The sequence below is a fragment of the Tachysurus vachellii genome, chromosome 7, assembly GCF_030014155.1.
Source record: "Tachysurus vachellii isolate PV-2020 chromosome 7, HZAU_Pvac_v1, whole genome shotgun sequence".
NCBI classification, from domain to species: Eukaryota; Metazoa; Chordata; class Actinopteri; order Siluriformes; family Bagridae; genus Tachysurus; species Tachysurus vachellii.
The window spans coordinates 30,869,325-30,941,413 of record NC_083466.1 but is presented as its reverse complement, the minus strand read 5'-3'; the positions used below and the strand labels follow the sequence as shown (position 1 = coordinate 30,941,413).

The 72,089-nt window shown below is 40.7% G+C and overlaps 2 protein-coding genes across 2 annotated transcripts; both read right to left on the bottom strand.

Annotated features, from left to right (window-relative positions):
• Positions 1-32,886: 32,886 nt before the first annotated feature.
• Positions 32,887-43,553, bottom strand: LOC132849177 (deoxynucleoside triphosphate triphosphohydrolase SAMHD1-like). Its single transcript, XM_060875431.1, has 16 exons — positions 43,290-43,553; positions 42,249-42,363; positions 41,564-41,598; positions 39,389-39,549; positions 38,725-38,840; positions 38,441-38,511; positions 38,077-38,229; positions 37,896-37,996; positions 37,307-37,415; positions 36,330-36,421; positions 35,441-35,556; positions 34,836-34,975; positions 34,346-34,426; positions 34,148-34,252; positions 33,649-33,777; positions 32,887-33,348 (listed from the first exon to the last, which is right to left on the bottom strand). Exons 1-16 carry the CDS (start codon positions 43,395-43,397, stop codon positions 33,169-33,171), a joined length of 1,812 nt encoding a protein of 603 aa, XP_060731414.1. The 5' UTR covers positions 43,398-43,553; the 3' UTR covers positions 32,887-33,168.
• A 24,813-nt stretch (positions 43,554-68,366) lies between these two features.
• Positions 68,367-71,263, bottom strand: higd1a (HIG1 hypoxia inducible domain family, member 1A). Its single transcript, XM_060875476.1, has 4 exons — positions 71,137-71,263; positions 70,144-70,232; positions 69,771-69,905; positions 68,367-69,629 (listed from the first exon to the last, which is right to left on the bottom strand). Exons 2-4 carry the CDS (start codon positions 70,220-70,222, stop codon positions 69,541-69,543), a joined length of 303 nt encoding a protein of 100 aa, XP_060731459.1. The 5' UTR covers positions 70,223-70,232; positions 71,137-71,263; the 3' UTR covers positions 68,367-69,540.
• Positions 71,264-72,089: the final 826 nt, after the last annotated feature.

Here is a 72,089-nt window from a genome sequence, read left to right as displayed (position 1 = left end):
CTTTGATAGGAAGGAATTAGTGTTGTGTCTGTGCTGAACTCAGAGTTTACGATGACCCATTACTTCCTCAGGAGCTCTCGGCTGCATTGTTATAAACTGTTGTAGAAAGGACATTATTTACATTTACACTATTTACTGTAGAGTGTCACCCAAATGAGGATGAGGTTCACTTCTGAGTCTGGTTCCTCTCAAGGTTTCTTCCTCATATCATCTCAGGGAGTTTTTCCTTGTCACTATTACCTCCGGCTTGCTCAGTATGGATAGTGATAGATATACAGATTTTTAAAATTCATTTTAAACTTTAATTATATGTATTCATTTATTTATTTGTATCCTTATTTTTTCTTATTCTTATAATATATTTATTCTTTTTCTCTCTCTTCTGTTTCTATACTTTTGTAAAGCTGCTTTGAGACAATGGGAATTGTTAAAAGTGCAATACAAATAAATTGAATTTGAAATTTGACAGGCTCCTTAATCTTTTCCCTACTGAAGACCTCTTCTGCACTTGTTTTCCTTGACGTTCAACATATGCTTTCCAACCCACAGGGGAGAAAATGTCCGAGACCTTCCGTCACCACTCTCCAGGATCTTAGATCATCACTTGTTCTTCCCATCACCCTCTCTGCCCTGCCTGATATAACTTACAACTACCCCACCCCCTTTCACTGAATCCTCTCTAGTGCATGATCCTAACTACTAAATTAAAAAAAAAAACTCAGTTCAGAACCACAGTGTGATATCCATTCATAATTTAATGGCAAAGATGCATACAGGTGAGGTTTTTTTCAGCATAAATTACATAAAAAATACAACTTCTAATAAAGCAACAGGATGTACAAACACAAAGTGCAAAAATAATCATCTTAGTAACACAAACATTCAGGAACACTGAAGACGGACCAGCAGTTACTGTGTTATGTTTTGCTGCTAATGAAGTTCTTGACTCTAAGTGATGCACGCTGGTTTTTGGAGGCAGAGCCGGGGTAACACACACACACACACACACACACACACACGATGTTATCACATGCAGCAATGAAACAAGGCATTCAGGAAACAAGGCACATTTCATGTTGTAAAGACACATCATCTCTACCACTTCCTCTTAATTAAATATGCATGCCTATGCAAATCAGACACAGCCCAAGTCCATGTCCAGTCATTTACAGTAATCACTCCTATTAACATTTATCTAGCACAACATCTGTAGCCTGTTTATCAGTTCATCAATTTTTGATTGATTTGTTTTATTGCAGGGAAACCTTTAAGGACCACCAAGTAGAAAGAACCCGTTCTTTAGAACCCTTTTTTTCTAAAAATAAAGCATAGATAATGTCCTGTACCGAAAGGTTCACTATGATCACATGGTTATACTTGATTATTATTACAACAATAACTATTAGCATATTATTTATCTGCCCATATTTTGTGATCTCCACAGACCAGCTGGGCAACAGACCACATTTTGAACACCTTGTACAACCTGCAGAGCAACTATGATTTTGTTCATCTCTAATATCAGAATCCTTAAAGGTTACCATGTTAAAGGTTCCTTTACTCAATGAACACTGTGAGGAACCGTATTCTTTAAAGGTTTGATGAATAACATATTTAAGCAGATCATAGCCTGTTTTTTAGAGATTACAAGCTGACATTGGCAGACACTTGTAATGAAGTTAGCATCAGATGGACGTTGGAAATTATGTTCCCACTTCCACACTGCTGTGTGTTCTGGCCCGTGGTTTTAGAAATGTAAATATTATAAAATATAAATTACAAACCCTGTGTATTATATATCTTTAAAGATAAATATCTAAACCTAACCCTAGCATCTTGAGAAGAATGTGAAGTATCTACAGGACACCAGGATGCAAAAAAAAGAACTAATCTAAAATTAGAATAATGTGACACTCCACTGTTCACTTGATTTCCTGTTGTTTCTGTTCCAGCGCTCTCTGAGCTTCGGCCGGCTTCAACACGTAGTCCTTATACATGGAGTACACCACACCTGCAATGACACCACAGGACTGAAACCCACATTGTAATAAATACTCCTAAATTCTCCTACACTGTAATCTGATGACACGTAGCAGCACTACATGGATTGTGTAGCTCTTAATAAATCACTTCCTTATGGTAAAACAAACAGGTTCATCTCATGATTTCATCAGTTACCCAGAAGTGATGACAATACTTTACTAATCACTTGTCAACAGTGTGAGGAGGAAACAGTGTGGGTGTGTTACCGTAAAACACACAATGCATAATACACAACTTTCTCCAGAGGTTAACTTCATTTTACACCAAAGCATTTTTTTATTTCATTTATTTATTTATTACTTTTTTAAAGAAATAACTGATATGAAGCACTGACATTGGAGACTCCTTCCATAAATGTTAAATAATAGTTTAACAGAAAACTGCAGCACGTTTATAATAAAACCTTCTGACCAATCAGAATCCAGAATACGACCTCAGTGTTAACTAAATAATAATGGCGATAGTAATGATAATAATTACAATCATAAAAAAATTAAAAACAATAACAACAATAACAATAACAATAATAATAATTATTATTAGTACAATAATTACAATAATAATTAAAGCGGCAAGCAGCATTTCCCGGGTTCAAGCGTTTAAGGCCTTTGGGGAGTTTAAGGCCTTAAAGGATTTTCACATACACAAAGTGACCCGCAAGTTACAGAGGGTGCCACAATATATGTCATGTCATGCTACATATGTCATGCTATAGAGGGTGCCACAATATATGTCATGTGAAGTACTCACCTGTCCAGTTTTCCCTAAAATAAACAAAGTCATATCCATAAAGTGAAGAAACACAAGCATCCAGATGCAGAACGAGTGACCCACATGTCACATACACAAAGTGACCGAATTCTTAAGATTCTGAGACTTTGCCTTACGACTCAGCACAAAATTTTAAAAAGGGCTGTTTTTAGTGATTTTTCTGTTATAGCGCCACCATGTGGCCAATCGCTGTGGTTTTTGCGGAGACCTCAGTTTGACCTCTTTCACATGTGTCCCAAGTTTGGTGTTGATAGCTCATTTAGTTCTTGAGTTATTGACATTTTAGTAAAACTGGCTTCTCACAGTCTGAACGTTTTGGGGCCCCGTAAGGACCCAGAATCAAAATTTCGACTTTTTTTCGATAATTATTGACATTGAGACTCCAGAGAATATTACTGCATTGGATTGGTCTCGACTGGATTGGGATCTTTTCAGATCCCTACCATTGGACATCTCCTGTCAATCTTCATTATCCTGTGTGACATCACAGTCCAAACACAGTTCTAGAATCAGTGCTCTCAGTGTTCTAGAATTAGTGCTCTCCTCCAAGCACATTCAGCTTCAATTAGAGGGCTCTATTGTTGTTCATTCGGTTTTAGTATGTCAGACTGTTCATGTATCCCAATTTCTTAGTTATTTTGTATATGTGACTTGCGGGTCACTTTGTGTACGTGACATGCGGGTCACTTTGTGTATGTGACTTGCCGGTCACTTTGTGTATGTGACTTGAGGGTCACTTTGTGTATGTGACTTGAGGGTCACTTTGTGTATGTGACTTGCGGGTCACTCGTTCTGCATCTGGATGCTTGTGTTTCTTCACTTTATGGATATGACTTTGTTTATTTTAGGGAAAAGTGGACAGGTGAGTACTTCACATGACATATATTGTGGCACCCTCTGTAGCATGACATATGTAGCATGACATGACATATATTGTGGCACCCTCTGTAACTTGCGGGACACTTTGTGTATGTGAAAATCCTTTAAGGCCTTAAACTCTTGAACACAGGAAATGCTTTAATTATTTTTTATTTTTTTTAACATTAATGTATTATTAATTATCATTATTATTATTTACGGCTTACGATATTCATCTACACAATAACGACAGTTAATAAAACACGTCACTTGTTATTTAAGGATGTTTCTGCACTTCAATGCAGCTCATATTGTACTGGAACATGAAGTTGTCTACGTCACGGCACGTGCAGCACGCCACAGTGTACATGCCTAGTCATTATTACCTAAGAAAAAAATAATTAAATAAATAAATAAATAAATAAATAAAACCCTCAGATTCTTTTGAATAATGTGTAGTATTGTTAAAATAAATATGTCCTAATATTATTTAAGTCATTATAATGTTTGCTCCCATCCTGGGACATGGTGCTGTTACACATAAAATAAAAACTTTAATTAAACTCAGATACATACAATATAAATTCAATAAAACCGCTTAGTGACATAGCAAATGCTTATAACTGTAAAAACAATGTAAATGAGATGTTTTGAAAACAGGCAAGAGTGGCCTTTGTTGGGTTAGGGTTACGGTTGTTGCCTTTTTGGACTCCTTTATCATTTGTAATGTTGCTCCCATTTAAAACAGTTCAGCACAAGCCCAGCCATATTTAGGGTCATGATTGAGGACAATGTCCCGTCCAGAGACAAGCTGTTTCGTGTTGAGCTTTTGTTCAAACCGACCATTGAAAATACCCTCTCTAATGAATATGTTTTTTTTTTCATTGGTTGTTGCATTAAATCTTATCCATATACAATAGTGCTATATTCAGATTGGCTATGGTGTAGCTTCTTTTTTTGATTGGCTGATAAGTGTTAGGCTCAACTAAGAACTCCAGCTGAGACGTGCTTGATTCCCGCCCAGGTTCCATAGAGACAGCGGTGCAGACTGATACATTTTGGGCGCTGCGGCTTAATAAATATATGATAAATAGTCAAAAAGTTTTTCTGCGTGAGAAATACGATGTGTGGCGGGAGAGCGTGAGAAAAGACCCAAATGAGTGACTGTCACTCTCAATGTGTGACACTTGATAGCCCTGTTATTAGTAGTTTAGAAATGTGAAGATAATTCATTAAAACAGAGAAAGTCAACAGCTAACGATGTAATCTAACTCCTCCATAATGACAGTAAATTAAAAACACCACTTAGGATTAAACGTGCAGGAACTGACGGCACAATGATGGCGGTTCCTAACATACTGGACCATGCAGATCCCTGTGGTCTTATCAACGGCACGTAGTTTGTCTCTGTGTTTGTAGGTGTGTTTAATAACCAGAACATATTTTATAGTATTGTAGATCATTTTTGCTTTTCATTTTTTACATTACATACATACATACATAAATCTTCAAGTCATGTCAAAACAACTGTTTTAATCTTTAAGGTGGTGCTGGTGGTATGTGTGTGTTAATTTATAGAAGACCCTGAGCGTTACTACTACCCCAGCCTGATGAACAAGCAAGTAATCTAAATCAGCTGAATGCAGCTGCACACCTCTCCACACTTCTCCTGGTTCTGTTTCACTCCTGGCTGTCTCAATAAAAATGTTAAAAATGTTCTATAACATGGTCCAAATAACTGATTGAAAATACACTAATATTACAACAGCACTAAACTTCTTCAACATACAAAAATGTATGTATAATTGTTATATCATGGTTATATAATATCACACACAGTGTCAGAAATAATTGGAATATGTTCCATATCAACTTCTTAATAACGGCAGTAAATAGAAAATTAAACTTACTGTTAAAGCTGTTTAAAACTGTTTAAATCTTATGTGTGTATGTGTGTGTGTGTGTGTGTGTGTATACACAATGATATATCACATCACTAGAATTAAATTTTAGATCATAAATCATAAATAGACTTAAAAGTATGGGTGCCAATACTTATTATGAACCCATTGGAAGGGTCACACAGTGTTTATGAAGACTTTGTGATAAAAACTGTGATTAGCCAGATGTTTAACACATTGGGATTTTTACTGTATTATTAAAGTTCTTCTTTCATTGTTGTGGTGTCTCACATTCCTCACTGGATAATAAAAGCGGAAATGGATTCAAGCTGGAAAAAATGTCTAAGAACTGTCTCCTGGCAGAACAAGCTCTAACAAATGATACAACACTGCAGTTATATAATGTTTGTTTAAAAATAAACATTAAGTAATCTTGGGTCTGCTCTTGAACGATTGTCACCCGATTATTAATTAGAGGTGTGTGTGTGTGTGTGTGTGTGGGTGTGTGTCACACTGATTTGGCTCACTTTTCTGAGCATTAGATAGCACAGTAATAGAAGTAGATAGAACCCACTGACCTTCTGATGCTAAAAACACAGCCTCAACACACCTACAGGGCGCCGGTGTAAATTGGGCTACTGTTGGTCGAAGAAGTAGAGGAGGGAGGAGAGTGCACAGACAGAGAGAAGAGGAAAGGAAAGAGTGTAGGACTGAGAATAGGAACTCTGAATGTTGGTAATATGACAGGGAAAGGTAGAGAGCTGGCTGATATGATGGAGAGAAGGAAGGTGGATATACTGTGTGTACAGGAGACCAAGTGGAAAGGTAACAAGGCTCGTAGTATACGTAGGAGCAGGATTCAAGCTGTTTTATTATGGTGTGGATAGTAAGAGAAATGGGGTAGGTGTGGTGCTGAAGGAGGAGTTTGTGAGGAATGTTCTGGAGGTGAAGAGAGTGTCAGACAGGGTGATGAGTCTGAAGTTAGAGATTGAAGGGGTGATGTTGAATGTTGTTAGTGGTTATGCCCCACAGGTCGGTTGTGAGTTAGAGGAGAAAGAGAGATTCTGGTGTGAATTAGATGAGGTGATTGAGAGTATTCCCACGGTGAGAGAGTGGTGATAGGAGCGGATTTTAATGGACATGTTGGTGAGGGGAACACATGTGATGAGGAGGTGATGGGCAAGTTTGGAGTTAAGGAAAGGAACCTTGAAGGACAGATGGTAGTAGACTTTGCTAAGAGGATGGACATGGCTGTGGTTAACACTTATTTTATAAGTTCGGAGGAACATAGAGTGACTTACAAGAGTGGAGGTAGGAGAACACAGGTAGACTACATCCTTTGTAGAAGAGGCAATCTGAAAGAGATTAGTGACTGTAAAGTGGTAGTGGGAGAGAGTGTAGCCAGACAGCATAGGATGGTGGTGTGTAGGATGACTCTGATGGTCTGTAAGAGGAAGAGGTCAAAGATAGAGAAGAAAACTAAGTGGTGGAAGCTGAAAAAGGAGGAATGTTGTGAGGAATTTAGACTGAAGTTGAGGCAGGCTCTGGGTGGTCAGGTAGTGCTGCCAGATGACTGGGAAACTACAGAAGAAGTGATCAGGGAGACAGGGAGAAAGGTGCTGGGGGTGTCATCTGGAAGGAGGAAAGAAGATAAGGAGACTTGGTGGTGGAATGAGGAAGTTCAGGATAGTATCCAGAGGAAGAGATTAGCCAAGAAGAAGTGGGATATGGACAGGACTGAAGAGAATAGACAGGAATACAAGGAGTTACAGCACAGAGTGAAGAGGGAGGTGTCTAAGGCCAAGCAGAAAGCATATTATGAGTTGTACACTAGGTTAGACACTAGAGAAGGAGAGAAGGACTTGTACAGGTTAGCTAGACAGAGGGATCGAGATGGGAAGGATGTGCAGCAAGTTAGAATTATTAAGGATAGAGATGGAAGGGTGCTCACAAGTGAGGAGAGTGTACAGAGGAGTGAGGAAAATGAGAGGGAAAAAAGAGTAGAAGGGGTGAATTCTGTAGAACAGGAAGTAGATACGATTAGAAAGGATGAAGTCAGGAAGGCTTTGAAGAGGATGAAAAGTGGAAAGGCAGTTGGTCCTGACGACATCCCGGTAGAGGTCTGGAAGTGTCTAGGAGAGGCAGCAGTGGAATTTTTAACTAGTTTGTTCAACAGGGTTTTAGAAAGTGAGAGGATGCTTAGGAATGGAGAAGGAGTGTGTTAGTGCCAATCTTTGAAGCTGTGGGAAAGAGTAGTGGAAGCTAGGTTAAGGAAGGTGGTGGAAATTTGTGAGCAGCAGTATGGCTTCATGCCGAGAAAGAGCACAACAGATGCAATTTTTGCTCTGAGAATGTTGATGGAGAAGTATAGGGATGGTCAGAGGGAGTTGCACTGTGTGTTTATAGACTTAGAAAAAGCGTATGACAGGGTGCCAAGAGAAGAGATGTTGTACTGTATGAGGAAGTCAGGAGTAGAAGAGAAGTATGTCAAGGTGGTGCAGGACATGTATGAGAGGAGCAGGACAGTGGTGAGGTGTGCTGTAGGTCAGACAGAGGAGTTCAAAGTGGAGGTGGGACTGCATCAGGGATCGGCTCTGAGCCCCTTTCTGTTTGCTATAATGATAGACCAGTTGTCAGAGGAGGTCAGACAGGAGTCTCCTTGGACGTTGATGTTTGCAGATGACGTTGATGTTTGCAGATGATCTGTAGCAAGAGCAGGGAGCAGGTGGAGGAAAACCTGGAGAGGTGGAGGTTTGCGCTGGAGAGAAGAGGAATGAAAGTCAGTCGTAGTACATGTGTGTGAATGAAAGGGAGGGAAGTGGAACAGTAAGGTTACAGGGTGAAGAGGTGAAGAAGGTACAGGAGTCAACAGTCCAGAGTAATGGAGAGAGTGGGAAAGCGGTAAAGAAGCAAGTGCAGGCAGGTTGGAATGGGTGGAGAAAGGTGTCAAGAGTTCTGTGTGATAGGAAAATATCAGCAAGAATCAAGGGGAAGGTGTACAGGACAGTGGTGAGACCGGCCATGCTGTATGGTTTAGAGACAGTGTCACTGAAGAAGAGACAGGAGTCAGAGCTAGAGGTAGCCGAACTGAAGATGTTGAGGTTCTCTTTGGGAGTGACGAGATTGGACAGGATTAGGAACGAGTACATCAGAGGAACAGCTCATGTTGGACGTTTGGGAGACAAAGTTCGGGAGGCCAGATTAAGATGGTTTGGACATGTTCAGAGGAGGGAGAGTGAGTATATTGATAGGAGAATGTTGGACATGGAGCTGCCAGGCAGGAGGCAAAGAGGAAGGCCAAAGAGGAGGTATATGGATGTAATTAATGAGGATATGAAGCTAGTGGGTGAAAGTGTTGAGGATGCAGAAGATAGGGAGAGGTGGAGAGAGATGATTTGCTGTGGCGACCCCTGAAGGGAAACGCCGAAAGACGAAGAAGACTGTTAAAATAAATATGTCCTAATACTATTTAAGTCATTATAATGTTTGCTCCCATCCTTGGACATGGTGCTGTTACACATAAAATAAAAACTTTAATTAAACTCAGATACATACAATATGAATTCAATAAAACAGCTTAGTGACATAGCAAATGCTTATAACTGTAAAAACAATGTAAATGAGATGTTTTGAAAACAGGCAAGAGTGGCCTTTGTTGGGTTAGGGTTACGGTTGTTTTCTTTTTGGACTTCTTTATCATTTGTAACGTTGCTCCCATATAAAACAGTTCAGCACAAACCCAGCCACTTTTAGGGTCATGACTGAGGACAATGTCCCATCCAGAGACAAGCTGTTTCGTGTTGAGCTTTTGTTCAAACCGACCATCGAAAATACCCTCTCTAATGAAGTTTTTTTTCATTGGTTGTTGTGTTAAATCTTACCCAGATACAATAGTGCTATTTTCTGATTGGCTATGGTGTAGCCTCTTTTTTTGATTGGCTGATACGTTTCAGGCTCGACTAAGAACTCCAGCTGAGACGCGCTTGATTCCTGCCCGGTTCCATAGAGACAGCGGTGCGGACAGATACATTTTGGGCGCTGCGGCTTAATAAATATATGATAAATAGTCAAAAAGTTTTTCTGCGTGAGAAATAGGATGTGTGGCAGGAGAGCGTGAGAAAAGATCCAGTGACTGTCACTCTCAGTGCATGACACTTGATAGCCCTGTTATTAGCAGTTTAGAAATGTGAAGATAATTCATTAAAACAGAGAAAGTTAACAGCTAATGATATAATCTAACTCCTCCATAATGACAGTAAATTAAACACACCACGTAGGATTAAATGTGCAGGAACTGACGGCACACTGATGGCAGTTCCTAACATACTGGACCATGCAGATCCCTGTCGTCTTGTCAAGGAACGTACACTTTGTCTTGGTGTTTGTAGTGTGTTTAATAACCAGAACATATTTTATAGTATTGTAGATCATTTTTCCTTTTCATTTTTAACATTACATACATACATAAATCTTCAAGTCATGTCTAAACAACTGTTTTAATCTGTTTAAATCTTTAAGGTGGTGCTGGTGGTACTGTATGTGTCTGTTACATTTACTGTACATTTACATTTACAGCATGTGACAGATGCCCTTATCCAGAGCGACGTACATAAGTGCTTAAATCTCTAACATTGAATACATTAATGCTGGATCACTAAGTTACATACTTAAGATACCATGAGTTTAAAACATTTGTTCAAAGTTACAATGAAAAAGTGTCAAAGGTGTTTTTTTTTTTTTTTAATGCAAAAGATAAGGAAATAAGTGCTAGTTGAAGTGTTTCCTGAATAAGTAGGTCTTCAGGTCTTCAGGTGTTAATTTATAGAAGACCCTGAGCGTTACTACCCCAGCCCGATGCACAAGCAAGTAATCTAGAAGCAAAAAATTGCTTACCTTTTAATGGTGTCTACCTTTTTTCATGCAGCTTGTCCTAAATCAGCTGAACGCAGCTGCACACCTCACCACACTTCTCCTGGTTCTGTCTCACTCCTGGCTGTGCCACTAAAAATGTTAATAACATTCTATAACATGTTCCAAATACGACTTAAATGTCTAAGAACTGGTTGGGTGTGTGTGTGTGTGTGTGTGTGTGTGTGTGTGTGTGTGTGTGTGTGTGGTGTATGTCACACTGATTTGGCTCACTTTTCTGACCATTAGATAGCACAGTGATAGAAGTAGATAGAACCCACTGACCTTCTGATACTAAAAACACAACCTCAACACACATTCTTGTAATTTTATTAGTTTAGATTCTCAATAAAATCCCAAAATAACAAACTTTTATAATTTGATTTAATTCAATTGATTTGTTTGACACTTTTAACAATTCACATTGTGTCAAAGCAGCTTTACAGAAGTATAAAAACAAAAGGGAAAACATTCAAGTTTAAAATTAAGTTATTATTTATCTCTAATGTTTATCCCTAATGATCGAGCCTGAGGTGATGGTGGTGAGGAAAAAGTCCCTGAGATGATATGAGGAAGAAACCTTTAGAGGAACCATACTCAGAAGTGAACCTCATCCTCATTTGGTGACACTCGACAGGAAATGATGTACTGTATATATATGTATATATATATATATATATATATAGATATATACACACACACATATATATATATACACATATATACATACACACACACACATATATATATATATATATACATATATATATATATCAGTGTTTACAGTTAACAATGCCATCATGTAGGTAACAAACAAAGTACACCTTAAAGAAGTCCACAAGGAAATTAGAATGTAACTGGCCTCAACTAAACTAACCATAACCACGTCAGATGTGAGTCACCAGTTTAATAAGATTGAAGATTATGTGAAGGACATCAGACAGTGGATGCTCACTAACTTCCTCCTGCTTAACTCTGACACACAGAAGTCGTACCAGGACCATAGACATGCAGAAGTAAGCTTTCTGATTACAGAGTAACTCTGGATGGTGTTTCTATTACATCATGTGCAGCAGTAAAAGACCTCGGTGTGATTATTGATACCAGTCTCTCATTTGAAGCTCACATATATAATACCACAAGGGTAGCCTTCTTTTATCTCAGAAATATTACTAAGATAAGAAATATGATGTCATTACATGATGCAGAAACACTAGTTCATGCATTTGTTACCTCTAGGTTGGATTATTGTAATGCTTTACTGTCTGGATGTTCCAGTAGGAGTATAAACAATAAACCTGTGATGCTGTGCCTAATTCTCTAATCCAATTAAAACACACCATTCTGTACTCATATTAGAGAAGAGGGATGTTTCACATCTCACTGTATCCAAGTGATTCCTGCCCAAGTTGCCCTGAAAAAAAAAAAAAAACAGAATCATGTTAAGATATTTTTGCCTGCCTTTGTTCAGAATGATAAACAAACAAATAAATGAACACTCCACTTCATTACCAGTGACATTATTGCATTACTGATATTTATTGTTCTGAAGAGTTTAAGGAACTTGGCATGTATAAATTCTAGACACCCCTGTCACAAAGGCAGGTTTTTGTGAGATCTTGACAACATTTTCCACCCTCAGTGTGCAATTCTATAACTTTTAAGTGAAAAACAATCCAAAACTTGTAGGAACAATAGGAAAACTATTTACGATAACCTGCGCACACTCTTTTATAATTGGGGGCATGACATTATTCAAGATGGACCAATCACATTTTTAGTCTCGTGTCAAATTTATTTAGTCATGGGCCTTTAGACAGGAAAACACAGAAGAGAGGCCAGGGTAGAGTTTCATTGCTGTGAACTAAAGGAATTTCACATTTCAGAAGGACAATAACCCAAAGTTCACAAAAGAAGATAGGTGTTTGTGAAAGAGTAAGCTACAATAAATGAGTCCAGACCAAGATCAGACTAAACATCTGTGTGGACTAGTGTTAATTTCGTCACCTATTTTTAATTTAGTCTTAGTCTAAGTCTTGTGCCAAATGTCCTTGTTAGTTTTAGTCATATTTAGTCATTCACATATCTTTTTTGTTAGTCTTAGTTTTAGTTGACTAAAAGTCTCGTCATTTTAGTCTAGTTTTAGTCAAAAGAAAACTCAAGGTATCTTAGTCAAGTTTTAGTCGACTAAAAATCTTTTAATTTTAGTCTAGTTTTAGTCAAAAAATTGTAGCTTGACCACATCTAGAATCTATTGTAAGAATAAATACAACAAGGCCTCATTAAATGCAATAATATCAGGAACACAAGTGTTATAGTGGAAATAAATGCTTTTAAGCCTAATTATTCATTTTGATTATGATGTGATTGTGACAGAGGCATGGGAAGAGGTTTCAGGTTGGGGGTGCTGAGTTTTTTCTGTCACCACTTTTGAATAAGAAACAATATCAAGGTTATAAAACTTGTCAAAACTCAGCGAATCACAAAAGTATCAGTGAGAAGTTGAGAACACTTGTTTAAACAGTGCATACACTCGAACTTGACCGTACATCACATTTTTACTTTATTCATACTGCTTTTAATCGTAACGCAAAGACCGGTCATCGGGACATAAGCTGTCATATACAATAAAAGAGCCTGCGCAAAAGAGCCTGTTCCAGTGAACACTGTTGGGGCCATAAGCTGGAAGTGGAAAGAACATAAGTTCTTAAGTTTCACCATAAACAGAAGATGGCCAGGTGATCCTCACAAGATTTCTGACAGAGGAGTGAAAAGAATTATCAGAAGAGTTGTCCAAGAGCTTCAGGAACATCTGGAATTAGCAGGTACAATTATTTCAAAGAAAACAATAAGTAATCCAATTAACTGTTGTGGCCTGTATGCACACATACCATGCAGGAGTCCATGAAAAAGCATGTTGAAGCTTGTTTAAAGTTTGCTGCACAACATTTAGACAAGGCTGTGAAATACTGAGAGAATACAGTCTGGTCAAATGAGACCAAATGTCTTTGGATCCCATAATACACAACATGTTTGGAGGTCAAATGTCACCGCACGTCACCCACAACCCCAGGCCAGAAGTTTGGAGGTGGAACATCATGCTGTGGGGCTGTTTTTCAGCATACAGCACTGGTAAACTTTATATAACTTAAGGAAGGATGAACAGAAAAATGTACCAACACATTCTTGATAAAAATCTGCTGCTACAGTATCTACCAGCATGATGAAGATGAAACAAGGTGAAACACTTCAGTATGACAATGATCCCAAACACAACAAAGGAAACTTTGATCCAATTGAAGGTCTATGGATCAGGGTTCATAAAAGAGGCACACAGAACCTTTTCAAGATTTGAAGACTGTTTGTGTGGAAAAATGGGGCAAAATCACACCTGAGCAATGCACGTGACTAGATTCCCCATACAGGAGATGTCTTGAAGCTTTCATTACCAACAAAGGTTTTTGTACGAAGTATTAAATACATTTCAGTGTGTGTTCAATACTTTTCCCCTGTGTCATTCAATTTTATTACTTACAAATACTTACAAATACTCATTCTTAGCAGTTATTTCATTCCATAATATTTGTTTAGTTTATTATCATTTAGCCATCATTTGTTTTTTTTCAATGACAATAACTGAACTGACATCCAGCTAAGTGATTGGCAAGAATTTATATTACAGACATAAATGAACTGATCTAACTGAATTGAGCAGTCAATATTATAGACATAGATATATATTCCTACACAGACTTTATGATACAGATGTCTGTTATTGTAATGAATAAGAATTTTTTTTTTTGAGAATCAACAATAAGGTTGTAACAATGTACTTTACCATCCTTCTCCACCTTCATGTCCTGGTCGTCTCTTTGCTGTGTCATGGATGCCTTTCTCTTCCCTGTGCTTTGGGAGCGTTCAGGACATGGCACATCCTCACACAGGTTCTTCTGACTCGCCATAGTGCTAAAGTTCTCGTTCTGGAGATGAATGTTAGGAGGTTAGCTCTTTACATAAATATCAGGTACAAAATCTTTATGATTCTACTAAAAGATAAAACCTGGAGATGAAAAATCAGCTGGTCACACACTGTCGTCACTGGTGCAAGTGACTAGCTGAGACAGGTACTCGGCTTTAATACCGCAGACAGGTGAGTGGATCCTTTATATAAAAAAAAAAATGAAAGAAAGAAAGAAAAAACACAGTTTAAAAAACAGTTTTTGTCTTTAGTTTGAAACAGGTTACATGTTAAATCTGTTGAGTTTAAAATGGGTTTAAAAAGTTTTACAGTTTGTTTATAGTGGTTTAAATTTGAGGATTTATACGTCTCCAAATAATAATAATAATGCTCTAAATAGAGACTCCTCTATGAAGCCTCAGGACATGAGAAGCTCTAACATTAAAATATACTGTTCCAGTCCCAGAGCTTAGCCATTTAAATGAAGACTAGATGATATGCATACCATAGTTCACATCTAAAAGCAGGTCCTTCTTTAGTCATGTTTGGAAAGGTTTGGAACACCTTACCTGCCCTAGGATACACTTAGGAGACAACTAGGAGACACCTTACCTGCCCTAGAAGACACCTTACCTGCCCTACACCTAGGAGACTCCTTACTGTACCTGCTGTAAGAGACACCAAGGAGACAACTTACCTGCTCTGGGAGACACCTAAATCCTTTAACCCAGGCTAACATGAAACTTTACACTAACAGTTCACAGTTCACTGGTTGCCTATTGATTACAGAATTCGTTATAAAATACTTTTATTGTTTTTAAGTCCCTGCATAATCAAGCTCCTATTTATTTATCTGAGTTATTACATCCGTACTCTCCTTCCAGAAGGCTAAGATCAGGCAACCAGAACCTCCTCTCTGTTCCCTTTTCTAGACTCAAGCGTAGAGGGGATCGAGCTTTCTCAGTAATTGGGCCACAGCTTTGGAATGATTTGCCAATAGAATTAAGATTATCACCCTCTCTGTCCATCTTTAAGTCCCTTTTAAAAACGTATCTCTTTTCCTCGGCATTTCTATAGTTTTCCTTTTTATTTTCTTCTTACTGTTTCTAATTGTTCTATTATTGCTTGTTTTAGTGTTTTAGTGTGTATTATTGTATTGTTTAATTCTATTTTGCTTTTTATTATTATCTCCTGTCTTAATATCATTTTTTCTTCTGTGTATTTTTTGCTAACACTTTTTTATTGTACAGCACTTTGGTCAGTCCTGTGGCTGTTTTAAATGTGCTTTATAAATAAAGTGATGATGATGAACAGGCCTTGTTTACTAATGTCCTGATACAGATTATCTAGCTAGACTACTAACCAGTCTGGTTGTGTTCACCAGCCAAAAAGAAAGAAAATAAACTACAAGTTTTTGTTATCTTATCAGCTAGCTACCTAGTTGTCCAAGTAACATTAGCTATTAAAAGTGTTTATCTTTCATATACAATGCAGAGTTTGTGATTTCAATATTAGGAACATAAGAGTTCCTCTAATGTTTGGCAGAAAAAAGATAAGATTCTCCTTCCATGAGGCATAAAGCTAACAGAGCAATTCACAATAACATTTTCACACCAACAGTCAAGCATGGTGATTGTTTTGGGATGCTCTGCTGCTTCAGGACCTGAGCGACCGTTCACTAACATCATAATAACATTAAAGAACGACCATAAAGTCAGCCATTCAGAAAACTCAATCTAGGAAATCATTTGTCACTCGCTGTCTAGATGGACTGAGGGTTATTCAACTAATGTTCCTCACTTAGAAAGGTCTGGATGAAACATTTACCTTATCAAACTTTGACTTGTTTGATGTACAGAAAAAAAACACACACATTAATAATGCTCTCTTTCGTATATCACCATACCTCCACTCCAAAAGATAAATATGACACGATAAAACAGAATTTCAGCTTTAATTTCCTTACATCAAGATATTTTAAATAACTTGATGGATCAAAAGTATTATAACAAATATCAGTTTGTCTGACAAACATATGCGGTAGACAAGACTAAATCAGGAAATGTACAGTACACAGGGGGTCAAAAGCCAAAACCAGAGCAGCTCTCTCTTACCTCAAAGATCTTCTCACTCGTCACACTGCACCTCGCTTCCTGAGATCTACAGCACTGCTCCACTGGTCCCACAATCTGTCAGGGTAAGAGGCAGGTACACATCAAGACTCTTCTCTGTTCTGCACCGAGGTGGTGGAATGAACTTCCCCTAGAAGTCCGAACAGCTAAGTCACCTACATCATCCTGAAACACTAAAACTAGCTCTTATCTATCTTTCTAAGTCTGTAAGCTAGTGAACCAGTGTTAATGTATTATAGATAGAGACTTCAAGCACTTTTGTATGTCGCTCTGATTAAGGACATCTGCTAAATGTCAAAAGGTATCAAATACAAAATAAATCACATTTGTAAATGGTTATAAAAAAAGGTTTGTGTTTTGTTCAGTAAACATCTCAATTTCCAAATAGAATTTTCTGTCAACTATTTCATGTCAGGCTTTATAATGGTGAACACATAATAAAGGATTAGTAATAGATGGTCCACCATAAAGAAAGGTGTCTCAATCTCAGGTTTAGCTTCCCATCACTCTCATCACTAACAGAGGCCCAGATCACTCCACAAAAGAGAAGCCTCACCTGCTGCTCTGTCCTCTAGCTAGGCTTCTGACTAGGGTTATGGTCCGTTTTTGTCTTGGAGATGGGCTATACCATCTTAACATTTCATCCTTGGATTTACATGCTGTTACAGTAAGTTCTCCAGTCATCTTTCCCACTGATGTCATCTAACATCCTCTTGTGTCAGTTAGCTGTATGTTCTGGTCTTCATCAGCAATCATTTAAAGACTTTGACAGGAAGGAATTAGTGTTGGGTTTGTGCTGAACTCAGTTTACGATGACCCATTAGTCCTCAGGAGCTCTCGGCTGCACAATTATAAACTGTTGTAGAAAGGACATTATTTACATTTACATTATTTACTGTAGAGTGTCACCCAAATGAGGATGAGGTTCCCTTCTGAGTCTGGTTCCTCTCAAGGTTTCTTCCTCATATCATCTCAGGGAGTTTTTCCTTGTCGCTGTCGCCTACGGTTTGATCAATATGGATAGTGATAATTAAACAGATTTTAAAATTAAATTTAAACTTTAATTGTATGTATTAATTTATTTGTGTCCTTATTTATTTCTTATTCTTTTTCTCTCTCTTCTGTTTCTATACTTTTGTAAAGCTGCTTTGAGACAATGGGAATTATTAAAAGTGCTATACAAATAAATTGAATTTGAATTTTGACAGGCTCCTTAATCTTTTCCCTACTGAAGACCTCTTCTGCACTTATTTTCCTTGACGTTCAACATATGCTTTCCAACCCACAGGGGAGAAAATGTCCGAGACCTTCCGTCACCACTCTCCAGGATCTTAGATCATCACTTGTTCTTCCCATCACCCTCTCTGCCCTGCCTGATATAACTTACAACTACCCCACCCCCTTTCACTGAATCCTCTCTAGTGCATGATCCTCAGTAGGAGAAATAGTGGAGGAAATCATAACTTGTTCCTGATCGCCTTTCATTCTGCTCTATTTTTACAAGAAAACCCTGGAAAGCTCTGCACATGATCCTCACAAATCCTTGAACTAAAAAAAAAACTCAGTTGAGAACCACAATGTGATATCCAGTCATAATTTAATGGCAAAGATGCATACAGGTATTTTTTTTTCAGCATAAATTACATAAAAAATACAACTTCTAATAAACCAACAGGATGTACAAACACAAAGTGCAAAAATAATCATCTTAGTAACACAAACATTCAGGAACACTGAAGACGGACCAGCAGTTACTGTGTTATGTTTTGCTGCTAATGAAGTTCTTGAGTCTTTAAAGTGATGGACGCTGGTAAAACACACACACACACACACACACACACACACACACACACACACACACACACACACACGGAAACAAGGCACATTCAGGAAACGACACATCATCTCTACCACTTCCTCCTAATTAAATATGCATGCCTATGCAAATCAGACACAGCCTGTCCATGTCCAGTCATTTACAGTAATCACTCCTATTGACATTTATCTAGCACAACATCTGTAGCCTGTTTATCGGTTCATCAATTTTTGATTGATTTGTTTTATTGCAGGGAAACCTTAAGGACCACCAAGTAGAATGAACCCGTTCTTTAGAACCCTTTTTTTCTAAAAATAAAGCATAGATAAAGCATTTGTTTTGTTGTGATATCACTGTTATTATAACTTATTACAAGCTTCTTCTTCTTCTTCTTCTTCTTATAATAATAATAATAATAATAATAATAATAATTATTATTATTATTATTATTATTAGTAGTAGTAGTAGTAGTAGTAGTCTCATTTGAGGAATTCACAACATTTAATAAAGTTGTGATGAGTAATAAATGTTAATGTCATATTAATAACTCACCCTTCACCTAACCATCACAGCTAAAGTGTGTGTGTGTGTGTGTGTGTGTGTGTGTGTGTGTGTGTGTGTGTGTGTGTGTGTGTGTGTGTGTGTGTCTGTATCTACATGTTGTTCTTAGTTCTTATGATCTCTCACTAAAGTTATTGCTTTTAGGTACCTGGTTAATTCCTCACCTGTGAATGTGTCCCAAATATGAAGTTCTACAGTGTTCCTCACCACCTCCTTTTTTTACTCATCCTCATATTCATCACAGGTGAGTGTGACATCAGTCTCACTGCTCACATCAGACTCAGTTTGTCTCTTTGATAGTCTGACAAACTTCTAATAAACATGTTTAAGGATTCATTTCATACACTTTCAGGAGTTAATTTGTGTGTTAGTAGAATCTTCTTCTACTTTGGGCTTCACACAGTGAATCATGTGTTTCCACCTGACTCTATCCTCATCATCCTCTTCTCTCACACCAGTTATCTTCATGCCCTTATTTAACACATCAATATTGTGGTATAGTGCAATACACCTCCTTTCCAGTTAGTGGCACTATGCACCTATGCGATTGAACAGTGTATGTATGTATGTGGAGAAGAAGAGAAAAAGCACGTGTGAAGAAGTTGAGTAAAAGAAAAGATTGTTAACCTTGGCTGTGACTACTTTGTTCTTACTACATACACAACATATTGGCGACGAGGAATGGCTTTTCTTGGAATATCACAACCCCCAGCTTTCCTGGACACTCCTGGTGAGCCGACAATGTTCTATAAGTCTTGGATACAAATGTTTGAAAATTACCTCCTGGCACTCACTGCTAATGAGATGCCTGACAGGCGAAAACGTGCACTGCTGCTTCATTGTTTGGGCACAGAAGGCCAGCGGATTTTTCTAACACTTCCGGATGTCGGTACATCTTACAAGTCTGCGTGTGATGCTTTGCAAGGCTTTTTTGTTCCGAAAGTGAACGTGGTTGCGGAGAGGAATAAATTTCGTCAGCGTGCGCAGAGGCACGGCGAATCTACTATTCAATACGTTGCTGCTTTACGGGATTTACTTTTGAACTGTGATTTTGGCGCTCTCGCTGATGATATGATTAGGGATCAGATTATAGAGAAAACGTCCTCCGGACGTATTAGAGAACGTCTACTTTTGGAATCAGATCTCACACTGCAGAAAGCTATTACAATTGCGACTCAAATTGAAACTGCAATGGCTGAAGCGAAAGCGATGGCTCCCGCAGCTGAGGCTACAGTCAAACTCGTTCAATCGAGAGGTGGTGCTGCCTCACACAAACGTAGAACGACAATGAAATCAAACGCAGCACGCACACACAATGGTCCTACTCACACTGTCCAACGCAAGACTTGTTACCGTTGTGGATCCAATTCACATTTAGCCAACAACCCAACATGTGCTGCTAAACATGCAAAATGCAAACAATGTGGGAAAATAGGACACTTTGCCAAAGTATGTCGCAGTGCAGCTTCCACATGCAATGTGCAAGAAGTTACTGTGCCAGATCTTACAGTTTTAAATATTACTCCTACTTCAATTGTGTCACAGACAACACGTCTTACCTGTACTGTGTCTCTTCATGTGAAAGATGGACAGTTACTTACCACAGATTTGCTTGTAGACACAGGTTCAGCAGTCTCCATTCTTCCAGAGCATGTTTACCGCCAGACGTTCCTGCATATGCCCCTTAAGAAGCCTGCTGTACGTCTGGTGACCTATATGAAGAGGCCTATTCCTGTCCTTGGATGCCTTCACCTTACTGTTACATATTGCAACCACAGCACGCAAACAGACTTCTACATTGTCCGTGATGGGACACCTTTGCTCGGAATGGATCTGTTCACAGCTCTGCGCCTTCAAATTCAAGATGGACACATTGAACCACCTGCTTCACCAGCAGAGGATCGAACTGCTGTCAACAACACTGAGGCTTTAGGCTTTGCTACTGGATTTACCCACAAAGTCAAAATGCGTTCAGATGTGCCCCCAGTTCAGCAGAAACTTCGCAGACTGCCATTTGCTGTACGTTATGCTGTTTCAGAGGAGTTGAAAAGACTCGAAGCAGAAGGCGTCATAGAGAGAGTTGACTCGTCTGCCTGGGTGTCTCCTCTGGTGGTCGTCAAGAAAAAGACTGATGGCATTCGTCTTTGTGTGGATTTACGTGAGCCAAACAGAGCGGTGGTGATAGACAGTCACCCTTTGCCACACATCGAAGAAGTCTTTACTGAGCTCCGTGGTGCAACTATGTTCTCCACAATCGATTTGCAAAATGCCTACCATCAAGTTCAGTTACACCCAAGCAGCAGAGATCTTACAGCGTTTATAACGCATGACGGACTTTTTCGTTTTACAAGAGTTCCATACGGCTTGGCCTCAGCACCTAGTGCCTTTCAACGGATGATGTCCCAGATTCTGGCAGATAAAAAAGGTGTGCAATGCTATCTAGATGACATCATAGTATATGGTGAGACACCTGAACTTCATGACACGAGACTGAAAGCCGTCCTTCACTGCCTACAAGAGAGTGGGTTGAAGTTGAACACAGCTAAATGCCACTTCAGGAAGTCTGAGCTGTCCTTTCTTGGGCATCTCATTTCTGCCTCTGGCCTACAACCAGACCCTGGCCATGTTCAAGCTGTGGCTCAAGCTCCCCCTCCTCATGATGCTCAGTCACTACGTTCTTTTCTTGGCTTGACTGCGTGGTATTCAAAGTTCATTCCCAATTACGCCACACTTGTAGAACCTCTTCGTGCTCTACTTCGGAAGTTTACTGTTTTCCATTGGACTGAGGAGGCTCTGGAAAACTTCTCCCGAGTTAAAGACATCATAGCTACAAGCCCTGCTCTTGCCTTGTTCAATCCTTCGTTGCCGACAGTCGTCACAACTGACGCGTCAGATTACGGCATTGGCGCCGTGCTGACACAGACCCAGGGCCATACAGAACAGACAGTTGCTGACCGAGTGCGAACGCAAGTACTCTACAGTTGAAAAAGAGGCCTTAGCGTGTGTCTGGGCGACTGAAAAGTGGCGCACTTACTTGTGGGGTCGTCACTTTACTTTAAGAACGGACCACAGCCCTCTGACTACCTTACTCTCAACCAAAGGTCTTGGACGTGCAGGCATGAGAATAGCCCGATGGTCTGCTCGCCTGTTGTGTTTTAACTATAACATTGAATACAAACCAGGGCGAGAGAATGTTGCAGCCGATTGCTTGTCACGTCTGCCTCTTCCCATTACAGAAGAACATCAAGATCCTGAACTGGAGATGGTGGCTGTTGTGTCAGCTGACTTTGCAGCTGTCACTGCTGAAGAGCTCTCAAGAGCCTGTGATGCATGCCCGGTGCTACAGAAGGTGAGACAGTACATTTCTAAAGGATGGCCTGGGAGCACGAAAAACCTAGACCCTGTCATCACACCTTACTTTCGTATCCAGAATGAACTGGCTGTGCAGGATAGTTACATAATTCGCGGCACTCATCGTGTGATTGTACCTCAAGCTCTGCAATCTAAGCTCATTCAGTTAGCTCATGCCACACACCAAGGGATCGTTCGCACAAAACAAAGACTGCGAGACTTGTACTGGTGGCCTGGCATAGATTCACAGGTTGAGTCTGCCATTAAGTCATGCTCTACCTGCCTGCAGCATGACAAAACTGCCATCACCCGTGCTGCTCCATTGCAACCTGTGCCTACTCCGACTGCAGCCTGGGAAAAGGTAGCTGTGGATATCGTGGGACCTATTCAAACTGCACCTCCTGACTGCCGTTTTGCAATAACTCTCATTGATTACTATAGCCGATGGCCTGAGATTGCCTTCAGCTCAGGTATTACCTCAATGACTGTTATGAACTTTCTTGCCACTGTGTTTAGTAGAGAAGGAAATCCACTCGAACTGGTCACTGACAATGGCCCTCAGTTTATTTCAGCTCAGTTTGAATCCTTCCTTGCTGACAGAGACATCAAGCATTGCCGCAGCTCTGTGTATTACCCACAAGCGAATGGGGAAATAGAACGCTTCAACAGAGTATTCAAGGACTGCTTACAGACAGCTAACATCGAAGGTAAACCTTTGAAAGCCTTTGTCACTGAGTTTTTACACACATACAGAGCCACTCCCCATGCCGTGACCTCAGTGTCTCCTGCCGAGCTACTTCATGGTAGGCCACTCAATACAAAGCTGCATATCAGAGGTCTCCACTCCCCATTGCCTCTTACGGAGCACACAACCCTAAAACAGCACATCCAGATGAAGCAACAGAAAACAAAACGGTATACAGACAGACGACGTAGTGCGAAACCATCCACTTTCCAAGTTGGATCTTCTGTCCGTGTTCGCGAGCCTAGGTTTATTGCAAAAGGCTGTTCTAAGTTCACCCAACCTTTTAAAGTGGTAGCTCAGAAAGGTCCTGCTACTTACCTGTTATCCGATGGTAAAGTGTGGAATGCCATCCACCTTGCACCTACACCTCCTGCCAATTCAAGTGTTCCTACATCACAGCCTGATGATGCTTGTTTGCTGCCGAGCACCTCGGAATCACCTGAAACTGTGCAAGCCCTTCCCCTCTCTCCAAAGGTCTCAAGGATGCGACATGCCACAGTATGGTCTGGAGACCATAAAAAAAAAAAAAAAAAAAGATACAGCGATGTGAACGTGTTTATTCTGTTCCTGTTCCCTGAAGATTGTATCTGCAGTTAATTTACTAGTCTATTTTGTCATAAGACTGAATTGTGACTTACTGATTAGACTTTCTGTTTACATGCTAGTCTAGATTTGACTTATCTATGGATTTTGTTATTTACTTCCATGTTTAGGTCATTAGTGATATTATGATTTACATTTCTACAGATTTTGCTACATACGTACTTGCCATGTGATCACATGGAAGATTATTATTTTCTACGTTTGCTACTTAAAGGAAAGACATGTTTCGTGTTGTTTCAGTTTACATATATTGTTCATGAAGTACTGATATTATGGTGCTACAGTGCAGAGTTTTATTTCTTCCAAGAGAGGAATATGTGGTATAGTGCAATACACCTCCTTTCCAGTTAGTGGCACTATGCACCTATGCGATTGAACAGTGTATGTATGTATGTGGAGAAGAAGAGAAAAAGCGCGTGTGAAGAAGTGGAGTAAAAGAAAAGATTGTTAACCTTGGCTGTGACTACTTTGTTCTTACTACATACACAACAAATATATCTACCAATATAACCATCTCCCTCCTCTGTAAATGTCCAAACTATCTCAGTCTAGTCTCTCTGTCCTTGTCCCCAAAACAGACAACCTGAGCTGTCCTTCTGATCTGCTCGTTCCTAATCCTGTCCATCCTCGTCACTCCTAAAGAGAACCTCAACATCCTCATCTCTGCTACCTCCATCTCTGACTCATGTGTTTTCCTCACTGATACAGTCTCTAACACATACAGCAGAGCTGCTCTCACTACTGTCTTCTACACCTTTACTTTCATTCTTGCTGACATTCTTCTGTCACACACAACACTCCTGACACTCTTCTGCCACACACAACACTCCTGACACTCGTCTGTCACACACAACACTCCTGACACTCTTCTGTCACACACAACACTCCTGACATCTCCTGGGATGTGGTAGCTCAGTGGTTAAGGTGTTGGGCTACTGATCGGAAGGTCATGAGTTCGAACCCCAGGTCCACCAAGCTGCCACTGCTGGGCCCCTGAGCAAGGCCCTTAACCCTCAGTTGCTCAGTTGTAAGTCACTCTGGATAAGGGTGTCTACTAAATGCTGTAAATGTAATGTAAATGACATTCTTCTGTCACACACACAACACTCTTGACATTCTTCTGTCACACACAACACTCCTGACACTCTTCTGTCACACACAACACTCCTGACACTCTTCTGTCACACACAACACTCCTGACACTCTTCTGTCACACACAACACTCCTGACACTCTTCTGTCACACACAACATTCCTGACATTCTTCTGTCACACACAACACTCCTGACACTCTTCTGTCACACACAACACTCCTGACACTCTTCTGTCACACACACAACACTCCTGACACTCTTCTGTCACACACACAACACTCCTGACACTCTTCTGTCACACACACAACACTCCTGACACTCTTCTGTCACACACACAACACTCCTGACATTCTTCTGTCACACACAACACTCCTGACACTCTTCTGTCACACACAACACTCCTGACACTCTTCTGTCACACACAACACTACTGACACTCTTCTGTCACACACACACACAACACTCCTGACACTCTTCTGTCACACACACACACACACACAACACTCCTGACACTCTTGTCTCACACACACACAACACTCCTGACACTCTTCTGTCACTCACACAACACTCCTGACACTCTTCTGTCACTCACACAACACTCCTGACACTCTTCTGTTACACACACACAACACTCCTGACACTCTTCTGTCACACACACACAAAACACTACTGACACTCTTCTGTCACACACACAACAACTGACACTCTTCTGTCACACACACAACATGACTGACACTCTTCTGTCACACACACACATCACTCCTGACACTCTTCTGTCACACATACACAAAACACGACTGACACTCTTCTGTCACACAAACACAACACTCCTGACACTCTTGTCACACACACAACACTCCTGACACTATTCTGTCACAAACACAACACTACTGACACTCTTCTGTCACACACAAAACACTCCTGACACTCTTCTGTCACACACACAAAACACTCCTGACACTCTTCTGTCACACACACAACACTCCTGACACTCTTCTGTCACACACAACACTCCTGACACACTTCTGTCACACAAACACACAACACTCCTGACACTCTTCTGTCACACACACGCAACACTCCTGACACTCTTCTGTCACACACAACACTCCTGACACTCTTCTGTCACACACACAACACTCCTGACACTCTTCTGTCACACACACAACACTCCTGACACTCGTCTGTCACACACAACACTCCTGACACTCGTCTGTCACACACAACACTCCTGACACTCGTCTGTCACACACAACACTCCTGACACTCTTCTGTCACACACAACACTCCTGACACTCTTCTGTCACACACACACACACAACACTACTGACACTCTTCTGTCACACACACACAACACTCCTGACACTCTTCTGTCACACACAACACTCCTGACACTTTCTACTGTCTGGCAGAAATATCATCATGGTTGACTGCTCATCAGTTAAAGCTCAATCCCAGCAAAACTGAACTGCTGTTCATCCCAGGTGATTCATCCCCAGGTCATGATCTTGCTGTATCCTTGCACAATGATCTGATCTCCCCTTCAGCCACAGCTCACAACCTTGGGGTAACCATGGACAATCAACTGTCCTTTTCCTCACATGTTGCTAATGTGAGACTCTCATTTTGGTCTCTTCTCTACAACATCAGAAGGATTCAGTTACTTTTCTCCACACAGGCTGCTCAGGTACTTGTTCAGTCTCTCAGTCATCTCAACACTGGATTACTGTTTCATGCTCTATAAATGATCCATAATGCAGCTGTGTGACTTGTCTTCAACCTGCCTAAGTTCTGTACACCACCACACTGCTGTGTTCCTCCACTGGCTTGTATAGCTGAACACATCAGATTTAAACACTGATGCTTGCCTACAAAGCCAAACACAGACCATCTCCCTCTTACCTCAAAGCCCTCATCACTCCTCACACTGCACCTCACACCCTCAGATCTACAGCACTGCTCCACTGGTCCCACCATCTCTCAGGGTAAGAGGGAAGTTTACTATAAGACTATTTTCTGTTCTGGCACCAAGGTGGTGGAATCAACTTCCCCCAGGGGTCCAGACAGCTGAGTCACTGGTTATTTTCAAACGATGGTTATAGACCTACTTCTTCATGAAACACTTGAACTAGCACTTTTTCACTTGGTTGTTTACTTAACAGTTTTACGTTGATGGTATCCTGTCTGTAACCTAGAGAACCAGAGTTAATGTATTCATTGATAAAGACTTAAAAGCACTTTTGCATGTCACCCTGGATAAGAGTATGCTAATTAATGTAAATGTAAACTGAGTGTTTGACATATTATGTTAATCATATGTACATGTATATATTTATATTTTATTCTGTTTATCCGCTTTTCTCTTTCAGTTCCTGTATCAGCTGTCACTACTGTACAGGTGGAGTTTAATCAGACTGCTGCTCTGCCCTGTGATTGGAGATGTTCTGAACAGGTCACATGGTCTCTGTTCACTAACCCAGGTTATGTAGTGGCTTGGTGTGATCAGACATCCTGCAAGTCAGCAGAAGGATTTAACATCTCCCATGATCAGTATCTGAAGGGAGATCTGACCCTCACCATCCCTGCAGCTGATTACAGTAAGAGGAACATATACACGTGTCGGTGTGATGGCAAAGACATTAATGATGTGCGTCTCAGCATCAAGCGTGAGTGTCTTTACTGCTCTATAGTTTTTAAACTCTCACTGATTTAGGTTTAATGTGTTATATTTACATCCAGTTCAAATGTCTGGTGTTTCTTTTTCCTCAGCCCTCAAATTATCAGTTCAGATGAATCCTGCTGAAGATCTACAGCTGAATTTACACATGCCAGACCAAGTGGAGGTGATCTTTAAACACAAAGACTCAGCAAATGGTGTACGGATCTGCAGTGTGTTTAAAAGATCACTAAACTGTACAGCTGAATACACACAGAGAACTTCACTCACTAACACACTTCTTACACTGAGAGGAGTAAAGTGGACTGATGATGGAGTTTACATCATCAGAGACACGGAGTATAACGAGACCAATCATATTTACTCAGTAACAGTAAGAGGTACGTATTCAGTGTGATTTGTGTCTGTGTGTAAAATTCAACAGTCTGATATTGGTCAGAAATCATTGTGAACTTTCAATTAGTATAATAAAATAAAACTTAAAGTTGCTCTGAAACTTGACCGTATGAGAACCTGTTGTAAGAAATAAAAAATGCGTAGTGTAAAAATAAGACAATGATGGTGAAGATCTTAATGACGAACAAGAAGTTTATTCCAGCATAGCAGTGACAAAATACATGACGTACTTTGGGTTCATCGGAGTCAATAAGAACCCCGAGCCAATCCTGCTCAAGCATTATATACAGTTTTCCCTTTTGGTAATTTAAATGAGGTTCCACTTTGAATGCGTATTGAGTGTAAGAACTGAGTGTCTCCCAAATGGCTGGGCTACACCTTGTTGTCTAGCTGATTGTCTTTAAATGTTAATCAAGGTCAAGTACACCTTGTCTTGGTATTGTTACAATTGTTATCAACCAAGTGGTGACTTTAAATGGTAATCGCAGTCACGTAGACCCTTTGTTTGTGGTTGTTCTCTTGTGTTCTGTCATGTTCTAATAAGTTGTCCAATGATGATTTCCCCTCTCTCTATTGGCGGTTCTATTGGCGTGGTTTTTATAAGGGCGCTTCCGGCGTTCGACGGGGAGCTCATTTTTGGTTCGGCTGCGTTTGGGTAGAGAGCTCTGAGCCCTCCTCCGGGCGATGATCAAACTTGCCATCACTTAGTGAAAATGTGCCTCTTGAGCAACCTGTTGACCATGTTCCTTTGTCCTTAAAGTGACTCCTCAAGCACGTGGAGCGTAGGCGTGTCCAGCCTATTTATTTTGATATCTTGGTTTGTAGTTTGTTTTTTATTAGGGAGTTAGGGAAGTTGAATGTATTTTATTTTATGTCCACTTAGGTTATTTAACCCCTTCCTCCTTTTGTTTGCTAGAGTTGTTTTGTTTGTTATTTTGGCCTTTGGACACCCCGAAGAGATGCTCCCTTTCACTTGTTATATTTATTCTTAATAAATTTAATCCTATCCCTTAAGTAGTTCAGTGAATGTGTTTGATTATCGACCGGAGTGTTTTGAAACTGGAATTCCACTACCTCAACTCTGTTCCATTGTTACGCCCTCTTGGAGGTTCCGGTTTCCCTTAGACTCGGGGCGTAATAGTGGTGATCCTTAATGTCCTGCGGCCGTTTAAACGTTTAGAGTCTTAAACGTATTACCTTATGATACTTAAATCTTTTAAGGAATGAGCTCTTTTAGATGTGTACCTTGGAATGAAATTTGGGTGCAATTTCTGTAAATTCTTACACTGTCATTAAATTCCACATTTTCTACACACAGGTTTGTTTACCAGTAAATAAATTCTCCTGCAGATGATTTACAAATAAATAAATGTTTAAAACTAACACTGTAAATGAGGCCCAGTGGGTGTGTTTTTGGTGTACAGTTAATCACACTCACTGGCACATGGTGTGTGTGTGTGTGTGTGCTGGGGGGGTTGTTTAGGAGACACAGACATCCATCCATCCATCCATCTTCTACCGCTTATCTGGGGCTGGGTCGCGGGGGCAGCAGTCTGAGCAGGGACACCCAGACTTCCCTCTCCCCAGACACTTTTTCCAGCTCCTCCGGGGGAATACCGAGGCTTTCCCTGGCCAGCCAAGAGACATAGTCCCTCCAGCGTGTCCTAGGTCTTCCCCGGGGCCTCCTCCCGGTTGGACATGCCCGGAACACCTCCCCAGGGAGGCATCCAGGAGGCATCCGGAACAGATGCCCGAGCCACCTCAGCTGACTCCTCTCGATGTGGAGGAGCAGCAGCTCTACTCTGAGCTCCTCCGGAGTGACTGAGCTCCTCACCCTATCTCTAAGGGAGCGCCCAGCCACCCTGCGGAGAAAACTCATTTCGGCCGCCTGTATCCGGGATCTTGTCCTTTCGGTCATGACCCAAAGCTCATGACCATAGGTGAGGGTAGGAACGTAGATCGACTGGTAAATGGCTCAGCTCTTTCTTCACCACAACAGACCGGTATATCGACCGCATCACTGCAGAAGATACACCGATCCGCCTGTCGATCTTCCGCTCCATCCTTCCCTCACTCGTGAACAAGACCCCAAGATACTTAAACTCCTCCACTTGAGGCAGGAGCTTTCCACCAACCTGAAGGGGACAAGCCACCCTTTTCCGGCTGAGAACCATGGCCTCGGACTTGGAGGTGCTGATTCTCATCCTCGCCGCTTCACACTCGGCTGCAAACCGTCCCAGTGCATGCTGAAGGTCCTGATTTGAAGAAGCCAACAGGACAACATCATCTGCAAAAAGCAGAGACGAAATCCCGTGGTCCCCAAACTGTACTCCCTCCGGCCCCCGACTGTGCCTAGAAATCCTGTCCATATAAATAATGAACAGGACAAAGGGCAGCCCTGCCGGAGTCCAACATGCACCGGGAACAAGTCTGACTTATTGCCGGCAATGCGAACCAATCTCCTGCTCTGGTCATATAGGGACCGGACAGACCTTAGCAGAGGGCCCCGGACCCCATACTCCAAGATCACCCCCCACAGATCACCACGAGGGACACAGTCGAATGCCTTCTCCAGATCCACAAAGCACATGTGGACTGGTTGGGAAAACTCCCATGAACCCTCCAGCAACCTGGTGAGGGTATAGAGATGGTCCAGTGTTCCACGACCGGGACGAAACCCGCATTGTTCCTCCTGAATCCGAGGTTCGACTATCGGCCGAATTCTCCTCTCCAGTACCCTGGCATAGACTTTTCCGGGGAGGCTGAGGAGTGTGATCCCCCTGTAGTTGGAACACACCCTCCAGTCCCCCTTCTTAAACAGAGGGACCACCACCCCAGTCTGCCAGTCCAGAGGACGGTTTGCCAGAATTTCTTCGAGGCCAACCGATAGTCCTTCTCCATGGCCTCACCGAACTCCTCCCAGACCCGAGTTTTTGCCTCTGCAACCACCCGGGCTGAAGCTCGATTGGCCCTTCAGTACCTATCAGCTGCCTCCGGAGTCCCCCGAGCCAACCAGGCTCGATAGGACTCCTTCTTCAGCTTGACGGCATCCCTTACTTCTGGTGTAACCACCAGGTTCGGGGAATGCCGCCATGACAGGCACCGGAGACCTTGCGGCCACAGCTACGCCACAGGTGGAGAACATGGTTTACTCAGACTCAATGTCTCCAACCTCCCTCGGAATCTGGTTGAAGCTCTGCCGGAGGTGGGAGTTGAAGATCTCTCTGACCGGAGACTCTGCCAAACGTTCCCAGCGGACCTTCACTGTACGTTTGGCTCTGCCAAGTCTGTCCAACTTCCTCTCCGGCCATCGGATCCAACTCACCACCAGGTGGTGATCAGTTGACAGCTCCGCCCCTCTCTTTACCCGAGTGTCCAAGACATACGGCCGGAGGTCAGATGAAACAAATACAAAGTCGATCATCGACCTCTGACCTAGGGTGTCCTGATGCCATGTGTACTGATGGACACCCTTATGCTTGAACATGGTGTTCGTTATGGACAAACTATGACTAGCACAGAAGTCCAATAACAGAACACCACTCGGGTTCAGGTCAGGGGGGCCGTTCCTCCCAATCACGCCCCTCCAGGTGTCATTGTCGCTGCCCACGTGAGCGTTGAAGTCCCCCAGTAGAACGACGGAGTCCCCGGTTGGAGCACTTTCCAGCACCCCTCCCAGAGACGCCAAGAAGGTTGGGTACTCTACACTGCCATTAGGCCCGTAAGCACAAATAACAGTGAGAGACCTCTCCCTGACCCGAAGGCCCAGGGAAACGACCCTCTCATTCATCGGGGTGAACTCCAACACATGGCTGCTGAGCTGGGGGGCTATGAGCAAGCCCACACCAGCCCGCCGCCTCTCACAGTGAGCAATTCCAGAGTAGTAGAGAGCCCAGCCTCTCTCGAGGAGTTGGGTTCCAGAGCCCAAGCTGTGCGTGGAGGCGAGCCCAACTATATCTAGTCGGTATCTCTCAACCTCCCGTACCAGCTCAGGCTCCTTCCCCCCCAGCGAGGTGACATTCCATGTCCCTAGAGCCAGATTCCGTGTCTGGGGATTGGGTCGCCGAGGCTCCCGCCTTCGACTGCCACCCAATCCACATTGCACCAGCCCCTTACGGATTCTCCTGCAGGTGGTGGGCCCACATTAGATCGGCCCCACGTCGCTCCTTCGGGCTGAGCCTGGCCGGGCCCCATGGGGTAAGACCTGGCCACCAGGCGCTCGCATGCTAGCCCCATCCCCGGGCCTGGCTCCAGGGTGGGGCCCCGGTTGCGCCATACCGGGTGACGTCACGGACCTTGCTTTATTTTTTTTCATAAAGGGGTTTTGAACCGCTCTTTGTCTGGCCCGTCACCCAGGACCTGTTTGCCTTGGGAGACCCTACCAGGGGCAAAAAGCCCCAGACAACATAGCTCGTAATAAGTGCATTACTTACGCATTCGGGCGGTCTGCAATACTTTGCCACGCGTTTTCTCTTTGCTTTGTCACTGTGGCGGTGTTGCCTTTCTTCTTAATTATGTCTTTTACCTTCTTGTATGCCTCCAAGAGGATTTGTGCCTCCTACGGGGAAAAGTACGCCGCTCTAGTTGCCATGGTGAATCAGTGAATCTGTGATCGGTGGCGGGTCTGTTTGAGTGAGCTGTGAGCACGCACATATCCAGGATTGGTTTCACCTGGCTTGATGAATCCGTGTCTGCTCATCCTGGCTTGGTCTTTGTGCAACCAATTAAGCCCGATGCACTTGTTTTGGATTCATTGAGCTCAGCTCAGTCATTTATCCTGGATGTCTTAATTCTACTTTTGTGCAACAGGCCCCTGGAGATTCAGGTAGAACTGAACAAATCTGTGAAACATCTGAAGCTTTTTCAAATATCAAACCTGTTTCTCAATCTCACAGAAGATCAAAAAGATTTTAGTACTCTTACGATTTTACCGTTCCTGTTGTAGACTGATTGTTCAGTATCTACTGTATAAATATTCAGATACCTCAGTATTTTATGTGCTGACACCAGTAAATCAGTAAAGATTCACACACTGAATAAGACGAAACCAGATAATTTATTAGACACATCACCAAGTAAACTTAATAGAAAGTCTTAAATGTCAGAAAGTCCCTACATGAAGGTAAATCTGTTACATGACCATGTGAAAGAAAATGATTAAAGTTAAAATAATTATTCTGTAAAGCAATAGAAGACAACATTTTTCCTCTGTACCCTAAATACAATTAACAAGTAATGGAAGTATATACGTTATGACACCAAGATAGAGTTTAAGTCAGTTTAAAATTCTGAATAATATTAACGCACCAGCTGTAAGATATTTTTCAGTAATCAGTTTATAATCAATTTAAACCTTTAACAGGATAATTGGTCATTTGGTCTGCCAGCAGGGTGCGATTTGGCTTCAATGCTGTTGTCCATGCCTAGTGTTAAAAAGAGGGCTTTCTTTACCCGATCTTTAGCCTCTGCATCTCCTTGTTCTTCATTTTGAGTTTTCTTGGCAGGAGTAAATTCTTGAACCACAAGATTAGCATCCTTAACAAAAAAAAACAAAAAACAACACACACACATAAGGGGTATTTTCACCAACAGTAAGGAACACACTATACAGTATCCATGCCTTTAAACCACTACATGAAAACACTTGCTGTTCATTACAGGGTCTCAGGGAGTAGTTTTTAATTATGAGCCCAAAGAGAGAGAGCTCTGCTGTCAGGTTAGTGCATGCTGGTCTCTAAGAACCCCTTACCTTTTACTCTCCAGGGTCAGGCAGTTATCAAAATATTCATTTAACATTTACTTAAACACACCCATGGTGGAGGAGGTGAGTCTTACCAGAGGTTTCAAACCCTTCTTCTTACACCACTGCTGAAAGTATTTCTTTGCATCTGCCAGTTTATCTGTCTGTTTGCAGTAAAGTCTGATATGCTCCTCAGAAAATGTGTCTGGCAGCAGTTTGGACACCTACAAAAGACACATGCACATCAGTGCCAAACATTTTATTTCATAACTAACAGGTACACAGAATTAGAAGCGTAAGCATTTTGATGGGAAGCAAAGCCTGTAAGATCATCTTCAAAAGCACGTACAAATACCACCAATAGGAATCCAGTGGACACTCACTAGACATGATCTCTTAAACATATCAACACCACTTGACCACAGAGGACTGGGAGCTGCAGCAGCCACCCAGTAACTATGTCCATAACAGTTTATACAACTTATGTATATACATAAATGAGTGATGTGTGTAAAGCGTAAAGTGTTAAAGTCCCAACAGATATTTGTGGAAAGGTTAATGGAGTCTTGCGGGTAAATGACACCTTATATGTACCTGTTCCTTGCGAATCTGAAAGGCTTCAGTGGGGTTGTGCTTGCAGTAGAAGTAGACCTTGTCGATGGGGTTTTTCTCCTTCTTGCCATAATCAATACCAAATACCTGCCAGATTATTAAAAGTGAGTCCAAAATCCTCAAAATTCTGATTATCAAAGTGTAAGATAAAGTATTAGTTTTTTTTTGTTGTTTTCATACGCTGACTATGAAATCTTCAGCTTTCAGGACAACCTCAGTGTCATCAGGTTTGGACTCAGCCACTTCTTTGGCCAATGCTTCCTATAAAAAATGTATTTATCATCTGCATTAAAAACCATTACAATTAGAATGTATTTATCATTTATCATTAAAAACCATATGCATTTATGTATATGTATATTTATGTATATGTATATACATTATTTGTTCACATATATTTTCATATTTTATATAGTTTTTATATAGTTTATACTTTTTATTTATCTATCTCCTTTTGGTTTTATTATTATTATTATTACCCCTAATTGCATTCCTTTTATGCTTAAATACCGGACAGATGCAAAAAGCATTTCATTGCATGTCATACCCTGTATGTATGTGTATGTGACAAATAAAATTTGAATTGATTTGATTTGCAAACTTTAGATTATTCATTTTCATTGTGTATTAAATGCTGTGCTTGACTTGTATTGGTAAATAGACCCCTGACCTTTGACAAATTAAGAGCTTCTTCAGGTATAGTCTGTCCCACACACTTGTACAATTTTCTGCAGAGAATATTCTTCACGATGGTCTGAGCTTCAGACAGGTCTGGATTAGAGGAGTACAGGATCTGCTCATAGATGTTATCTGTGAAGTGGTAAAGAGGACATTATGTTGAAAAGGTCATGGCCCCACACACACAAACTAACATTTATTGCAAAATACAATAATGAGTCAGCAGGCGTTAGGCCAATAAAGATACAATAGAGTTTAATAATATACATGTTTTACATTAAAGCTTAGCACAATGGCTTTCAAAATGTTTCATATTTAGCCTGTTTGTTTTTTTTCAAATAGCCTTTAAGAATGAAAAAGAATGTATTGACATCGTTCTCATGGCTGCATGGGAACGCTCTCACAAGGATGCAAAGGAATGTCGGTCCTGTCGAAGCTGCTCTGTAATTAACTTTGTGCTCTGTATTTGCACCTACACACTGAGAGTTTTGAGACTCCCCGTATATTACATTTGTGGTGTATATTGTGGAAGGCCCACTGTGTATTCTGGAGAAATGACACGATGGTTTGTTAGCTTCAAAGTTTAGATTATCTGACCTGTGAGCTTGGTGTAGGCCTCCATGTCATCTATGGCCTGTGACATTTTGTACATCTTTCCAGAGGATCCCTGGATCAGAATGTAAGGATCGGCTTTGACCAAGGCTTCTGTTATCCTACAGTGTGATTATTTTATACAACGGTCACATATCAAACACAGGTGTGAGATCATATGCCAGCAGTACAAACATATATGTACAAACTGTTTTTAAGGTGACGCTTAAGTTAAAACTGGACACTTGACACATTTTTTAAGCTCAGTATAATGCTGCTTGAGGCAGACCTAAGGTTAACCCTAGCTGTGTCATGCTACCACCACCACTGATCATCTTCTTGCTGTCAAGGTGTCCAAACAACACATTTCCCTTGCCATTAGTTGAACTACTACCCCTGAGCATTGGCTTCTCAGGCAAATATGTGGCCCCCTTTTATAGCGCCTTATTCCTATCAGCGCTGACATGTGGCAGGTGCACATGCAGATAAAGACAAAATCGGTGTTCATGTATCAGAGCAGCTTTATATTTGAGAAGTTACTTTTCCAAACCCTCCAAATTTCTGTTGTACAAAGTTGAGGGAAGTTACCACTTAATAGATGGGATAGTGAAGGCTAACCCAAATTAGTTGGGACACTGTATCAGTACCACAGTGTATTAAATATTAAATATTGATTAAATTTGTTAAATCTGGTTTCTCTAACTGGACACCTAACCCATTCAAGAGTTTTAAGTCACTACTTTGAGACACTAAAAGACATCATACCAGAAGTGATAGTTATGATACTGGAGATTAATTGCAACATTACACCTCTTATATCAGGCAAACAAAAACCCCACAGATTCTTCATATAAGTACTAGAAACATTTTAGATATTTATGTTAATAATACTCACATTTCCTCAATGATCTTGGTCACTTTGTGCTGATAGGCTCTGCGGTGTAGGGAGTGTCTTGTGTGAAACATGTCATATAAATCATGGACTTCCTGCAGAAAAGTGAATGTGAGCCTTACTCCTCAAGCTACTCACAGTAGATCTCATGTGTCATTACATTGATATTGTGTCATGGCAAAATGAATAAGGCCAGAAAAAGCTGCATCATCAGTGTTGCATTATAGTCAACTACAGACAGAAGCCCGATTCATGCTAGTAAATTTCATGACATACCACAGTTTGAGTGAAAAACCAGTTTGCTCATATAAACATTTTAATACTGTCAGTGGCTCTATACTCCGTTCATACAGCACTGAAGAGGAAGGTAGAAGGATATCATCTATAGAGAGTATAATAGTGGCAATGATCCATTTATTGTGAAATGTTTGCATGGGTCCCTGATATTACAAAGCATGGTACTATCAACTTAAAAAAAACATCATAATTAAACATTCAAAAGTTTTAAATCTTTTGAATGTTCATTCATTCATTCATCTTCTATGCTTATCCGAACTTCTCGGGTCACGGGGAGGCTGTGCCTATCCCAGGCGTCATCGGGCATCAAGGCAGGATACACCCTGGACGGAGTGTCAACCCATCACAGGGCACACACACACACACTCTCATTCACTCACACACTACGGAAAATTTTTCCAGAGAAGCCAATCAACCTACCATGCATGTCTTTGGCCCGGGGGAGGAAACTGGAGTACCCAGAGGAAACCCCTGAGGCACGGGGAGAACATGCAAACTCCACACACACAAGGCGGAGGCGGGAATCGAACCCCCAACCCTGGAGGTGTGAGGCGAACATGCTAACCACTAAGCCCCCCTCTTTTGAACATTGAGCTTTATAAACACCACAGTATTAGAAGAAAGCATGATTATTTACAGTAAAAAAAAAGTAAAGCTCTGTGCATTGTGGGTAAGGCGCATACCTTGTCTCTGGAACAGATGACATTCTTCCCATTGACCTCACACACTCTGGCCATTTTTAGGAAACGCTGGTAGTCTGGGATGTTCTTGAGTCCCAGGTGATATGAGTCTCTGTTCAGATGGAAAATGTGTATATAAAGACCTTTGACTCTAGGAACTGGTATATTTTATCTGTATTCTAGTGTTAGCATCTTGCTGCCCCAGGCTAGTTAGCTTTAGTTCATTATAAAGTTAAAGTGACGTTTAAAGTAAAGTTAAAGTGATTATAAAGTTAAAGTGACGTAAAGTTAAAGTGACATACGGCTAAATATGGTGGCCCATACTCAGAATTCGTTATCTGCATTTAACCTAATGCGCTGGGGGTTGGGGGGGTGTCGGTGCCTTGCTCAAGGGCACCTCAGTCGTGGCCGGCCCCAGACTTGAACCCACAACCTTAGGGTTAGGAGTCAAACTCTCTAACCATTAGGCCACAATTATGCTGTTTGAGTGATATGTGACTCTATATGTTAACACTAATATAAATAAACTTCAATACAGTAACATTAATATATCTTAGAAATAAAACAAAGTTCATCTTAATTACACACCCACCTTGCGAAATAATCCCACTTGTCCACATCAATGCCAGTCCTCTTATTTGCCACAATCTCATACAAGAAGGACTTTTCCTCAGGTCTTCCACTGTAGGGCCACTAAAGTAAAAAGAGATCCAGAAATCAGTTCAGCTGCAATGTTTCACCTTGTGAACAAAATTGAGAAGAAAATCCTCTACCTTGTCTTGTACAGAGGGGTTCAAAGGTGCTGCAATTTGTTCTTTGATAAATTTGAGGTCATCGGTAGAAAGACCATAATCTTTCATCATCGTATCCTCCAGGTTATTCTCCTTCACCAGATGCTCAAACATTTTCACTGATGCAATCTCATGCTGCCATGAAAAAAAGGGGTAGAACTGAACATAATGAACCTGCACTACATCGTACACATTCAGGTGTGCTACTTGTTTCATAGGATTTCAATAATTATTGTTCTTTATTCCTTTCTACTCAATCTAGCTGCTTAACTCTATAACCCTAGAGCAATATAAAGCAGAAACATTGCTGTGCTCTGTGTTTCAGCAGTAGGGGTTTGGTTCTTACCTCCCATTTCAGTTCAGGACGGACCCTTGGGATAAACATGCGGTCAAACAGATGAGAAAATGGGCCGTGACCTGAGAAAGTGGACAATTGCAAGATTAATGATATGAATGTGTCTTTAATGTGGACATCATAACCCCATTATATTATATTATATTATATTATATTATATTATTATTAGAACCAGATATCAGTTTCTCAATGTGTAAAAGCATGAGTCGTACACTATGAAAGATAAATAAAGTCTGTGTGTGTGTGTGTGTGTGTGTGTGTGTCTGTGTGGTCACCCAAATCATGGCACAAGCCAGCGACCTGAACACACAGGATGTCTTCTTCCGTGATGCCAAGCTCTGGCTGTTTTTCACTTAGAGTTTTAATGAGACAACCTGCTAAATATCCAACTCTGGAACACAGAAAAATCAGAATGTATGATTAATCAAACATGTGTCTAGTTTTAAAATCAGGATAAAAGCCTTTTAACATTATCATATCACTCGTACCATCTTGAGCCTTTTAGTCATTAATGAATCCAGCATTTGACTCATCATGTGGTATATAATCACTCTCATGTGTCATGCTCATCTTAAAACAATTAGCTCCTATTGTCAGGACGCTGCCTGGACTTTGGCCATGTGCCTTTTTGTTTATGTTTGGTGTTCACGTGTCTGCCCCGCTCTAGTCTTTTCCGCCCCGCCTCTGCACACCTGTCCCTCATGTTTATTGATTATTTGTATTATTTAGTTGAGCCGCGTTGCATTGTGCAGCGCGGAATCCTCTTGTCTTCATGTCTGGTTTTGTCTGTGTCCTGTTTTGTGTCTTTTATTTAATTAAATCCCTGTTTTTGTTAAGCTGTCCTGCATTTGGGTCCGTTTTTACCCCCGCGTCCGTGACACCTATATCATGGTGTATATCACCTGTATCCCTTTGAGGCTCACACAGACAGATACACACCCTACTGAGTGTTCAAATCGGTTGTGTGAAGCTCCAGGAAACACAAAGTAGGCTCCTCCCAGCTGTTTAATATACCGCAGTCTCTGGAACTGAGGAGTATCGATGATCTTCACTAGCAGGGGGTGCAGCTCGATGTGACCATGGATTGGGTCATTAAACACCTGAGAAAGAGAACACACACTAGTGTTCAAATGTTTGGGATCAGCTGGAAATGTTCTCGTTTTCCATGAAAACTCATGAAATCACAGAATATTATTACTTAATAATGAATATAACAATAATAAACTTTATTCAATAGGCAGATCATGGTGCTGGTGAGGCTGGAGCTGGAATAAGTTCTACCTCTTCCATATACACACGCTCAGCTCTGGCCTAGACTACTTGTTCTCAGCAGGTGTTGTCAGTGAACCGGGGCCCCCTGGCACCATCTCAGGGCCCCCAGTTTGAGAACCACTGGCACTAGACTACTTGTTCTGAGCAGGTGTTGTCAGTGAACAGGCTGTAAAACTGTTGGCTGTTACAGACACTCATGAAAAACTCCTCAGTCACAATGTCATTGTTTGAAGTTGTGAATTAGTTGTAACATTACAACAGGAGATCATGACTTACTCTGTGCTCAAAGTGATGCTCGCAGCTCCAGAGCTTTTCTCTGTGGGTGAACGAGGATGATGATGAACAATTCCAGGATCTGCTTTTTTTTCATTGGTTGTTGTGTTAAATCTTACCCAGATACAATAGTGCTATTTTCTGATTGGCTGTTGTGGAGCCTCTTTTTTTGATTGGCTGATAAGTGTCAGGCTCGACTAAGAACTCCAGGGGAGACGCGCTTGTTTCCTGCCCGGGTCCATAGAGACAGCGGTGCGGACTGATACATTCTGGGTGCTGCGGCTTATTAAATATATGATAAATAGTACGTTTTTCTGCATGATACAATGTGTGGCGGGAGAACATGACAAAATGCTCAATGCGTGATACTTGATAGCCCTGGCTCATTACTATCATTAGTTATTGACAGGGAAGGAGATTAAAGCTCTCAAACTTAGAGAGCACAGTCACGGGATTCAAACACAAGATCATCAGATGATAGGACTGATATTCTTTAGGAACCCCATATGAGTGGTGTTTAACAACTGAAATATCCTTAAATAGACTGATGTTATTCATGTTACATGCACTGGGGCACAGTGTGATCCAGGCTTTAGCTTATATTGGAACCTAATACGTTTATTTAAGAGAACCCAATGGGAAATGAGTTGGAACTACTAACAGTAGACCTTAGAGGTCCACTAGGAAATTATAACGCACATGGCCTCAAACTAAACTGAATAGTTATATGTTTCAGCAGTCAGATGTGAGTCACCAGTTTAATAAGACTGAAGATGGTGTGAAGGACATCAGACAGTGGACACTTACACACTTCCTCCTGCTTAACTCTGACACACAGAAGTTCTTGTACCAGGACCACAGACAGACAGAAGTAAGCTTTCTGATTACAGAGTAACTCTGGGTGGTCTTTCTATTTCATCATGTGCAGCAGTAAAAGACCTCGGTGTGATTATTGATACCGGTCTCTCATTTGAAGCTCACATAAATAACACCACAATGTTAGCCTTCTTTCATCTCAGAAATATTACTAAGATAAGAGATATGATGTCATTACATGATGCAGAAACACTAGTTCATGCATTTGTAACCTCTAGGTTGGATTATTGTAATGCTTTACTGTCTGGATGTTCCAGTAGGAGCATAAACAAGCTCCAGTTAGTCCACAATGCAGCAGCTAGAGTCCTAACTAGAACCAGAAGATATGAATATATCACCCCTATCTTATCCTCATTTCATTGGCTTCCATTCAAGTTTCACATTGATTATAAAATACTATTATTAACCTATAAAGTACTTAATGGTCTCGCACCACAGTAACTGAGAGAGCTTTTGGTTTTTTATGATCCGTCACACCTACATCGATCAAAAGGTGCAGGATATTTGGTAGTACCTCAAGTACAAAAGGCTATAGAAGGGGGCAGAGGGGACAGCCTTCCGATTAGTGTTCAGGACCCTTGCCTTACCACACTGTCCATTGGATAATAAACATGTGATGCTTTTCCTAATTCTCTAAGCCAATTAAAACACACCAATACTGTACTGATATTAAAAAAGAGGGATGTTTCACACCTTCTCATGTCCAACTGATCCCTTTCCAAGGTTCCCTGGAAAAAAAATATTAATTTTCAAATATTTTTGCCTGCATCAGTGCAGAATGATAAATAAACAAACAAATAAATAAAAACTCCATTACCAGTTACATTATTACATTACTGACATTTAGGAGAGTTAATATGTAACACTAACAGACTTACTGAAAAACACTGACTGCTGAAATCATATCAAAGTGCACTAGTTTAGGGGTGTGTATACTTATCTATAGCTAGTTTAGTTTTCCTTGTAAATGGATTTCTTGTTTATTTCTTTGTCTTTAATAAAGTGGTTCCGCCCTTCTACACATTTAATGTGACTCATTACGTGACACAGGTCTATACAGGTGTGTCACTATTCTTTTTTACTTATCCAGTTTATCCTGTTTAAGTATTTGTTTGTACAGTTCTTAAGATGCGTAGTTAATTATCACTTGGAAATCATTCGTTGTTTTGTTCTTTTCAATGACAATATCTGAGCTGACATCCATAAACGCTATAGGCAAGAATAAATATTACAAACATATATGAACTGATCCAAATGAATTTCATAATTCTAGACATATAATATATATATTCTTATATATATTCTTACAAAAACATTATGATACAGATTTCTGGTGTTTATTGTGAATCAACAGTGTGATTTAAAATCTGTTCTTTACCCGTAAATTTGATTGGTACTTTAATGGATGAATTTCTCTTCCTCGGGCTTTGGGAGCTCTCAGGACATGGCACATCCTCACACAGGTTCGTCTGACTCGCCATAGCACTGAAGATCTTGTTGTGGAGATGAATTTTAGGAGGTTAGCTCTCTACATACATATCAGGAACAAAAACTTTATAATTCTACTGAAAGATAAAACCTGGAGAAAAATCAGCTTCAGGTGGAAGTGACTAACTGAGACAGGTACTCAGCTTTAATACCGCAGAAGGTGGGTGGATCCTTCATGAAAAAACATGAAAGAAGGGAAAAACACAGTGGAAAAAAAAACGGTTTTTGACTTTAGTTTAAAACAGTGTGTTTATATTGGTTTTAAATGTCTTAACACACTGCATTTAAAATAATGCTCCAAGTAAAGTCATGTTCTGACTCCTCTATGAAGCCTTAGGACACGAACAGCTCTAATATTAAAATATACTGTTCCAGTCCCTCAGCGTAGACATTTAAATGTCCATAGTTTACATCTGAAAGCAGGTCCTACTCTTGGGAAGTCGTGGCCTAATGGTTAGAGAGTCTGACTCCTAACCTTAAGGTTGTGGGTTCGAGTCTCGGGCCAACAGAGATGCCCTTGAGCAAGGCACCGAACCCCCCCAACTGCTCCCCAGGCGCTGCAGCATAAATGGCTCACTGCTCCGGGTGTGTGTTCACGGTGAGTGTGTGTTCACTGCTGTGTGTGTGCACTTTGGATATGCAGAGAAATGCAGAGAACGAATTCTGCCGTATGTCACATCACTTTCACTTTCACTAAAGGTTTGGAACACAACTGAGATTCACCTTACCTGCCCTAGGAGACACCTTACCTGTCTATTAACAAACACACATTAATAATGCTCTCTTTCCTACAGGTATATCACCATACCTCTACTTAAAAAGATAAAGATGATAGAACAGAATTTCAGCTTTAATTTCCTTACATCTAGATATTTTAAATAACAGAGACAGACCTCACAAATTTGAGTCGATCAAAAGTATAATAACACACCTTCTGCTTTTCCTCTGATGAAGACCTTTTTAAAGTCGACTTTGTTGTGAGATTATCCCCAAAAGGTAATTGGATGAGGATAGGAGAAAATGGAGTTGTAGGATTCATGGATCCCCCTTGACCTCGACTTAAAACTGTATACAGCCTAAATACACTCTAGGAGAAATTCCTATTCAAAAACAACGTGAACAAAAATGGTTAAGAAAGTAAAAGAGGAAGAAGCATAGAGAAGCTAAACGCAAAAAGAAAGAGGAACAGAAGCAGCTTCTGTTTGCCAATAAACTGCCAACAATGAGGTTGTTCTGACTTCATTTACCTGCTACCTTCTTTAGCTCCATTATCAGTAAAGATTAGCAAGTCTGTTCCAGAATCAGCCATACAAGTACTAGTATACAAGCATGACACCACACCACTGTCCTCCATGCTCCATACCATCTTCTGGCCTCTACTGTATATGTCTTGTATTGCGTGCCCTGTATCTTCTTTGAGCAGCGGATTTGTGAGACCTCGGTGCACGTTGGTGGTGATGTCACTGACTGTTGTTTTTCTTTAGCCCTAACTCTAAGCCTAACCCATTATATTGTATATTTTTGCTTTAAATGAACGGTTACAGTCATGGTGTCAGGCTCAGAATTTACCCTTTATTGATAACTGGAATGTTTTCTGGGAACGTCCTAGCTTGTTCCGTGCTGACGGCCTGCACCCCAGCAGAGTTGGAGCGGAGATCCTCACAGACCACATCTCCAGGGCGCTGCACACCTTCTGACTTTTAAACTACGATTTAAATCTAAATTTCAATAGCCATCCCTCAACTCATTGCATTGACACAAATGTACACACCCTATAGAAACTGTGTCTGTTCCCCGAGTAGTGAGCTCAAAAAGTAAATGCATAAGAAGTTCTCGAAATAATCTTACTGAAATTAGACCAGACAAATACCAAAGAAACAACAAAAACAGTTCCTAAAGTTTGGGCTTCTGAACATTAGATCACTTGCACCCAAGGCACTTATTGTAAATGAAATCATCTCAGAAAATAGCCTTACTGCACTCTGCCTTACTGAAACTGGGATTAAACCAAATGAGGTGGTGTTAACACTATCTTTAGTGATTTCCTTACTGTTACACAGAGAACACAGTATAGATTTTATTCTTTTGAAGTGCTTGTTCTTAATGTTACAGTATCTCACATGCACACGAAAAAATCCCTGATGTCTCTTGCTCTAGCGACCGTGTACAGACCCCCAGGGCCCTACTGTTACGGTGCAGGACAAAGGCGAGTGAGGATCCAAATGCAGTCTATAGTTTTAATTATCCAAAACCACAAAAGCAGGTGAACAGACAGGCAAACAGAACAAGGCAACAAACAGGGCTAACAGGAAACGGGAACAGGCACACCAACATCCAACATGTAACATACAGACAAGCACACTGAAATAACGACCAACAAAAGGGAAGTGAACACACAGAGTATAAATAACAGACAAGAACCAATCACAGAGCAGAACCAATTAGAGACAAAGACAAGACACCTGAAGGAGAGAAGGAGTACAATTAATGTCCATGGGAACAAAAGAGTGGGCGGAGCAAACAATTAACAACCGGGAAAGACAGCAGACAGAAACAGGACAGAAACACAGACAGACTCATTACAGAGCCCCCCCCCCCAGGAGTGGATTCCAGACACTCCAACGCAGAACCGGAGGGCGGCGGAGCGGAGGCGGAACAGGGGGCGGGAAGGCGGGCCAGGTCCATGTGGCGGTAGAGGGCAGGGCAGAGCCGGCGAAGCTGGAGGCCAGGGCGGAGCCGGCGAAGCTGGAGGCCAGGGCGGAGCCGGCAGAGCAGGAGGCCAGGGCGGAGCCGGCAGAGCAGGAGGCCAGGGCGGAGCCGGCAGAGCAGGAGGCCAGGGCGGAGCCGGCAGAGCAGGAGGCCAGGGCGGAGCCGGCAGAGCAGGAGGCCAGGGCGGAGCCGGAAACCAGGGTGGCGCCGCAGGCAGAGCCAGCGACCAGAGCAGGACCGGAGACCAGGGTGGCGCCGCAGGCAGAGTCAGCGACCAGAGCAGGACCGGAGACCAGGGTGGCGCTGCAGGTCGGGCCAGAGACCATAACGGCGTTGGCGGCCAGGGTGGTGCTGGAGGCGCTTTGAACCTGTAAAGATGGACAGGAAAGGGAGAGACTGACAGAGACAGGGAGACAAAGGTGGGGACCACTGGTTCCGTCGACCCGGTCGGTTCGGCTGGTTCTGTCGACCTGGTAGACCCGGCTGATTCTGTTGACCCGGTCGGTCCGGCTGGCTCGGTTGACCCGGTCGGTCCCATCGACCCGGTCGGTTCGGCTGGTTCTGTCGACCTGGTTGGTTCCGTCGACCCGGTCGGCCCGGTCGGATCCCGTATTTCAGCGGGTTCAGCAGGTTCGGGCGTTTCAGCAGGTTCGGGCGCTTCGGCGGGTTCGGGAACCTCAACAGGTTCATGTGCTTCAGCAGGCTCGGGCGTTTCGGCAGGTTCGGGCGTTTCGGCAGGTTCAGGCGCTTCGGCAGGTTCAGGCGCTTCGGCAGGTTCAGGCGCTTCGGCAGGTTCAGGCGCTTCGGCAGGTTCAGGCGCTTCGGCAGGTTCGGGAACCTCAACAGGTTCATGTGCTTCAGCAGGCTCGGGCGTTTCGGCAGGCTCGGGCGTTTCGGCAGGTTCGGGCGTTTCGGCAGGCTCGGGCGTTTCGGCAGGCTCGGGCGTTTCGGCAGGTTCGGGCGCTTCGGCAGGTTCGGGCGCTTCGGCAGGTTCGGGAACCTCAACCGGTTCATGTGCTTCAGCAGGCTCGGGCGTTTCGGGTGCCTTCGGTGCTCCAGCCGGTGCCGTAGGGGTGCTGGCCGCCCGAACCGACGTCATCGGGGTGTCCGCCAGCTTAGCTTTCCGGTCTGGCACCCATGTGGACGGGTTCGGTCACTGGTGTGCACAGGTCTGGGTCGGACCGAGGTACTGTAGGGGCCTCGGGCGTCCGTGGCTGGCCTGGCTCCGCAGCCCACGGACCCCGACGCCTACTGCCCCCCCCCCAAAAAATATTTAGGGCCGGTGTCCGACTCTGTCCTGTGCACGGTTAGGGAGGACCCGCCCAGGAGCAACGCTATGTTGGCCAGGTCCGTGAAAGGCCCCACCTCTCGGCCCAATGGCACTAGGTAGCGCAGCCCGTCCTCTAAACCATGCCGGAACAGGTCCTTGAGGGCCCTCTCCCCAAAATCCACCTGAATGGACAAGTCCAAGAACACCTCTACATATTCCTCTATTGGGGAATCTCCCTGACACAAACAAAACAAAATTTCTGCTGGATCCATGTGGTTGGTCGTTCTGTTACGGTGCAGGACAAAGGCGAGTGAGGATCCAAATGCAGTCTATAGTTTTAATTATCCAAAACCACAAAAGCAGGTGAACAGACAGGCAAACAGAACAAGGCAACAAACAGGGCTAACAGGAAACGGGAACAGGCACACCAACATCCAACATGTAACATGTAACATACAGACAAGCACACTGAAATAACGACCAACAAAAGGGAAGTGAACACACAGAGTATAAATAACAGACAAGAACCAATCACAGAGCAGAACCAATTAGAGACAAAGACAAGACACCTGAAGGAGAGAAGGAGTACAATTAATGTCCATGGGAACAAAAGAGTGGGCGGAGCAAACAATTAACAACCGGGAAAGACAGCAGACAGAAACAGGACAGAAACACAGACAGACTCATTACACCTACACCGATTTTCTTAGAGAATTCACAGATTTTCTTTCAGACCTACTGGTTAACTTTGATAAAGCGTTAATTGTAGGAGACTTTAACGTTCATGTTGATGACACAAACTATGCTTTAGGACTCACATTTATAGACTTACTAAACTCATTTGGACTTAACAAAACATCACATCACTTTTTTTTTCTCTTAATCATACACTAGATTTAATAATATCACACGAAATAGATGTCACTGATATAGATATTATACCTCAAAGTGATGACATCACAGACCATTACCTCATACTGTACACACTACCTGTAGAACAGACTAACTGTGTCTCACCACGTTATCGACTCGGTAGAACTATTATTCTGACCACTAAAGACAGATTCACAAATAACCTGCCTGATCTGTCTGGACTTCTTACTGTACCCTTAAACACAAACCATCTAGATGTAATGACTAACAGCATAGACACTATATTCACTAGCACACTAGACACTGTTGTCCCATCAGATTACAGAAGATTAGAGATAAAACACCTGCACTGTGGTATAATAGTCATACTCACACCCTCAAGAGAGAAACCCGTAACCTCGAGCAAAGGGGAGAAAAACTACATTAGAGGTTTTTAGAATTGTGTATAAGGACAGTATGTCCAGCTATAGACAGGCTCACCTGAGCAAACTCATAGGGAATAACCAGAACAATCCCAGGGTTTTATTTAACACAGTGACTAGATTAACACAAACCCAGAGATCTGAACACACTATTCCATCTCAGTTCAGTAGTGAGGATTTTATGAGATTCTTCACTGATAAAATCGAATGAATAAGGAACATGTGAGAGCACCTTGTGACCCAGTCTCACCCAAGCTCTACACTCAAAACTACAGTGCTTTACAAGTACAGGACAGGAAGAGTTAGATAAACTTATTACTACAGCTAAACCAATAACTTGTTCACTAGACCCCATTCCAACTAAATTACTGAAAGAAGTGTTAAATAAAGCTGGTGAGCCTCTTCTTTATATTATTAACTCCTCGTTATCTTTAGGTTACGTCCCTAAATCTTTCAAGTTGGCAGTTATTAGGCCACTCATCAAAAAACCTAATTTAGATCCAAATGAACTATTAAATTACAGACCTATTTCACTTCTGTTTATGTCTAAAATACTAGAAAAGTTTTGTCTGTTCAACTGAGCTCTTTCTTACAGGAGAACAATATCTTTGAAGAGTTTCAGTCAGGTTTCAGGCCCCATCATAGCACAGAAACTGCATTTGTGAAAGTCAAAAATGACCTGTTCTTAGCTTCGAACAAAGACTGTATGTCACTATTAGTTCTACTTGACCTTAGTGCTGCATTCGACACTATAGATCACAACATTCTCCTAGATTGCTTACAAAATTACACAGGTATTCATGGACAAGCTTTAAGTTGGTTTAGATCCTACCTGTCTGATCGATACCATTTTGTAGAATTAAATGGTGAATCCTCCAGATTATTGGCAGTTAATTATGGGGTCCCTCAAGGATCAGTCCTAGGACCTCTGCTTTTCTCGATATACATGCTTGCATTAGGGAACATTATTAGAAGACATGGGATTAGTTTCCATTGTTATGCTGACGATACACAGTTATATATCTCATCAAAACCAGATGAAACAGCTAAATTGTACAAATTAACTCAATGCCTTAGAGAGATAAAAGACTGGATGAGCTGTAATTTTCTATTATTAAATTCTAATAAGACAGAAATACTACTTATACAGTAGGTCCAAAAACCAATACACAGAAACTCTCTCAATTCAACTTCCATTTAGAGGGATGTACTGTTACTAGTAGCTCGACAGTAAAAGACCTGGGTGTTTATTAGACAGTAACTTGTCTTTAAAATCATATCACCATATTACAAACACAGCCTTCTTCACCTTAGAAATATTGCCAGGCTGAGAAACATCCTAAACAAACTAAAACTAGCTCTTATCTACTGTATCTGGTTAAGGGCGTCTGCGAAATGACAAAAATGTAAATAGAAATGTAAATGTAAGTCCATCCTTGTTTGAATAAGGACAGAACCTGTTTTTTTTGATTTTCACAAGGTGAAATAAAAGGTCACTAAAAGGTTCCTGTTTGGAAAAAAGGGCCAAAACAAAACAAAATGTTTAGCAAATTGTATTGGATTAGTTCCAAATTCAATAAACAGTCTTTATATTTGTTGTAAAATAAACATTGTTGTGGTCAGTAATTTACTATAAATGCCTGAGGTATCAAATACAAAATAAATCACATTTGTAAATGGTTATAAAAAAGGTGTGTGTTTTGTTCAGTAAATATCTCAATTCCCAAATGGAATTTTCTGTCAACTATTTCATGTCAGGGTTTACAACAGTGGACACACAATAAAGGATTAGTAATAGATGGTCCACCATAAAGAAAGGTGTCTCAATCTCAGGTTTAGCTTCCCATCACTCTCATCACTAACAGAGGCCCAGATCACTCCTCAAAAGAGAAGCCTCACCTTCTGCTCTGTCCTCTACTGTAGCTAGGCTTCTGACTAGGGTTATGGTCTGTTTTTGTCTTGGAGATGGGCTATACCATCTTAACATTTCATCCTTGGATTTACATGCTGTTACAGTAAGTTCTCCAGTCATATTTCCCACTGATGTCATCTAACACCCTCTTGTGTCAATCAGCTGTATGTTCTGGTCTTCATCAGCAATCATTTAACGACTTTGACAGGAAGGAATTAGTGTTGGGTTTGTGCTGAACTCAGTTTACGATGACCCATTAGTCCTCAGGAGCTCTCGGCTGCACAATTATAAACTGTTATAGAAAGGACATTATTTACATTTACACTATTTACTGTAGACCAGAGGTATTCAACTAAAATTTAAAGAGGTCCAGTAAAAGAAAATTTCTTGAAGCGAAGGTCCGGAAGATCAAAATGTCTAACTAGTTAGTGTGATATATATTTAAGTAGCCTAGTAGTTGTACAAACATCTGCAAGCAATCAACACCTGACTGTCAAATCAAATAAATTCAGTACAATTCAAAAACTTTTTGACAATACTTATTGTTACGTAACATAGAACTGAACATATGTATGATTGTAGATATGTATAACGTTCTCTCATTAAATAAATAAAAGTAGGGGTACATTTTAAAATAAGACAAAATAAATAAAATGTGAAAATTGTGTATGTTTAAATAAAGTGCTTAACTTTCCCTTTTATATCTGAGTGAGAGAACTGAGCTCTAGCTTGGCTTGGGTTAGGGTTAAACCTGGGCTTGAATGGAGTCAGGGCCGCTCTCATACACATGTGCAGGTGCTCATTAGTGAGTCTGGAACAATATTTAGTTTGGATTATGTTCATTGTAGAGAAAGCTGCCTCGCAGTTGTATGTAGAGCCAAACATGGTCAGGATGTATAGGGCTACTTTCCTATGGGGTCAGAATTGTTTCGTTATTCTGAATAAATATACTATGATCCACAAATAAATATAAAGAGTTTCACAAATATTTTTTAAATCAACAAATGCACAATAAGCAAACCGTAAATATATGTTACACATTTCACAAAAAGAAATGAAATTCACAAATAAATAAAATGGGATTTGCAAATAAAAAAATATTTATAAATATATATTTAATTGTATTTATTTGTGAATGGCTTCCTGCTCATTTGTGAATCGCGTTCTGTGCATTTGTGGATTTGTAACATTTCTAACATCAAGACATGCACAAGAATCCACAAATAGGTGGACTCCGCCCACCGTCTACTCCAATCGTGGCACGGTCTACCTCCAACCAATTACGTTCTGATTTACTCGCTCTGAGGCTGTTCTTCAATGCAGTGTCTAGTTTGCACTCGTTTTTTTCATCCAGTACGATTCTCTTGTTCTATTTTGTGTGCCCTGTTGTAAACTTTTTCCAGAGAAGACCAGGAGACTTGGATATCCTTGTGCAGTAGTCTTTATTGTAGATACACGATGAAACGAGTCTGCAAGTCAGAGCGTACTGGCACGGGCGCTGCAGTCATCAAGTCTGACTTAAAGTTGTAATACATCGTAAATATACACATTTTAGGGGGCAGTCCCATCAGATAGAGACAAATCACTCAGGTGACAATCAAAGCATGAAAGGATGTAACAGCCCCCACACCAGATCCTGGAATTTCACCCTTAATCCCATTAACATAACAGTCTTTCTCAGATCTTCAATCAAATGGCCACCTTAAACAATGGGACAAATGGTGCAAAGAGACAGATGATATCCTGAGTTACCTTGCCCCTTTCCTTTCATATTAATGAGATACAGGAACCACAAGTCTAATGTAAAGTTTGAATTTAACTAGCATTGTAACTTGATTTGGCTTCTGCATGATCCACAAAATATGCTAGAACTAAAAGGAAATAAAACAATGACTTAAAATTATTTTCCCACAATTCCCCCTTTGAGAGTTCTAATAACTCTCACAATAGATTTGTCAATAATAATAACAAAGTTAAAATCATGCTCAGTTTTCTATTTACAAAATATATCTGGCTTGAGTGCTTTAACATATAGCCAGAATTCTTGCAACTTTGAGTTGCAGGCAAAAGAAAACTTCTTAAGGGCAATAGTTCTTTGTTGTTTTCTAGAGTCCAAAGCTTCTGCAGTGCACATTGTAGCTTGATATATGATGTCCCTTTTGTCATCAGGTAAATGAAGACAGTAAGAATTGTTGTTGTCTGCCAGTCCTGAGCAGTTGTTCTGCAGATGTCTTCAGATGTCAGTGCTTTGGTGCTTCTGTTGCCTTGGTTGTCGCAGTGCTTTTCAGTCCTTGTATCTGTAACACAAACATAAGAAGGCGAGCAAGAGAGAAGCAGGAGAGCAATATTTCCATACTACAGTTTATATTCAGGATCTATGTGATCATATAGTTTTTAGTTTCAAAATCTCTGTGATCGTATAGTTTTTTTAGTTTACTTTCCCTAATCTGCAGTGTTATGACACCTAAGGACCAGTTAGGTAGGGATAAGCTAATAAAAGGGGAATTCTATAAGGAAGTCTTCACCACCGGGTTGACCCCCGAGGCCTACTGCCTTCGGTTCCTCCCTGGGCTCCTTACTGGTCTGTGTGTCCTAGTCTATCCCTGCAGGTGATAGATCTACTTAACAGTGTGAGACATGAGTCCTGAGACTTTTTCCTTGAAATAGTAGCATTCTGGCAACTTCCTTTTCCTGTAAAATAGATCCTGTTTGCTCTCTGTACTTGACCTGATGCTTGTGGTCTATATGGACAATGAAGATTCCACTTCATTTTAAGCATTCGGGCAACTTCTTTCAATGATTTCAAAATCTACAACTACAGAGACATCAGTTTTTCCCTTACATAGGTTCATTGAGATTTAATCTACCTGTAAGTGTTAAAAAGGCCCTGGTGGGGCTGGGGTATGTGCTGCTGATGGGATGTTATTCTGTTGGCATACAACCGTGTTTGTCTGGCTCTGTGGCTATACCTCTAAAAGCCGGATTCCAGGATTCCACCAGTGATTTGACAAAGGTTGAATCATTGCTGCTGGACTAATGTGACCTAAGTTATGTAACTGCTGAGCCAAATATGGCAGAAGTGATTCTGATGCCATATATTTTCCCCCTTTGGTCCAGCAGCCTGTAAAATCAACCATGGCTCCCTTATATAACCATTTCCATGCTTCATACATTGGAACATCTTTGTAGAGGTCTGTTAGGGAGTCTGGAGGCATAATGACACCGGTTGTTGTCATTCTAGTACCCACTTGCACTGTACTGTATGAACAGGCTTTTTTAGCAGCTACGTCTGCAAGAGCTTTACCCTGTGATTCTGCAGTGTTAGGTTTAGAATCTGGGAGATGACTAGAAGCTACTACATCACATACAGAGGTCATTGCTTTTCCTGCTCTATTATTCCCTCCAATGACTTGAGCTGAACCATCAACAAACAATTCAAAATCAGCATTATTTAGCCGAGTCTCTGCAATAGCATTTGAAGATGAGTGTGTAAGCATAACACAGTCATTAGTCATTTCTTCATCCTCTAAAGGAACATCAGTCATTGCAGACCTCACACAAGAGGATGGGTTAGTGACAGGGGCATGGTCCAAAACCAAGTTGAGGGCTGTGAGAGTAGTTAACCAATTTCCCCAACAGGAGGAGGTGATTTTAGCTTGATTCTTTGATGTTGATACTGAATTTGGGCACCTGACTTTTATTGTTTGGCCTAAAACTGCATTTGTACAGGCCTGAACAAACTGTCCTAGGGTTTCACTAGAAAGAGGATGAACTACCTCTGGGTTATAAGCAGGCTGGGTGGGTGAGGGGTTATGTTGTAAATTTCTTCTGCTATCTTGCTGCTTTTTCCTACAGTATTTTACCCAGTGCCCTGATTTTCCACAATAGTTACATGTTCCCTCTCTCTTAGGGAATCCGGGTTCTTGCCTAGTCTCTGCATATGAATTATTTAGCGATGCTGCGGCTGTTCTGACTTTTATCCTAACATCAGAATCCCTTTCCCAGATGGCTAACCTGTCCAAGTTGCTTTTCAGTGTTTGAATAGACCAAGTAAGGTCTAAGAAAGGCAAAGCATTCCTGTACTCTGATGAAAGGCCACCAAACCATGCCCTGACTAATGGTCCCTTATCATCTAATACATCATCTGGACTGTTGGCTATTCCACTGTATGCAACAGCTGATTGACAAAATTTTTCAGTGTATTCCCTTACAGTTTCTTCCTTCTTCTGCACGCAACTAGTGACTCTGGCCCAGTCAATCTTTGGCCCAATAATATCCTTCAGTATCCTAAGGACTCCTTCTCGAAACTCATCTTTGCTATCATGTTTGAACTCCGAACTATTCACAGCACTTTCAAAGCAATTAAATTCTGACTCTGTTAACACCTGAGACATAAGTTGAGTGACCTCCGCTAGAGACATGTCATAGAGACGCAATTTTTTTGATAATGCTCTCCTAAATTCAGAAAAGTTAGCACGTGCTGATGGCAAACTTTGAGAAAGTCTCTCTATTGCTTCAGGCCCTAAAGCTTTAATGACAGTTTGCACTTGTAATGTTGGAGATGGGCCAGTAGTATTTTCTACCTCCTCTATTCTACTCTGAACCCTTTTTCGTGCTCCACACACAAGGGCATTGTCCGGCTGATCAGTAAGGTAACTAAAGGACACATTGTCTCCCTCTTGGTTAAACAAAGACTCCAAGTCAGGATATACATTTTCTGATGGCGTTGACTTTTTTACACAATTTTTTTCTGAAGCCTTGCTGTGCCCTAACTTCTTAGTGATGGAAGATACTCGAGCACGTAATTCTTTGTTTTGCTCTTCTAGCTCTGCAATACGTTGGGCATGCTCATGTGCCGAGGAAACACAAAATTCCATGTGGCAACAGATAATTCCTTTGACGTTTTTCTTTCTGATACAAGCACCCAGCACCTTTTTGCACTCTTCAATAGACCAGACTTTGTCTGGATGAATGCCATATTTCTTTGCCAAATTCTGTTTGACTGAATCTGTCACTATAGCATTCATTTGCTCTGCCAACATTGATTTGAACTCTCCACTAGTCCACAAAGGGGTAGCTAATCCACCTTTTTCAGTAGTGGGGATCAGTCTTGCATTCTTTTTAAACATTTTGATCGCTATGGGATTTCTCTTTTTAGACAATCTACTGTTAGTTTCTCTAAAGTAGGGAATAACCCATAACTGTTTCTAATTTCTAGAGGAGAACACACAATTCTTCCCTGATATACAGGGGATAAACCAAAACTCTTCCCCGATAAACAGAGGGTGACTCAAATTTCTTCCCTGATCAACAGAGGATACACCAAAATTCTTCCCTGATCAACAGAGGATAACTCAAATTTCTTACCTGCTAAACAGAGGATAAACCGAAATTCTTCCCTGATCAACAGAGGATAAACCAAAATTCTTCCCTGATCAACAGAGGATAAACCAAAATTCTTCCCTGATCAACAGAGGATAAACCAAAATTCTTCCCTGATCAACAGAGGATAAACCAAAATTCTTCCCTGATCAACAGAGGATAAACCAAAATTCTTCCCTGATCAACAGAGGATAAACCAAACTTGTAGTTAACCAAACCCTGCAGCTGTTTGTTAAGTCTTCCCTGACAAAGCAGAGGATAACCACATGTATACTGGTCTGTAGGTTCTTTGGATAGAGTGACACTCACCAAATCAAAGTTGAGTTGGAAAAAATCTGAAGATTCTGGAGCTTGAAGTTTTGAAGAAGTTTAGTGAGATGAGAAGCTCTATCCGGGTCACGGCACCATCTGTTGTAAACTTTTTCCAGAGAAGACCAGGAGACTTGGATATCCTTGTGCAGTAGTCTTTATTGTAGATACACAATGAAATGAGTCTGCAAGTCAGAGCGTACTGGCACGGGCGCTGCAGTCATCAAGTCTGACTTAAAGTTGTAATACATCGTAAATATACACATTTTAGGGGGCAGTCCCATCAGATAGAGACAAATCACTCAGGTGACAATCAAAGCATGAAAGGATGTAACAGCCCCCACACCAGATCCTGGAATTTCACCCTTAATCCCATTAACATAACAGTCTTTCTCAGATCTTCAATCAAATGGCCACCTTAAACAATGGGACAAATGGTGCAAAGAGACAGATGATATCCTGAGTTACCTTGCCCCTTTCCTTTCATATTAATGAGATACAGGAACCACAAGTCTAATGTAAAGTTTGAATTTAACTAGCATTGTAACTTGATTTGGCTTCTGCATGATCCACAAAATATGCTAGAACTAAAAGGAAATAAAACAATGACTTAAAATTATTTTCCCACAATTCCCCCTTTGAGAGTTCTAATAACTCTCACAATAGATTTGTCAATAATAATAACAAAGTTAAAATCATGCTCAGTTTTCTATTTACAAAATATATCTGGCTTGAGTGCTTTAACATATAGCCAGAATTCTTGCAACTTTGAGTTGCAGGCAAAAGAAAACTTCTTAAGGGCAATAGTTCTTTGTTGTTTTCTAGAGTCCAAAGCTTCTGCAGTGCACATTGTAGCTTGATATATGATGTCCCTTTTGTCATCAGGTAAATGAAGACAGTAAGAATTGTTGTTGTCTGCCAGTCCTGAGCAGTTGTTCTGCAGATGTCTTCAGATGTCAGTGCTTTGGTGCTTCTGTTGCCTTGGTTGTCGCAGTGCTTTTCAGTCCTTGTATCTGTAACACAAACATAAGAAGGCGAGCAAGAGAGAAGCAGGAGAGCAATATTTCCATACTACAGTTTATATTCAGGATCTATGTGATCATATAGTTTTTAGTTTCAAAATCTCTGTGATCGTATAGTTTTTTTAGTTTACTTTCCCTAATCTGCAGTGTTATGACACCTAAGGACCAGTTAGGTAGGGATAAGCTAATAAAAGGGGAATTCTATAAGGAAGTCTTCACCACCGGGTTGACCCCCGAGGCCTACTGCCTTCGGTTCCTCCCTGGGCTCCTTACTGGTCTGTGTGTCCTAGTCTATCCCTGCAGGTGATAGATCTACTTAACAGTGTGAGACATGAGTCCTGAGACTTTTTCCTTGAAATAGTAGCATTCTGGCAACTTCCTTTTCCTGTAAAATAGATCCTGTTTGCTCTCTGTACTTGACCTGATGCTTGTGGTCTATATGGACAATGAAGATTCCACTTCATTTTAAGCATTCGGGCAACTTCTTTCAATGATTTCAAAATCTACAACTACAGAGACATCAGTTTTTCCCTTACATAGGTTCATTGAGATTTAATCTACCTGTAAGTGTTAAAAAGGCCCTGGTGGGGCTGGGGTATGTGCTGCTGATGGGATGTTATTCTGTTGGCATACAACCGTGTTTGTCTGGCTCTGTGGCTATACCTCTAAAAGCCGGATTCCAGGATTCCACCAGTGATTTGACAAAGGTTGAATCATTGCTGCTGGACTAATGTGACCTAAGTTATGTAACTGCTGAGCCAAATATGGCAGAAGTGATTCTGATGCCATATATTTTCCCCCTTTGGTCCAGCAGCCTGTAAAATCAACCATGGCTCCCTTATATAACCATTTCCATGCTTCATACATTGGAACATCTTTGTAGAGGTCTGTTAGGGAGTCTGGAGGCATAATGACACCGGTTGTTGTCATTCTAGTACCCACTTGCACTGTACTGTATGAACAGGCTTTTTTAGCAGCTACGTCTGCAAGAGCTTTACCCTGTGATTCTGCAGTGTTAGGTTTAGAATCTGGGAGATGACTAGAAGCTACTACATCACATACAGAGGTCATTGCTTTTCCTGCTCTATTATTCCCTCCAATGACTTGAGCTGAACCATCAACAAACAATTCAAAATCAGCATTATTTAGCCGAGTCTCTGCAATAGCATTTGAAGATGAGTGTGTAAGCATAACACAGTCATTAGTCATTTCTTCATCCTCTAAAGGAACATCAGTCATTGCAGACCTCACACAAGAGGATGGGTTAGTGACAGGGGCATGGTCCAAAACCAAGTTGAGGGCTGTGAGAGTAGTTAACCAATTTCCCCAACAGGAGGAGGTGATTTTAGCTTGATTCTTTGATGTTGATACTGAATTTGGGCACCTGACTTTTATTGTTTGGCCTAAAACTGCATTTGTACAGGCCTGAACAAACTGTCCTAGGGTTTCACTAGAAAGAGGATGAACTACCTCTGGGTTATAAGCAGGCTGGGTGGGTGAGGGGTTATGTTGTAAATTTCTTCTGCTATCTTGCTGCTTTTTCCTACAGTATTTTACCCAGTGCCCTGATTTTCCACAATAGTTACATGTTCCCTCTCTCTTAGGGAATCCGGGTTCTTGCCTAGTCTCTGCATATGAATTATTTAGCGATGCTGCGGCTGTTCTGACTTTTATCCTAACATCAGAATCCCTTTCCCAGATGGCTAACCTGTCCAAGTTGCTTTTCAGTGTTTGAATAGACCAAGTAAGGTCTAAGAAAGGCAAAGCATTCCTGTACTCTGATGAAAGGCCACCAAACCATGCCCTGACTAATGGTCCCTTATCATCTAATACATCATCTGGACTGTTGGCTATTCCACTGTATGCAACAGCTGATTGACAAAATTTTTCAGTGTATTCCCTTACAGTTTCTTCCTTCTTCTGCACGCAACTAGTGACTCTGGCCCAGTCAATCTTTGGCCCAATAATATCCTTCAGTATCCTAAGGACTCCTTCTCGAAACTCATCTTTGCTATCATGTTTGAACTCCGAACTATTCACAGCACTTTCAAAGCAATTAAATTCTGACTCTGTTAACACCTGAGACATAAGTTGAGTGACCTCCGCTAGAGACATGTCATAGAGACGCAATTTTTTTGATAATGCTCTCCTAAATTCAGAAAAGTTAGCACGTGCTGATGGCAAACTTTGAGAAAGTCTCTCTATTGCTTCAGGCCCTAAAGCTTTAATGACAGTTTGCACTTGTAATGTTGGAGATGGGCCAGTAGTATTTTCTACCTCCTCTATTCTACTCTGAACCCTTTTTCGTGCTCCACACACAAGGGCATTGTCCGGCTGATCAGTAAGGTAACTAAAGGACACATTGTCTCCCTCTTGGTTAAACAAAGACTCCAAGTCAGGATATACATTTTCTGATGGCGTTGACTTTTTTACACAATTTTTTTCTGAAGCCTTGCTGTGCCCTAACTTCTTAGTGATGGAAGATACTCGAGCACGTAATTCTTTGTTTTGCTCTTCTAGCTCTGCAATACGTTGGGCATGCTCATGTGCCGAGGAAACACAAAATTCCATGTGGCAACAGATAATTCCTTTGACGTTTTTCTTTCTGATACAAGCACCCAGCACCTTTTTGCACTCTTCAATAGACCAGACTTTGTCTGGATGAATGCCATATTTCTTTGCCAAATTCTGTTTGACTGAATCTGTCACTATAGCATTCATTTGCTCTGCCAACATTGATTTGAACTCTCCACTAGTCCACAAAGGGGTAGCTAATCCACCTTTTTCAGTAGTGGGGATCAGTCTTGCATTCTTTTTAAACATTTTGATCGCTATGGGATTTCTCTTTTTAGACAATCTACTGTTAGTTTCTCTAAAGTAGGGAATAACCCATAACTGTTTCTAATTTCTAGAGGAGAACACACAATTCTTCCCTGATATACAGGGGATAAACCAAAACTCTTCCCCGATAAACAGAGGGTGACTCAAATTTCTTCCCTGATCAACAGAGGATACACCAAAATTCTTCCCTGATCAACAGAGGATAACTCAAATTTCTTACCTGCTAAACAGAGGATAAACCGAAATTCTTCCCTGATCAACAGAGGATAAACCAAAATTCTTCCCTGATCAACAGAGGATAAACCAAAATTCTTCCCTGATCAACAGAGGATAAACCAAAATTCTTCCCTGATCAACAGAGGATAAACCAAAATTCTTCCCTGATCAACAGAGGATAAACCAAAATTCTTCCCTGATCAACAGAGGATAAACCAAACTTGTAGTTAACCAAACCCTGCAGCTGTTTGTTAAGTCTTCCCTGACAAAGCAGAGGATAACCACATGTATACTGGTCTGTAGGTTCTTTGGATAGAGTGACACTCACCAAATCAAAGTTGAGTTGGAAAAAATCTGAAGATTCTGGAGCTTGAAGTTTTGAAGAAGTTTAGTGAGATGAGAAGCTCTATCCGGGTCACGGCACCATCTGTTGTAAACTTTTTCCAGAGAAGACCAGGAGACTTGGATATCCTTGTGCAGTAGTCTTTATTGTAGATACACAATGAAATGAGTCTGCAAGTCAGAGCGTACTGGCACGGGCGCTGCAGTCATCAAGTCTGACTTAAAGTTGTAATACATCGTAAATATACACATTTTAGGGGGCAGTCCCATCAGATAGAGACAAATCACTCAGGTGACAATCAAAGCATGAAAGGATGTAACAGCCCCCACACCAGATCCTGGAATTTCACCCTTAATCCCATTAACATAACAGTCTTTCTCAGATCTTCAATCAAATGGCCACCTTAAACAATGGGACAAATGGTGCAAAGAGACAGATGATATCCTGAGTTACCTTGCCCCTTTCCTTTCATATTAATGAGATACAGGAACCACAAGTCTAATGTAAAGTTTGAATTTAACTAGCATTGTAACTTGATTTGGCTTCTGCATGATCCACAAAATATGCTAGAACTAAAAGGAAATAAAACAATGACTTAAAATTATTTTCCCACAATTCCCCCTTTGAGAGTTCTAATAACTCTCACAATAGATTTGTCAATAATAATAACAAAGTTAAAATCATGCTCAGTTTTCTATTTACAAAATATATCTGGCTTGAGTGCTTTAACATATAGCCAGAATTCTTGCAACTTTGAGTTGCAGGCAAAAGAAAACTTCTTAAGGGCAATAGTTCTTTGTTGTTTTCTAGAGTCCAAAGCTTCTGCAGTGCACATTGTAGCTTGATATATGATGTCCCTTTTGTCATCAGGTAAATGAAGACAGTAAGAATTGTTGTTGTCTGCCAGTCCTGAGCAGTTGTTCTGCAGATGTCTTCAGATGTCAGTGCTTTGGTGCTTCTGTTGCCTTGGTTGTCGCAGTGCTTTTCAGTCCTTGTATCTGTAACACAAACATAAGAAGGCGAGCAAGAGAGAAGCAGGAGAGCAATATTTCCATACTACAGTTTATATTCAGGATCTATGTGATCATATAGTTTTTAGTTTCAAAATCTCTGTGATCGTATAGTTTTTTTAGTTTACTTTCCCTAATCTGCAGTGTTATGACACCTAAGGACCAGTTAGGTAGGGATAAGCTAATAAAAGGGGAATTCTATAAGGAAGTCTTCACCACCGGGTTGACCCCCGAGGCCTACTGCCTTCGGTTCCTCCCTGGGCTCCTTACTGGTCTGTGTGTCCTAGTCTATCCCTGCAGGTGATAGATCTACTTAACAGTGTGAGACATGAGTCCTGAGACTTTTTCCTTGAAATAGTAGCATTCTGGCAACTTCCTTTTCCTGTAAAATAGATCCTGTTTGCTCTCTGTACTTGACCTGATGCTTGTGGTCTATATGGACAATGAAGATTCCACTTCATTTTAAGCATTCGGGCAACTTCTTTCAATGATTTCAAAATCTACAACTACAGAGACATCAGTTTTTCCCTTACATAGGTTCATTGAGATTTAATCTACCTGTAAGTGTTAAAAAGGCCCTGGTGGGGCTGGGGTATGTGCTGCTGATGGGATGTTATTCTGTTGGCATACAACCGTGTTTGTCTGGCTCTGTGGCTATACCTCTAAAAGCCGGATTCCAGGATTCCACCAGTGATTTGACAAAGGTTGAATCATTGCTGCTGGACTAATGTGACCTAAGTTATGTAACTGCTGAGCCAAATATGGCAGAAGTGATTCTGATGCCATATATTTTCCCCCTTTGGTCCAGCAGCCTGTAAAATCAACCATGGCTCCCTTATATAACCATTTCCATGCTTCATACATTGGAACATCTTTGTAGAGGTCTGTTAGGGAGTCTGGAGGCATAATGACACCGGTTGTTGTCATTCTAGTACCCACTTGCACTGTACTGTATGAACAGGCTTTTTTAGCAGCTACGTCTGCAAGAGCTTTACCCTGTGATTCTGCAGTGTTAGGTTTAGAATCTGGGAGATGACTAGAAGCTACTACATCACATACAGAGGTCATTGCTTTTCCTGCTCTATTATTCCCTCCAATGACTTGAGCTGAACCATCAACAAACAATTCAAAATCAGCATTATTTAGCCGAGTCTCTGCAATAGCATTTGAAGATGAGTGTGTAAGCATAACACAGTCATTAGTCATTTCTTCATCCTCTAAAGGAACATCAGTCATTGCAGACCTCACACAAGAGGATGGGTTAGTGACAGGGGCATGGTCCAAAACCAAGTTGAGGGCTGTGAGAGTAGTTAACCAATTTCCCCAACAGGAGGAGGTGATTTTAGCTTGATTCTTTGATGTTGATACTGAATTTGGGCACCTGACTTTTATTGTTTGGCCTAAAACTGCATTTGTACAGGCCTGAACAAACTGTCCTAGGGTTTCACTAGAAAGAGGATGAACTACCTCTGGGTTATAAGCAGGCTGGGTGGGTGAGGGGTTATGTTGTAAATTTCTTCTGCTATCTTGCTGCTTTTTCCTACAGTATTTTACCCAGTGCCCTGATTTTCCACAATAGTTACATGTTCCCTCTCTCTTAGGGAATCCGGGTTCTTGCCTAGTCTCTGCATATGAATTATTTAGCGATGCTGCGGCTGTTCTGACTTTTATCCTAACATCAGAATCCCTTTCCCAGATGGCTAACCTGTCCAAGTTGCTTTTCAGTGTTTGAATAGACCAAGTAAGGTCTAAGAAAGGCAAAGCATTCCTGTACTCTGATGAAAGGCCACCAAACCATGCCCTGACTAATGGTCCCTTATCATCTAATACATCATCTGGACTGTTGGCTATTCCACTGTATGCAACAGCTGATTGACAAAATTTTTCAGTGTATTCCCTTACAGTTTCTTCCTTCTTCTGCACGCAACTAGTGACTCTGGCCCAGTCAATCTTTGGCCCAATAATATCCTTCAGTATCCTAAGGACTCCTTCTCGAAACTCATCTTTGCTATCATGTTTGAACTCCGAACTATTCACAGCACTTTCAAAGCAATTAAATTCTGACTCTGTTAACACCTGAGACATAAGTTGAGTGACCTCCGCTAGAGACATGTCATAGAGACGCAATTTTTTTGATAATGCTCTCCTAAATTCAGAAAAGTTAGCACGTGCTGATGGCAAACTTTGAGAAAGTCTCTCTATTGCTTCAGGCCCTAAAGCTTTAATGACAGTTTGCACTTGTAATGTTGGAGATGGGCCAGTAGTATTTTCTACCTCCTCTATTCTACTCTGAACCCTTTTTCGTGCTCCACACACAAGGGCATTGTCCGGCTGATCAGTAAGGTAACTAAAGGACACATTGTCTCCCTCTTGGTTAAACAAAGACTCCAAGTCAGGATATACATTTTCTGATGGCGTTGACTTTTTTACACAATTTTTTTCTGAAGCCTTGCTGTGCCCTAACTTCTTAGTGATGGAAGATACTCGAGCACGTAATTCTTTGTTTTGCTCTTCTAGCTCTGCAATACGTTGGGCATGCTCATGTGCCGAGGAAACACAAAATTCCATGTGGCAACAGATAATTCCTTTGACGTTTTTCTTTCTGATACAAGCACCCAGCACCTTTTTGCACTCTTCAATAGACCAGACTTTGTCTGGATGAATGCCATATTTCTTTGCCAAATTCTGTTTGACTGAATCTGTCACTATAGCATTCATTTGCTCTGCCAACATTGATTTGAACTCTCCACTAGTCCACAAAGGGGTAGCTAATCCACCTTTTTCAGTAGTGGGGATCAGTCTTGCATTCTTTTTAAACATTTTGATCGCTATGGGATTTCTCTTTTTAGACAATCTACTGTTAGTTTCTCTAAAGTAGGGAATAACCCATAACTGTTTCTAATTTCTAGAGGAGAACACACAATTCTTCCCTGATATACAGGGGATAAACCAAAACTCTTCCCCGATAAACAGAGGGTGACTCAAATTTCTTCCCTGATCAACAGAGGATACACCAAAATTCTTCCCTGATCAACAGAGGATAACTCAAATTTCTTACCTGCTAAACAGAGGATAAACCGAAATTCTTCCCTGATCAACAGAGGATAAACCAAAATTCTTCCCTGATCAACAGAGGATAAACCAAAATTCTTCCCTGATCAACAGAGGATAAACCAAAATTCTTCCCTGATCAACAGAGGATAAACCAAAATTCTTCCCTGATCAACAGAGGATAAACCAAAATTCTTCCCTGATCAACAGAGGATAAACCAAACTTGTAGTTAACCAAACCCTGCAGCTGTTTGTTAAGTCTTCCCTGACAAAGCAGAGGATAACCACATGTATACTGGTCTGTAGGTTCTTTGGATAGAGTGACACTCACCAAATCAAAGTTGAGTTGGAAAAAATCTGAAGATTCTGGAGCTTGAAGTTTTGAAGAAGTTTAGTGAGATGAGAAGCTCTATCCGGGTCACGGCACCATCTGTTGTAAACTTTTTCCAGAGAAGACCAGGAGACTTGGATATCCTTGTGCAGTAGTCTTTATTGTAGATACACAATGAAATGAGTCTGCAAGTCAGAGCGTACTGGCACGGGCGCTGCAGTCATCAAGTCTGACTTAAAGTTGTAATACATCGTAAATATACACATTTTAGGGGGCAGTCCCATCAGATAGAGACAAATCACTCAGGTGACAATCAAAGCATGAAAGGATGTAACAGCCCCCACACCAGATCCTGGAATTTCACCCTTAATCCCATTAACATAACAGTCTTTCTCAGATCTTCAATCAAATGGCCACCTTAAACAATGGGACAAATGGTGCAAAGAGACAGATGATATCCTGAGTTACCTTGCCCCTTTCCTTTCATATTAATGAGATACAGGAACCACAAGTCTAATGTAAAGTTTGAATTTAACTAGCATTGTAACTTGATTTGGCTTCTGCATGATCCACAAAATATGCTAGAACTAAAAGGAAATAAAACAATGACTTAAAATTATTTTCCCACAATTCCCCCTTTGAGAGTTCTAATAACTCTCACAATAGATTTGTCAATAATAATAACAAAGTTAAAATCATGCTCAGTTTTCTATTTACAAAATATATCTGGCTTGAGTGCTTTAACATATAGCCAGAATTCTTGCAACTTTGAGTTGCAGGCAAAAGAAAACTTCTTAAGGGCAATAGTTCTTTGTTGTTTTCTAGAGTCCAAAGCTTCTGCAGTGCACATTGTAGCTTGATATATGATGTCCCTTTTGTCATCAGGTAAATGAAGACAGTAAGAATTGTTGTTGTCTGCCAGTCCTGAGCAGTTGTTCTGCAGATGTCTTCAGATGTCAGTGCTTTGGTGCTTCTGTTGCCTTGGTTGTCGCAGTGCTTTTCAGTCCTTGTATCTGTAACACAAACATAAGAAGGCGAGCAAGAGAGAAGCAGGAGAGCAATATTTCCATACTACAGTTTATATTCAGGATCTATGTGATCATATAGTTTTTAGTTTCAAAATCTCTGTGATCGTATAGTTTTTTTAGTTTACTTTCCCTAATCTGCAGTGTTATGACACCTAAGGACCAGTTAGGTAGGGATAAGCTAATAAAAGGGGAATTCTATAAGGAAGTCTTCACCACCGGGTTGACCCCCGAGGCCTACTGCCTTCGGTTCCTCCCTGGGCTCCTTACTGGTCTGTGTGTCCTAGTCTATCCCTGCAGGTGATAGATCTACTTAACAGTGTGAACTATATGAAATAAAACAATGACTTAAAATTATTTTCCCACAGCCCTTTCACATGTATTTACAGTCTCATGATTTTTTTTTTACTTTGCATTTTTCTCATACTGATGCTTTCACTTGCACGTACATGACTTAGCCCTGTGTGCCATCGTTCTACGTTATATAAAGCATTATGGTCGTGAAGAAATGACATTTTATTCTAATGTATACAAGCTGTATAGAGGAATTATGATACCTTGAATGATGAAACCTAAGAGTTATTGTAAGCTTAATGCATCCTGCTTCCTTTAGCTTTTACTTTAATAAAGTCACACAGTACATTTTCAATCAGCAAAATGTCAGCAATGTTTACAGGTGTACAGTGTTTACTGATGTTTACAGGTGTACGGTGTTTACTGATGTTTACAGGTGTACGGTGTTTACTGATGTTTACAGGTGTACGGTGTTTACTGATGTTTACAGGTGTACGGTGTTTACTGATGTTTACAGGTGTACAGTGTTTACTGATGTTTACAGGTGTACAGTGTTTACTGATGTTCACAGGTGTACAGTGTTTACTGATGTTTACAGGTGTAGTGTTTACTGATGTTTACAGTGTACAGTGTTTACTGATGTTTACAGGTGTACAGTGTTTACTGATGGTTACAGGTGTACAGTGTTTACTGATGTTCACAGGTGTATAGTGTTTACTGATGTTTACAGGTGTAGTGTTTACTGATGTTTACAGGTGTACAGTGTTTACTGATGTTTACAGGTGTACAGTGTTTACTGATGTTCACAGGTGTACAGTGTTTACTGATGTTCACAGGTGTAGTGTTTACTGATGTTTACAGGTGTACAGTGTTTACTGATGTTTACAGGTGTACAGTGTTTACTGATGTTTACAGGTGTACAGTGTTTACTGATGTTCACAGGTGTATAGTGTTTACTGATGTTTACAGGTGTACAGTGTTTACTGATGTTTACAGGTGTACAGTGTTTACTGATGTTCACAGGTGTACAGTGTTTACTGATGTTTACAGGTGTACAGTGTTTACTGATGTTTACAGGTGTACAGTGTTTACTGATGTTTACAGGTGTAGTGTTTACTGATGTTTACAGGTGTACAGTGTTTACTGATGTTTACAAGTGTACAGTGTTTACTGATGTTTACAGGTGTACAGTGTTTACTGATGTTTACAGATGTACAGTGTTTACTGATGTTTACAGGTGTACAGTGTTTACTGATGTTTACAGATGTACAGTGTTTACTGATGTTTACAGGTGTACAGTGTTTACTGATGTTTACGGGTGTACAGTGTTTACTGATGTTTACAAGTGTACAGTGTTTACTGATGTTTACAGGTGTACAGTGTTTACTGATGTTTACAGATGTACAGTGTTTACTGATGTTTACAGGTGTACAGTGTTTACTGATGTTTACAGGTGTACAGTGTTTACTGATGTTTACAGATGTACAGTGTTTACTGATGTTTACAGGTGTACAGTGAGTTGACACTGAATGCTATTTCACATGAAACTTGTTTCTAAATGACCTGCACTTGACCGATCAGTAAGGATATCATGCATGTTGTCTCTATCAGGAGTTTACAATATTTGTCTGAAAAGGTTCATCTCTGTTTCTGGGCTTTTTATTTTTATTATTTCACATACAATAGATAATGTCATGATTTCGAGTCATGCTACTGCGAGTAAATCAGAACGTGATTGGTTGGAGGTAGACCGTACCACGATTGGTCAGCGCCACGAGACCGTTGTCCGATTGTCTGGAGTCGACGGTGGGCGGAGTCCAACTATTTGTGGATTCTTGTGCACGTCTTGACGTTAGAAATGTTTCAAATCCACAAATGCACAGAACGTGATTCACAAATGAGCAGGAAGCCATTCACAAATAAATACAATTAAATATATATTTATAATTTTTTTTTAATTATTTGCAAATCCCATTTTATTTATTTGTGAATTTCTTTTCTTTTTGTGAAATGTGTAACATATATTTACGGTTTGCTTATTGTGCATTTGTTGATTTAAAAAATATTTGTGAAACTCTTTATATTTATTTGTGGATCATAGTATATTTATTCAGAATAACGAAACAATTCTGACCCCATAATTTCCTCAGACCTGGGAAAGCTGTCTCAGGGACGCTGTCTTCAGATTTCAGTGGATATGTTTGTTCAAAACCTTTATGTTTTGTCTCATAATGGTGTTTCACATTGTCACTTTTAATAAGTGCCACAGTTTCTGAAACTTTCTCCGTCTCACTCGTCTGTTTCTCTCCCTTTCAGAAAGGGAAAGGTACAGTGCAGAGTGTCACCCAAATGAAGATGAGGTTCCCTTCTGAGTCTGGTTCCTCTCAAGGTTTCTTCCTCTTATCATCTCAGGGAGTTTTTCATTGTCGCTGTCGCCTACGGCTTGATCATTATGGATAGTGATAATTAAACAGATTTTTAAAATTAATTTTAAACTTTAATTGTATGTATTAATTTGTGTCCTTATTTATTTCTTTTTCTCTCTCTTCTGTTTCTATACTTTTGTAAAGCTGCTTTGAGACAATGGGAATTATTAAAAGTGCTATACAAATAAATTGAATTTGAAATTTGACAGGCTCCTTAATCTTTTCCCTACTGAAGACCTCTTCTGCACTTATTTTCCTTGACGTTCAACATATGCTTTCCAACCCACAGGGGAGAAAATGTCCGAGACCTTCCGTCAGCACTCTCCAGGATCTTAGATCATCACTTGTTCTTCCCATCACCCTCTCTGCCCTGCCTGATATAACTTACCCCACCCCCTTTCACTGAATCCTCTCTAGTGCATGATCCTCAGTAGGAGAAATAGTGGAGGAAATCATAACTTGTTCCTGATCTTTTCATTCTGCTCTATTTTTACAAGAGAAACCTGGAAAGCTCTGCACATGATCCTCACAAATCCTTGAACTAAAAAAAAACTCAGTTCAGAACCACAGTGTGATATCCAATCATAATTTAATGGTGTGTTTTTTTCAGCATATATTACATAAAAATACAACTTCTAATAAACCAACAGGATGTACAAACACAAAGTGCAAAAATAATCATCTTAGTAACACAAACATTCAGGAACACTGAAGACGGACCAGCAGTTACTGTGTTATGTTTTGCTGCTAATGAAGTTCTTGAGTCTTTAAAGTGACGGACGCTGGTTTTTGGTAGGCAGAGCCGGGGTAACACACACACACACACACACACACACACACACACACACACACACACACACACACACACACACACACACACAGAGAAACAAGGCACATTCAGGAAACGACATATCATCTCTACCACTTCCTCCTAATTAAATATGCATGCCTATGCAAATCAGACACAGCCTGTCCATGTCCAGTCATTTACAGTAATCACTCCTATTAACATTTATCTAGCACAACATCTGTAGCCTGTTTATCAGTTCATCAATTTTTGATTGATTTGTTTTATTGCAGGGAAACCTTAAGGACCACCAAGTGGAAAGAACCCGTTCTTTAGAACCCTTTTTTTCTAAAAATAAAGCATAGATAATGTCCTGTACCAAAACGTTCACTATGATCACATGGTTATACTAGATTATTATTACAACAATAACTATTAGCATATTATTTATCTGCCCATATTTTGTGATCTCCACAGACCAGCTGGGCAACAGACCACATTTTGAACACCTTGTACAACCTGCAGAGCAACTATGATTTTGTTCATCTCTAATATCAGAATCCTTAAAGGTTACCATGTTAAAGGTTCCTTTACTCAATGAACACTGTGAGGAACCGTATTCTTTAAAGGTTTGATGAATAACATATTTAAGCAGATCATAGCCTGTTTTTTAGAGATTACAAGCTGACATTGGCAGACACTTGTAATGAAGTTAGCATCAGATGGACGTTGGAAATTATGTTCCCACTTCCACACTGCTGTGTGTTCTGGCCCGTGGTTTTAGAAATGTAAATATTATAAAATATAAATTACAAACCCTGTGTATTATATATCTTTAAAGATAAATATCTAAACCTAACCCTAGCATCTTGAGAAGAATGTGAAGTATCTACAGGACACCAGGATGCAAAAAAAAAAAAGAACTACTCTAAAATTAGAATAATGTGACACTCCACTGTTCACTTGATTTCCTGTTGTTTCTGTTCCAGCGCTCTCTGAGCTTCGGCCGGCTTCAACACGTAGTCCTTATACATGGAGTACACCACACCTGCAACGACACCACAGGTTAATATACACTATTCTCATCTATTATAAAGTCATGATCATTCCATTAGCCTGGAGAGATTATGATGATGTCATCATGACCAGTTGAATGTGTCTGTGTTTGGGTTCTAGTGTAGAACGGTACCAAGAGTCATGGCTCCCACCACGAAGCCCTGCGCTGCCACACGCATGTGGATCAGGTGCACGGACATCTTCATATTGCCCCTGCTCTTCATCTTATACAGTCTGTGTGCCACAATGGCAAAGAAACCGGCCATCCCTGTGGAAACAACACCGTTAACGTCATCATCATCATCATCATCATATCTGTCATCACAGACATAACCATCATCTCCAACATCATCTCTGTCACCATGATCATACCTTCACCACCCCTATTACTGTCATCATCATTATCACCACAGGAGGCAGTATTTTGACATTTCTGCTGTGTTCCACATTCACATTTCTGTAAGTATTGTGGTATATAACTGATGATCAGCACATGTATGGCTCACCAATAGGGACGAACGGGTTCTCCTTGGCTTTCCTGAGGAACTTGGACTCCTCATACTCATCAAATGACACGATGGACATCTTGTTTGAACTGAAAGGAAACACATGAAGTGAATATTTTATTCAGGAACAGACTGAAACCCACATTGTAATAAATACTCCTAAATTCTCCTACACTGTAATCTGATGACACGTAGCAGCACTACCTGGATTGTGTAGCTCTTAATAAATCACTTCCTTATGGTAAAACAAACAGGTTTATCTCATGATTTCATCAGTTACCCAGAAGTGATGACAATACTTTACTAACCACTTGTCAACAGTGTGAGGAGGAAACAGTGTGGGTGTGTTACCGTAAAACACACAATGCATAATACACAACTTTCTCCAGAGGTTAACTCCATTTACACCAAAACAACTGCTTTTTTTTATTTCATTTATTTATTACTTTTTTAAAGAAATAACTGATATTAAACACTGACACTGGAGACTCCTTCCATAAATGTTAAATAATAGTTTAACAGAAAACTGCAGCACGTTTATAATAAAACTTTCTGACCAATCAGAATCCAGAATACGACCTCAGTGTTAACTATAATAATAATAATAATGGCAATAATAATGATAATAATTACAATAATAAAAAATAATAAAAACAATAATAATAATCATCATCATCATTTTAATTCTTGAAGGTCAGAGCTGTGGTATATAAAATGTTTAGATTATGTTATTTATTTAAATTATATAAATAAAAGCAGATAAATCGTTTTAAAATAAAACCTCCATGTAGTTTAATTATTTTTTTTTTATTATTAATGTATCTGTGGTTAAATCTAGTTAGCCTGTTAGCATGTTAGCTAACCACACAAATACAGCTGACTGACACGTTATTCTTTCTAATAAACTACTTTATGCACCAGTTCTGTGCCATTGTGTCTATAAATGAGTTTAAGTGCCTTTGTGAGGTAAATAATAATAAAATAAACACAGACCTGTTACTTCACCTCCACAGATCCGAGTACCGGCTTCACCTCGAGGACTCGCTGCTCAGTGACGTCACGCGCACAGCGTAGGACTGACGTTACAGAGGTGTGTTCAAATGCAGGGAGATTGTGTTTGTTTAAGAGTTGTTAAACTTTTCAACACCGGTGTCAGAATTATTATTTTTTAATTTTGTTAACATTAATGTATTATTACTTATCATTATTACTATTTACGGCTTACGATATTCATCTACACAATAACGACAGTTAATAAAACACGCCACTTGTTGTTAAATGATGTTCCGCACTTGAACGCAGCTCATATTGTACTGGAACATGCAGTTCTCCACGTCACGGCACGTGCAGCACGCCACAGTGTACATGCCTAGTCATTATTACCTAGCAAGAAATTAAATAAATAAATAAATAAATAAATAAAACCCTCAGATTCCTTTGAATAATGTGTAGTACTGTTAAAATAAATATGTCCTAATATTATTTAAGTCATTATAATGTTTGCTCCCATCCTGGGACATGGTGCTGTTACACATAAAATAAAAAACTTTAATTAAACTCAGATACATACAATATAAATTCAATAAAACCGCTTAGTGACATAGCAAATGCTTATAACTGTAAAAACAATGTAAATGAGAGGCTTCACGCTCATTCCTCTCTCTCAGAACTACATGGTCTAGTTATTGTTTAATTATCATTACAGGGCTCTCAAGTTTTGAAGACAGGCAAGGGTGGCCTTTGTTGGGTTAGGGTTACGGTTGTTTTCTTTTTGGACCCCTTTATCATTTGTAATGTTTCTCCCATACAAAACAGTTCAGCACAAGCCCAGCCATATTTAGGGTCATGATTGAGGACAATGTCCCGTCCAGAGACAAGCTGTTTCGTGTTGAGGTTTTGTTCAAACCGACCATCGAAAATACTCTCTCTAATGAACGTTTTTTTTC

What these genes read in the sequence shown, in the direction of transcription:
- LOC132849177 (XM_060875431.1), bottom strand. Translation starts at nt 43,397, where the DNA reads ATGAATCCTACAACTCCATTTTCTCCTATCCTCATCCAATTACCTTTT. An exon ending in TCATCTGTTCCAGAGACAAG is followed by an intron (nt 36,422 to 37,306) that starts GTATGCGCCTTA and finishes ACTTTTCTGCAG; the next exon opens with GAAGTCCATGATTTATATGA. An exon ending in TTCAGATTCGCAAGGAACAG is followed by an intron (nt 33,778 to 34,147) that starts GTACATATAAGG and finishes TGTCTTTTGTAG; the next exon opens with GTGTCCAAACTGCTGCCAGA.
- higd1a (XM_060875476.1), bottom strand. Translation starts at nt 70,222, where the DNA reads ATGTCCATCGTGTCATTTGATGAGTATGAGGAGTCCAAGTTCCTCAGG. An exon ending in GAACCCGTTCGTCCCTATTG is followed by an intron (nt 69,906 to 70,143) that starts GTGAGCCATACA and finishes TTGTTTCCACAG; the next exon opens with GGATGGCCGGTTTCTTTGCC. An exon ending in GGTGGGAGCCATGACTCTTG is followed by an intron (nt 69,630 to 69,770) that starts GTACCGTTCTAC and finishes GTGTCGTTGCAG; the next exon opens with GTGTGGTGTACTCCATGTAT.